Source organism: Camellia sinensis, chromosome 14 (genome assembly GCF_055761805.1).
Source record: "Camellia sinensis isolate YWXY chromosome 14, ASM5576180v1, whole genome shotgun sequence".
Lineage (NCBI taxonomy): Eukaryota > Viridiplantae > Streptophyta > Magnoliopsida > Ericales > Theaceae > Camellia > Camellia sinensis.
In genome coordinates, this window is record NC_138974.1 from 137,250,786 (window position 1) to 137,322,874 (window position 72,089).

General features: G+C 39.5%; 2 protein-coding genes and 1 long non-coding RNA gene across 3 annotated transcripts; 2 read left to right on the forward strand and 1 right to left on the reverse strand.

Annotated features, from left to right (window-relative positions):
* Positions 1-10,720: 10,720 nt before the first annotated feature.
* On the reverse strand, positions 10,721-14,362 carry LOC114288824 (putative pectinesterase 53). Its single transcript, XM_028232414.2, has 5 exons — positions 13,852-14,362; positions 13,541-13,736; positions 12,383-12,586; positions 11,222-11,469; positions 10,721-11,056 (listed from the first exon to the last, which is right to left on the reverse strand). The coding sequence occupies exons 1-5, from the start codon at positions 14,214-14,216 to the stop codon at positions 10,906-10,908; spliced, it is 1,164 nt and encodes a 387-aa protein (XP_028088215.2). The 5' UTR covers positions 14,217-14,362; the 3' UTR covers positions 10,721-10,905.
* A 5,522-nt stretch (positions 14,363-19,884) lies between these two features.
* LOC114298161 (uncharacterized) lies at positions 19,885-27,939 on the forward strand. The gene is made up of 10 exons (XM_082905311.1): positions 19,885-19,901; positions 21,298-21,424; positions 21,797-21,859; positions 22,504-22,808; positions 23,528-23,705; positions 25,559-25,676; positions 25,765-25,918; positions 26,729-26,781; positions 27,303-27,390; positions 27,874-27,939. The coding sequence occupies exons 1-6, from the start codon at positions 19,885-19,887 to the stop codon at positions 25,622-25,624; spliced, it is 756 nt and encodes a 251-aa protein (XP_082761437.1). The 3' UTR covers positions 25,625-25,676; positions 25,765-25,918; positions 26,729-26,781; positions 27,303-27,390; positions 27,874-27,939.
* A 993-nt stretch (positions 27,940-28,932) lies between these two features.
* On the forward strand, positions 28,933-30,864 carry LOC145807815 (uncharacterized). Its single transcript, XR_014351229.1, has 2 exons — positions 28,933-29,442; positions 30,464-30,864. It is a non-coding gene; the product is annotated as an uncharacterized LOC145807815 (long non-coding RNA).
* Positions 30,865-72,089: the final 41,225 nt, after the last annotated feature.

Sequence of the window (72,089 nt, forward strand, 5' to 3'; positions counted from 1 at the left end):
CGAAGTCCCTCAAAGATATCTTAAAATCTATTTTACCGCTGCCTAATGTTCTTTACTCGGATTAGAAAGAAAACAACTCACCACACCAACAGCGTAAGCAATATCCGGCTTTGTACAAACCATGGCATACATAAAAGAATCAACTGCTGAAGCATAATGAATTTTCTACATCTCTTCATTGTCTTTCTCACTTGTAGGACATTGATTCGAACTAAGCTTGAAGTGACCCGCAAATGGACAACCAACCGACTTTGCTTTATCCATGTTGAACCTCTCAAGAACTTTTTCAATGTAGCTTTCATCGAACAACCAAATCAGCCCCTTTTTGTGATTATGAACAATTTTCATACCAAATATTTGATTTGCCGGTCCTAAATCTTTCATAGCAAAAGGCTTGCTCAACTCCAATTTCAACCTGTTAATCATGGTAGAATTTTGACCCACAATTAACATGTCATTAACATAAAGTAAAAGAATAATAAATTTGCCATCCATAAACTTTTTTACAAACACACAATGGTCCGAAGTGGTTTTAGAAAAACCATTATTCATCATGAAAGAGTCAAATTTTTTGTATCATTGCCGCGAGGCTTGTTTGAGGCCATACAAACTTTTCTTTAATTTGCAAACAAATTTCTCTTTCCCTTTCTCCACAAAACCCTCTGGTTGTTCCAGCTAAATTTCTTCTTCAAGGTCACCATGAAGAAATGCGGTCTTCACATCAAGTTGTTCAACTTCAAGGTTCATACTTGCGACCATGCCAAGTACAACCCGAATAGAAGACATTTTCACAACTGGCGAGAAAATTTCATTAAAGTCAATACCTTTCTTTTGCCCAAAGCCTTTCACAACAAGACGTGCTTTGTACCTCAGATTCTTGCTATCATTCTTCAATTTGAAAACCCACTTATTTTTCAAATTTTTTCTCTCCTTAGACAACTTCACTAAATCGTAAGTGTGATTTTCAAGTAAGAAATTCATCTCCTCTTCCATGGCCCTTTTCTAATCATTGTTATTTGCATGCGCAATTGCTACTTGGTAGCTCTCAAGCTCCCATTGATCAGAAATCAACACAAATTCATTGGGAGGATACCTTCTTGAAGATTGTCGATCCATTGTAGATTTCCTCAACTCAAGTTGTGGTTGTAATTCTTGAGTTGGATGCTCTTCCTCAATTTTTGGCTCAAGTTCATTAGGATTAGTATCATCCTCTGCATCTTCAGTAGGTGGCTACACATATCTCCCATTTTCATCATCCACCGAAGATGAAGGAGATGGATCCATATCAATGAGATCACTACTTTTTGGCTTCGATTGATCACCTTTGCCAAAGTTTGCAATTGTTTGGTCTTCAAGAAACACAACATCACGGCTTTGAATGACTTTCTTGTCGACCGAATCCCATAATCTATAACCAAATTCATCACACCCATAGCTAAGAAAAATACATTGTCTTGACTTGCTATTAAGCTTGGATCTTTTATCCTTTGGAATGTGAACAAAAATGTGGCAACCAAACACTCTTAAGTGCTCATAAGAGACATCTTTGCCTCTATAAACTCTTTCAGGAACATCACCATTCAAAGGATAGAAAGGAGACAAATTGATTATGTCAACCACTGTCCTAATTGCCTCACCCCAAAAGGATCTCGGCAATTTAGCATGTGAAAGCAGACACCTTGTTCTTTCCATAATGGTGCGATTCATCTTCTCGACAACGCCATTTTGTTGAGGAGTCTTCTGAACTGTCTTTTGCTGCCGAATACCTTGGTTGCAACAATACTCATCAAATGGCCTAATGTATTCACCACCATTGTCTGATCGGATGCACTTCAATTTTTGTCTTGTTTCTCTTTCAACTATGGCCTAAAAATGCTTAAATACATCTAGAACTTGATCTTTAGTTTTTAGTATAAAAACCCAAACTTTCCTTGAATAATCATTAATGAAAGTAACAAAATAAAGTCCATCACTATGTGTTCTAACTTTTAAAGGACCACAAACATCCGAATGAATCAACTCCAAAATATTTTCTTTTCTAAAAGCAACATTTTTATGTAAAGAAACTCTATATTGTTTACCCGCTAAACAATGAATACAAGTTTTAAGATGTGTATCTTTCAAACCGGAAAGAAGCTCTTTCTTGAACAAAACTTGTAGCCCCTTTTCACTCATATGGCCAAGCCGCATGTGCCACAATTTAGTAGAAGTATCATCTTCAAGTGCATTGATAACACCTTTACAAATTTTTCCTTGCATCGAATAAAGTGTATGAGTTTTCTTGCACTTAGCCACCACCAAAGAACCCTTTGTGAGCTTCCATATTCCATCACCAAATTTGTTGTTGAAGCCTTCATCATCTAGCTTCCCGGTAGAGATCAAATTGAGGCGAATGTCAGGAACATGTCCCACATCTTTAAGCAACAACTTGCAGTCCAAATTTGTTTCCAAGCAAATATCACCAATGCCAATAATCTTGGACACATCTTCATTACCCATTCGAACAGAACCATAATCTTCTTTAGTGTAGGTAGTGAAGAAATCAACTCGAGAAGTCACATGAAAAGAAACACCGGAATCAATCACCAAATTGTTCTCTTGGCCCACAAAATTGATACAATCATCTTCACAAACGACCATGAGATCATTGGTAGTAACTATTGTTGTGTCTACTTGCTTCTTATCCACACTTTTGTTACGCCTTTTCTCCTTATTTTTGAGTTTTCGGCATTTTCGCTTCATGTGCCCTTTCCCATGGCAATAATAACATTCAATGTCTTTCTTTGAAAAAGAACCATCTTTTGATTTGTCACGGCTTTAATTACGACCATGAGGAGTCTTACTCCTCCCCCTTATTTTGCTTCGGCCTCTCACAACAAATGCTTCTGAATGAGAGGAATTCGTTGATTTTCTTCTAGTTTTTTCATTCAACAAGTTACTAGTGACTTGGCTCATTGTGACAACTCCATCGAGCGCCAAATTACTAACTGTCACAACCAAAGTCTCCCAACTTTCGGGCAAAGAACTAAGTAGTATCAAAACCTGCAATTCATCATCAAAAACAATTTTCGTGGAAGCAAGTTGGTTAACAATATTTTTTATTTCATTCAAATGTTCAGGAATAGGTGTGCCCTCTTTATATTTTAAATTAACCAACTTATAAAATAGAAAAACTTTATTTGTTGTTGATTTCCTGTCATAAAGGCCTTTTAATTTTTTTCATAAATCATGTGCTGAAATTTTAGTAGCAACATGATGAAATACACTGTCATCAATCTATTGACGGATAACATCAACGGCTTTTTGATTAATCCTCTTCCATTCATTTTCTTTTGTATTATCAGATTTTCCACTATCACCCTCAATTGGCCCATACAAATCTTTACAAAATAATAGGTTCTCCATTTTAATTTTTCAAGTTACCCAATTGGTTCCATTGATGCTAGACATATGACACACATTCCCCTCTATTGATTTACACAAATAAATAAATCCAAATAAATTGTAAACTCTGATACCAGTTGTTAGGGAAAATATATGATTCCCCACAAGTAAATCAATCAATGGGAATAAAAACTAATGTGAAAAAATTAAATCAATAGCAACACATTCCCTCAATGTGAGGTACGTCCACGGGATAAAAATCCGATTCCACTATCAACCAAAAAATTTCCAAACGATTACAAACGAGACACGAATAGTCTCACAAACCATTCTTAGGTGAATTCCAAATAATCACAAATAAACAAGAGGAAAGACCTTACCAAATAGACGAACAAAAATTTTCAAAACAGATTATAGAAGACCCAAAATAATAGACCCAAATCAACTTCCAATCAAACCAGCCGAAGATGCAGAACAATAGAACCCACCAATTGAACTTATGCAGCAAGCTAGTTTACAAACTAAGCAAGATCTATATTGAAAAGCTGCTGCACCACCACAAAGCCAAACTTACCGAATAATTGAATCTGCTACTACCCTCTTCAGAAGAAAACAATATATATATATATATATATTATTTAATCTTGGGCTTTTTAATAAAACCCTAACTGTCACCAAATATATTATTAAATACTCATTGGGCCTTCAAAAGTTAGGTATAATATATTAAAAATACATTATAGACAACACCAAATCAAACTAAATATTTTAATAAACTAATTGGGTCCCATACTCCAATTAGGAGGTATACCCAACATTAATCTTTTGAATCAAACATGGCCTAAAGGAAAATATTATTAAGTCAAAAGAACCAACACCTAATTGGATTAAAATACATAATCATATATGTATACATTAAGGGTGTGTTTGATTGGACAGACTGGAAAAGAGGGGATTAGAATCCATCGGACTTGAGTCCTGGGACTGTGAATCCCCCGGACTATTTGGTCGGATTGGATATGTATCCTGTGTTTATTTTTTCATGGGATTAGATGTCTGGATAGGACTATTTTCAGTGAATCCAACGTTTGGTTGGACGGACTGGATAGGATAAATGAACAAAAGACTATTTTACCCTTTTTCAATTGTTTACTAAGTAATAGCAATATTAAACATATCTTTAATATTTTAATTATTTTTAGTAAACATTAAACATACTGTTAAAATTTACCATCACCTACCACCAATTTACCATCACCTACCACCACCTACTCCTCACCTACTCCTCACCTACTACACTCACCCTCTCCTATATAATGAGCCACTCACCATTTGTAATATACACAACAACATATATCAATCAATAATACATCATTTTTAACATGGTATCAAAGTAGGTTTAGAACATAATATTTTCGCTTCCCCGGCGGGCGGCGACCTCACCTTAACCGCCCGCCGGACCTCAACCTAATCTGCTTATTTTCTACACATACCTTCCCATCATTGTGTGTAGTTGCGCTTTTTTGTGGGTTTCCTTTTCTTTCTATAGACATCCCTTCCGTAACCAACCACATTGCATCATTTCCTTGCAAATGGAATCAAAGGAACCAGAACCCTCTTTCTCTTCTCCTTCTCTCTACTCTTCCAGATGGTGGTCGAAAGACACAGTAGCAATTGTGACAGGTGCAAACAAAGGTATTGGGTTGTCAATGGTGAAGCGTTTCGCAGAGTTGGGAGTGACTGTAATTTTAACAGCAAGAGACACTGAAAGGGGACTCTAGGCAGTGGAGTCTCTCATGGCTCAAGGTCTTCATGTACACTTCTTTCGCCTCGATGTCTCCGATCCAGATTTCATAAAAAAACCCTCTATTTTTTTATTCTCTTTGTTCCCACCATGTCTCACCCATACCCCTTTTTATTTTTTAAACCAATCTTCATAAAAAAAAAAAAAACCCTCTGTTCCACGCCTGAACATCCTCCCCCCAAAACAAAAAAAATATTCTCTGTTTTCTTTATCTATTTTATTTATTTTTTATTCTTATTATTATTATTAAACAACACCAAAACCATTCCCATCTACCAAGCTCATCTGCAAACCCAACACCCTCTCTCTCTTTTCACTCACTCTTCCACTACCTCACCTTTATTTTCCTTATTATAAAGCAACCAGTGGGCTGATGAATCTCTTATATATGTTTTATATATATATATACCATTGTTATCTATGTTGTGCAAGTGGTTCACGTGGGCGTCCAGTTCTTGGCCCTTGTTGCGTGTTGTCTTTCTTGTGTCCACAGGTTTGCTTTTATTGAAGAAGCCACTGATTATTATATACATACAATTTATCTCTAAATAAAAAAAAAAAAAATAAATAAATAAAAAAAAATAAAAACAAATGCGTGTTGTCTTTCTTGTGTCCACAGGTTTGCTTTTATTGCAGAAGCCGCTGATTATTATATATATACATATATCTCTTTTTATTATCCTATATTTCCCAAACACTCCACTTTCACCACACGCCGTCTGATCCCACTATCTCTTTTCTTTCTTTTATTTTATCTTCCTTCTTTCCCAAAAAAAAAAAAAAAAAAAAAAAAAAAAATCACACCGCTGTTTTTCTTATCACCTATCCACCAATATTTTTTTTTCTCTCTTTTCTTTATCCATTGTTTTCTTTTATTTTATTTTTCTTATTCCACAAAACAACACCACCAAATAACACCAACAACATTCCACAACCTTGTCATTTTATTCATATCAGGGGATCAACCCCGATCACACTTTTACATCACAAAAAAAAAAAAAAAAACATCAACCTCATCCACAGGCGGGATTTTTCTTCTCTACTCTGCCGCCGGTCTTTTCTTCTTGCCTCCGTCCTGGGCGGCCCTTGACGGTGTTGCCTCCGTGTTTCCCATTCCACTGGGCATGATCACTACTCCCTACTCCTCCACTGCAGCATATGGCGGCCCTCCAAATCGGAACATAACGGTGGCCTTCCGCTTCAGCTCCTTATTTTCTGCCTTTAGCACACTTATCTCTGCTCGTGCATCCTTATACATGCGTTGGAGCAGAGCCAGTTGGGCGTTTAACTGATGCACCTCATTTGTCCTACTCTGCAGCCGGTTCGACAAATTTGTAACCGCAATCATGGTTTCCACACATGACTTCAATGTATACTGATTGGCCTCCACATCCGACTGCACTGCCATTCTTTGCTCCACAGACCGCATAGGAAAGTTCAACGGAGCAAACTCCGGGGCGCTTGGTTGAGGTTCCAGTGCCACCGTACCAGTTATCTCTCTTGTTGACTCGTTGAGGTCGGGAAAGAGAGTGAGCAGACCGCGGGAAGACGAAGCCATTTTTCTGGGCAACAGAGTGTTACAGAGTATCTTTCTCAGCAAAACAAAGAATTTTTCAGAGGTTTCTCTCAGTTTTTCTGTCTCAGCTTCTGCCTCAGCCTCAGCCTCCGTCTTGGTTAAATAGCCGAGGCAGCTACGCGTATCGCGCGTCACTTGACGCCAGACGACAAACGGGCGCGCCAGCCAAGGAACTCACGTGCCTCGCCATCATATCTGGCACGCCTTTTGATGGATTGGGTACGCCTTTTGATGGCACGCCTTTTTGAAAAATTAGGCACACCTTTTGAGGGTGCGACTTTTTAAGGGTCCGACAAGACTCTGTAAACTGTCCCGACATTGATTCCGGTTAGCTCCTTCAAGGGTCCGACAAGACTCTGTAAACTGTCCCGACATTGATTCCGGTTAGCTCTTTCATGGGTCCGACAAGACTCTGTAAACTGTCCCGACATTGATTCCGGTTAGCTCCTTCATGGGTCCGACAAGACTCTGTAAACTGTCCCGACATTGATTCCGGTTAGTTTCTACAAGGGTCCAGCAAGACTCTGTAAACTGTCACAACAACTGTCACCACATTGTCTGCTACAACGGTCCGACATGACCCCATAAACTGTCTTCTATATCGGTCTGACACCGCCATCCAGTGTCCTCTACACCGTTATGACACCACCATACAGTGTCCTCTACAACGTTATGACACCCCCATACAGTGTCCTCTACAACGTTATGACACCACCATACAGTGTCCTCTACAACGTTATGACACCACCATCCAGTGTCTTCACCAATGGTCTGACGACCATACAGTGTCTCCTATCCTCTTTTATTTTTATGTATTTTCTTGTTTTGTTGCTCTCTCCAAACTCAAGTTGGTTAGTTTCTATCCTCCTTGAGTTTGCGGGGGGCTGTTAAAATTTACCATCACCTACCACCAATTTACCATCACCTACCACCACCTACTCCTCACCTACTACACTCACCCTCTCCTATATAATGAGCCACTCACCATTTGTAATATACACAACAACATATATCAATCAATAATACATCATTTTTAACACATACTAATGGTTAAATTTTGTTTAAAGATATTTAAACATACTAATATTGATAAAAAATTGACTGGTACAGATTATTTTTATTTAAACAAATAAAAATTTATTGTTGAAATTAAACATACTAATGGATAAATGTTTAAATTTTTATTTAAACAATTAACATTGAAATTATTTTGATGTACAGATTATGTTTAAACAATTAACAATTAACAATTAAATAAATGTTGATGTACAGATTATGTTTAAACAATTAACAAATGTTGATGCAATTAACAATTAACAAATGTAGATGTAATCAAATGTTGACGTATTAAAACATAATTTAATAGATGTTAAATAAATATACATGTTGATGTACAAATGTTGAAATAATTTAATAAACATGTTGATGTACAAATGTTTAAATGTTTAAATAAAACATAATTTAAATAAATGAAATTATTTATTGTTGAAATTAAACATTTAATTGTTTAAATAAAACATCTATTAAAACATCTATTAAATTTAAATAATGAAATTAAATAAAACAAAAACAAAATTTTAAAATAAAACATCAATAAAATATCTATAAAAAATTATTTTAAAAAATTAAATAAATAAAACATTAATAAAAAGTTAAATAAAATTATTTTATTTTTAAATTGAGACATTTAAATTTTATTAAATTTTATTAAATATAATACATAATTAAATAATAGAGGGTCAAAATTGTCATTTTCGCATCTAATCCAAACAGTTATTAGTCTCCCCAAAACAATCCCACCCCCCCCCAGGACAGGATAGTCCCCCATATGGGGGACATGGAGTCCGCCAGACTAAAAAAAAATCAAACGACGGATAAGGAGGGAGGCCGGACATGGAGTCCAAATAGTGGATATGTTTGATTGGGGGGATAAGGGGGGGATTATTCACTATTAGGATTGTAATTCGGGGGAGGCTCTTTATCCAGTGTTCGTTTTTTTTTTAGTCCGCCGGACACGGAGTCTGGCCGAACTCCTTATCCCTCAAATGGGGGACTATTGTATCCTAGGGGGGTATGGGACAATTTTCGGGGGACTATCCACTGTTGGGATTAAGTGATGAAAGGACCATTTTGACCATCTACTATGTAATTATGTATTATATTTAGTAAAATTCAATAAAATTTAAATGTCTCAATTTAAAAATAAAATAATTTTGTTTAACCTTTTATTGATGTTTCATTTATTTAAATTTTTAAAATAATTTTTTATAGATATTTTATTGATGCTTTATTTTAAAATTTTGTTTATAATTTATTTAATTTCATTATTTAAATTTTAATAGATGTTTTATTTAATTTCATTATTTACTTATTATTATTTTTAAAAATAAATTTATTGAAAATTTTAATTACAAAAATAACATATATTTTTATTGATATTTTATTTATTTTATTTATTTAATTTTAAAAAAATATATTTATTTAATTGTGTAAAAAATAAAATAAAATAAAATTTTATTTAATCTAGCTAAAAAATTAAAATATTAAAGATATGTTTAATATTGCTATTACTTAGTAAACAATTAAAAAAGGTAAAATAATTTTTTGTTCATTTATCCTATCCAGTCTGTCCAACCAAACGTTGGATTTAATAAAAATAGTCATTTCCAGACATCTAATCCCACGAAACAGCAACCACAGGTTACATATCCAATCTAGCCAAATAGTCCGAGGGATTTACAGTCTCAGGACTCAAGTCCAATTGATTCTAATCCCCCTTATCTAGTCCGTCTAATCAAATATTCTAAAATAACTTGAAGTAATTGACTAGCATGACCCTTTTCTTGTATCTGTATCTGTTTCTGTTACTCATTGTCTTTCTGATGAGGTAGTTCAGCGCTCATTGACTCTCATGTAAAAGGAGGCTTTACTTTAGATGGCCAACTCCTTACTAAACTTACTTACACGGCACTGTTTGCATGAAACAAATTTCATGTCTAAAGTAATCCCTTATGACCAAAATAAACGTTAGCTGCATGAACAAGCTACTCCTGTGTCTTCCAAAGTTCCAAATTCCAATTATGCCCCTCATCACAATTACACACTCACTTCAACAAACCACACCCCAACAATCATACATAGAGGGCATTCTCGTGATTTTGACTCCCGTGGACACACATTTTCAAACAAGGAAAATCAAATATGATATGGCACACTGTTCTTCTGATGCTTCCAAATGGTAGTAATTGAGTTGAGGTGCTCATGGATATATATATATATATATATATATATACAAAGGTGAGGTGAAAGACTTGCTCTGTGCAAAACTGTGCAAATTTAATTAAGATGGCATCATTAGTGCTGTTGGTGAGAGCTCTAATGAAATGTCACCGGGATCAATGCCTGCAGGAAGGGGAAGGCTGGATTGAGACTGACAATAATGGCAATGGAAATGGGGCTAGAAAGGGAAATTTGGTCTCTGGTAAGCAGCAGTACTATGACTACATATGGAGTATTGTTGGTGCAGAAGATGAGAATTCCGCACAATTGTGGAGGATAGCTGACCGTTGGATTTGGCATTAAGAAATCAGCCATGTGGTGCAGGAGCATTGAATAATTTTTCGTGGTTTAGTGCTTTCATTCATCAAGTGTATGTATGGATACCTATATTAAGCGCACAAACATATATATATATATATATATATGCACAACTATAAGAATCAGTTTGCCACATCTACATCTTTTGATCATGCAACTATTTGTATTTTTTTTTGGACCATTGATATAATTTGATTTAAATTAAATATATGTTTACTCTCCAAATCGATTTGATTATTTGAAACACTTGAATTTTAATTTTTTTTTTTTTAAAACAGTTTTTGATGTTTGAAAGCACGCTCATAGTCCAAGATATGATTAGTCTAGAGAAATTTACTTCGATTATAGAACATGTTTTTTTTTTTTTTTTTGTAAATAATTTCATAAATATCATAAAACTTACATGTAATAAAATTTAGTTTTGAAGACCAATTATTGAACTTACAAATGATGGTAACAGTAGTAAGGAGAACATGAATTGAATATTGGTCTTTGATGGTAAAAGTAATAAGGGGAACATGAATTATAGAACATTAGTGTTTGGTTAAGGGCGAATAAGCCAAGCGTCACCAGAGATGTAATAAGTCCCTAAGAAAGGCTGAGCTTCTTCGTCTGTCAATACCCGGGCCCATGGTACTCTTCCAGTGAAATTAGCTCCCGGTCCACTGCATTTGTATTCTCCATAATACACTCTCCTGTAAATTGTAATTCATTAATAGTAAAGATTAGTTAAAAGGAAAACAATACAAATACATTGAATTTTTTTAGAATTGTGCGCAGAATCATACCTACACATATATAATAAAATGTAAAAAATAAAAAATTAGCATCAATGTGAGTATATATATTTATAGACTTACGAATGGCGGGTAGGATCGCCCCAGTCACTCCAACCTTGGGGGAGAACAATAGTGTCCAAGTAGGAGTAAGAGAAAACAACCCTAGAATAGTCGCCCCATGCTCTTCCCAGGTAAACCCCTCCTCCTCCACTCCTAGTCCCTGTTACCTTACTGTCTTTGAACGAAAACCCACTTTCCAATGTTGCATTTGTCCGCTTTTGAGCTGTCACAGACGTCACCTTCTTTCCTATTGAGTTCAAGTGGCAATTCTACATACCCCCCCACCCCCACCCACACATGCATTACAATGTAAAGAAAGAATAAGAATGGTCTAGTCACGGTTATATAAATCCTTGAAAAAAAAAAAAAAATCAAAAATATAAAATTTACTCAAAATATACAATATAATGTAAGTATTTACTCCTAGAGTGGGCCTACAACAAAAAGATTATATTTACACTATCAATCTAAAATTTTGGGACAACTCTCTCTATGAAATATTAGGTTACCATATTAGTAAGGCCCATATGCTGATGTTCTTCATACAAATATTAAAATAAATAAAAACTAGACTGTTCAGTTGGACCCATGAAACCCTCCATGGGCCTTATTCAAATAATTCAATCTTTTTATTTTGTTGGTCTGCATGCATAGATCCATGGGGAAAAAAAAATCAAAGCGATCAGATAATTATAGTTATATATATTTTTTCATATTTCCTTCAAGAAAACAAATATAACAAAATAATATGGTTACAATTATTGAATTTATTTATTAAGAATTTACACAGGGACTTATGGGCCCAATTAGACAGTTTAAGCTGTGGTAACTTAGAAGTGCCTATCTTTGTTACTTGTCAGGACTACCATAGTAGAGGGGGCATTTTCTGCTATTGTTTTTGTAAATTGAATGGGTGACAAAAGAATTTGTGATAGCATGGTTGTGTCTATTGAGAAATACATTTGAAATAACATTCCAAATGAGGTTTTTGTGTATCATTTTCAACATATGAAAGTTGTAGGAGCCATTTGTAAATCAAATTTGCAAGAAATATTTGATTTTCGTTTTCAACTTGTTTTAATGATCAATTAGGGTACAATTCATGTGTGATTTTAGGTAAGTTTGGGTAAGGCATATCAAGTGTCCTATGGTAAAAAGAGTAGTGGAATAGGACTGACTGACCTCATAAAGGGACTGGCCATAGCCAAAAATGAAATCAACCGAGCCTTGGATGAAGCAATTATTGAAATAGTGAAGGCCCTTGTGATCATAAAGGGTGTCTTGAGCACCATAAAAACTGCAGTTATAAAATGCAGCCTTAGTCCCTGATATCCTTAGCGCCACTGCTTGCCCTCCTGCAAATCCATCCTCATGCGCTGCTGTGTTCTGCATTACCCCCCACCCACATAATTTAACAGAAAAGCCAAACACCAAGAATTTATGCTCAGAATTTTATTCCCAAAATTAGTAATGTACGATTCAAATTTAACTTTTGTATGTTGAATCAATGAATCCGAACCATACATTGAAATTTTTGAGTAAAAATTATGTGTATGTAGGATTGTAGAGGATTTAATGATGTAGAGATCCAAAAAAAAAAAAAAAAAAGAGGGGTCCATAAGCCTAATTTGTTGTGTTGTGGAAACTTTGCAGTTGTGAGATTTGGCTTGGATTAAAGCCATGAAGGTTCTGAATTTCTTTTCTGAAACCCGTGATCTCATGAATGTGTAGTTCTTATGGACTCTGAGTGATGCCAATTTTGACTGTTTTGGTCTTTTGGAAAGATTCAGGCAGCAGGGGAATGTCTCTCTGTCTCTCCTTATGCCATCAGATACAACAGTCCCTTCTTGTGAGCCATAAATAAATTGCTGTTGGATATGCAATAAAATGCGGTCAAGGCAACATTTAGTTACAGTAATGTTATCCTTAACACAAACAAAATCAAATTATCTTATTATTAATTGAATTAGTTAAGTATAAACATGGACGACAGTTCTTTGGTTTGTATTAGAGCATCTCTAATGAGTTTGTTAGGTAGTGTCATAGGTTAACTTACGAAATTCAGTTAGTAATTTTTATTTTTATTTTTTTGTATTTTTAAGTTGTGTTTGTAGTAAAAAGTTAGTGTCATACGTTAAATTTTGTGTTAGATGTAGAGAAAGTGAGGAAAAAGGGAGAGAAAGAGAGTGAGGGGGTAGAGAGAGCGAGAGAGAAGGGAGAGAAAGAGAATGAAGAGGATGGACACCACCACATTAATAAGGAATGTGTGATCTCCGACGTAGAAAAAAAAAAGTACGTCTAAATTGGCTAGATAATGGCCACCACCACAGGTGCACTTACCTCAAACTTCATGTTGACAGCCACAAAATAATTGGCATCAATGGCAACAGTGGCACTCTGGAAGGTCTTCAGAGGCCTTCCATCTATTCCTGTCACCGACGCTGTGTCATTCCCTGTAATTGTTGGCTGATCACTTCCACTTGATTCCCCTATAAATGTCACAAATGGCAATGTTCTAGGCACAGCAATCTTTTCCCTAGAGAGTCATCCACATAGTTAATAGTACATTTCCCAATTTCGAATCCTAACACAAAATTCACCAAATCTAAATTTATGTCATGTCCAAAAAAAAAAAAAGTATGTACATATACCTGTAAACACCTGGTTTGATGAACACTATCACTCTTCTGGTGTTGTGCAATGGAATGCTGTCAATGGCTTCTCTGATGGTCTTAAAATTTCCCGCTCCATCTTGACTGACATTGATTGTTACTTTGTTCATCTCAGCATTCCTTAGCTTTGTATCAAGAACTAATTTGCTACCAATTCCTCCTGGTGGCGCTCGAGTTGTTGATTCTGCTTCCAAACTAGTCTTCTTCCGAAAATTATTGACATGCCAGGATATCCATTTGTGGTAGTCTGCTTCTCTCTCCAGATTCAGTGAATAAGATTCTAGAGACAGACAGGACAGGGAGAGAAGGAAGAGAATAGCTTGGAAATGGGGCTTTGAAGCCATGGGAGTGTTACCAGTAATGTATTATGGTTGCAAGAATATGGAATAAAATACCAAAGTTGGCACCTTAAGTAGCAGACCAACAGACCAACTTAGAAAATGACATTCTCTGTGACTATATATAGTTGCTGTGAAATAAATATTATTGTATACTACCACGTTCCCCCAGTCACTTTGAAACTTCATATTCTAAAGTTGTGCTGGAATTTTAAATTTGGAGAGAGAGTTATAAAGAGAATGACAAAATAAAAAGACATGTGACTGAAATACCACTACAAAAAAAATTTTGGAGGCTAAAATTTAGGGACAAAATTATTTTTTAAGGATCAAATATTTTTGTTACGAAAAGTGTCTTTATTATATTTTTAGCAACGAAAATTGGACATTAGTGATGAATTATTATCTTTTTTAGATCAAATTTTTTGCCTCAAAAAACAAACTATTTTGAGATCAAATTATTTTGTCTCTAAAAGTGTATTTATTAGTGACTTTTCAAAATTTTGTCGCTAAAAGCCTTATTTTTGACTTTTCGGAACGGCTTTTTAGCAACTACCCTCACGACGATAGAAATTGATACTTAAATGTCTTTTGTAACAAAATTTTCACTTTTAGAGACAAAAAATTTGATCTCTAAAACTCTCTTAGTATGTTGTAGTGTACGTTTTTGTCATTTTTTCTTCTCTTTTTTTCTTTTTCTTGATAAATCCCTTCCAAAATCATACATTCAAACAAAGCCTAACACTTCCCATGTAAAATGAATTTTACTGACTGCAATACTATCAATCTGAAATAAAAGTTATGTGAAAGCCATGATTACTATAATTATTGTTAATAATGAAGATTGAAAAATCTGTAATATACAATAAATTCTCATTGTTATTCATGAGACTTTCAAATTGACATGAAGATTATTATTGGTCTATAGGATTAAATGATGTTACTTGTTTGATGAAAGCTACAATTAACTCACTCACATCATAGGATTAAATGATGTTACTTGCCAACAATACCACTTCCCTCTTAGGCCTATAAATTATGTGAAGTGGTTCACTAAATGGACCCTCAATTTGTAATGTGGAACAAGCTTCTAGATCGCACTGTGTCTTTAAAGAGAAAAAGATAGAGAGCTATTTGCATTGAGCTGGATTCCATTTACATCTGATATTGCTTGTTATGTAGAGAGACCCGGGGGGGGGGGGGGGGGGGGGGGGGGGGAGGGAGTTGCCACTGAATGTGGATGTGGTGGGTATGGTGTGGTGTGGTACGGGAATACCCCACACGTTATCTAGTTAGTGGGAGATAGAAGTTAAATGTTAGTAGTAGTAGTAATATAGTACATGTCAATGCAGCTCCTCCACGGACCACTGTGGACCATCCTAGAAAAAACAAACAAAACAACAACTAGAATTAGTAATTCTCAATTAAAATAAGAGCATTGCAGGTAGGCAGAGAGGCTGACTAGCTTTTTAGGTTACTAAATATTAGTATAGATATGGTCTCCATCTTCATGAATGTGTTACACTATTAGTCTAATTATTTAGGCCAACTACACTAATCTTCATCAATGTGAAAGTTCAAAAAGGAGTCTAACAACTCAACAGACGAAATCATCCAATCACAGATTCTTATTCAAAGCATTCCAACTAATTAGTTTAAGGCAATATTCTTTACTTTTCTTTTGTTTTTCCCCACTATTTTTCTTTGATTGCATAATGTCTTTTTATCTCAAAACTAGTATGAAATTAAATGTGAGAAAATTAGCATAAGAAAAAATATAAAATGTAATAATTTTTTACTATATTAAGGTTAATTTATTCTATATAACAAGCTGAGCTAATAAGAATGAGGATCTTACTAATAAGTGTCTATGAAGTATAGGAAAAAGACTACAAAAAAATAAGAAAAAGACTACAAAAATATTTGAAAAATATAAGACATTTTTTTTATTAAAATCAGTGCACTTTTTATTAAAATCAATACACTTTTAAACTTTTCTTAACATTTTCTAAATAATTTTCATGTCAATCCTAATATTATACGATGCTTATGGGACACTAGTTAGCATTTGGATAATAATAATAACAATAACAACAACAACAACAACAACAATAATAATAATAATAATAATAATAATAATAATAATAATAAAGATCTAAAGTGGTAATTCCTAATTAATAACTAGCTTATTAAGTTGACTGGACCTTCCAAATAACCTTTTATTATTGAAGAAAAATGTTAGAGATCTCAAATATTTTATCAAATGTTTTACATGAGTATTAGACCCATACTATGTGGGTCTCATAGAGGTCCCACACCTAGTTGGCCACCACACCTTCCTTAGGGCTTAGTCCCAAGGAGGTCATGGGTTAAATTCCCCTTAAGGAGTTGAATTAAGGGTGTGCAAGCACTTGGGTGCTTTGCTAAGGGTGGAAAGATTTTCTCCCATGTGTGCTAATCCAACAACTAACAATTAACATTTGCCGATCAAAAATAAAATAAAATATATATATATATATATATATAGGTCTCACACCACATGAGACATTTTGTAACAACCCCGACTCATGATTAACATTAATCCATGATTAATTATGCCTGACAGTAATTAAGGAGGAATTCTGAATTAATTTGCATGTGTGTGTTGCATTATCTGTGTTTATATCTGTTTAGCGTAGGAAGATCTGTCCATGTTTTAGTTTCGGTTTGCGAATTGAAGGCTTTATCGGCATCTGATTCGGAAATTGGCTTGATTTATGTGTTAATTGGAATTTTTAGAATTTTATGGTAGGTTCAATTGAAATCCGATTCGGAACGATTAAATTAGATTAATTTAATTTAATGTCTATTTATTTGGCCTTATTTAATTATACTTCCACTTAAGCATACATAAGGCTTATACACCTCATTTGAGCCTTTTGTTTTCTTACCATCTTTGAGCCTCCAAGAGAAAAACGTGAGAGAGAGAGAAGTAGAGAGTGGGAGTTGAGGTCAAGCTTGAAGTTTGGAAGAATTGCTAGGGGGACTTGGGGGATTGCTCAAGAATATCTCTAAACTATAAGGAATTGAGAATCTTAGGTAAGAATTTTAGCCTCTAGTTTTATAATTTAGTTGATTAATGCATGGGATCAAGTGAGATAGGTGGATTGTCATGAGAATTGAGCTAAAGATTGGAATTGAGAATAAATTTATGTTTGCATGTGCATTTCATGAAGTTTTGAAAGTGTTTTCAAAGAATTCCCTCATACATGTATTGAATTCACTCTAATTTTGGGAAAACAATGAGTTTTATGTTGTTTGGTAACACTTGATCATGTTTTGAGAAGCTTTAGTTCAAAGAAATGCATGCATGTCATGTTCATGGATCATTCTTGAGTTTTAAGTTGAATTTTGTACAATTGGCATGTTATTGGGCCATGATTTCTTGAAATGATCCTTAAAACATGTTGTGAGTTTCTATGAGTTTCCTAAAGTTTGGCCAAAACGTTGAGTTTTGAAATGTTTGGTTTGAGTTTGAAGCTTTGAGATCGAATCTGGAAATTCCTGATTTTGCATTCACGCTCGAGCGTATGAGTTCACGCTCGAGCGAGCACTCTGAGCACATGCACTTCCGCTCGAGCGACGCGAGTCATGCTTGAGCGTGAAATACATGTACCCAGAAGTTCATATGTTTTACAGTCCGCTCGAGCGAGGGAAGTCATGCTCGAGTGAAGGTCTAAGTTTCACGCTCGAGCGGAGGTTGAGCATCCGTCGAGTGTGAAAATCATGCATCGAGTACTTTTGCCAAAATTGACAGTCCGCTCGAGCGAGGGAAGTCACGCTCGAGCGGACCTTCACTTCTTGCATGTTCACTCGAGCGAGGAAAGCTACGCTCTAGCATGGACCTTGTTTTCAGCAAGTTTTGAAAAATATTTTCAAGTGTATTTTTGCATCCGCATTCCATCTTAGGCATTCATAGGCCATGATTAAGACTCCATAATGAGGTTAAAGGCTAGAAACACGTTAAGAGCAAAGAAAGTAAGTTATATATAATTCGAAACAGTGTTTCAAGTGTGTTTTTGTTATGTGTTCGTGTAGGTCACGTGCCATAAACCGTTTGATTAATCTGCTCTTTCTGTCTACACCCGAAGACAACTGTGAGTAATAACTTAGTAAAGTTATATTCAACTTTATTTATTTTCTGAATAATGAAATAAGATCTGTTTTCTGAAATGTTATATTCTGTACAATGAATGATTCTCCAATTTTTGACAACGTATTCGTGGCATCCTTAGCATCATGTGATATCTGTTAGCTGTTACCCGGTATCAGAGGTTCCATTATGGAACTTATTATGTCTGTCATCTGTTACCCGTACCGGAGGCTCCATCATGGGGCTCAGCATGTTTATTCTCTGTTACCCGAATCCGGAGGTTCCTTTATGGAACTGGTTATTCATAACCACTATATGTTCTGCATCTGTTCTGTATCTGTTCTGTTAGCGCTAATGGATGTGCCACGTATGATTAAGCATGAACTCTGATTTCTGTATTTGATTTGAACAAGAATATGAATATGAATCTGTTTATGAATCTGAATTATGATTTCTGAATCTGTATGAACTTCATTCATTAAAACCCTTTACTCTGTTATTATTCACTGGGCTTCCGCTCACTGTTTATATTATGTATGTAGGTGAGCTAGCACGTGATCAGGGCCAGAGTTGACAGCCTATGTTTTAGTTTTTGTCAGCCAACCTTTGCGCCTCCCGAGGAGGTTCCGGATGAAGTCTAGTTTTGTGGCTATTTTTGTAATCATTATTAGACTATGTTTGTTTGTTAAGTTGTGAGCGATCTTTTTGACATGTACGCCTAAGTGTGATATGTAACTATTATGTCTGTTGGCTTCACTCGTAAATTATAAAAGTTTCAAGCTATTCTGTCCCATATATGTCACCACAGCTCATTGGACCTCGTATATTTTGTATATTTGCTTCCACAGCCCGTAACTATATGTTAATCTGTCAAGAGGCCTTTGGTAATCCAAGGATTACTGGCTGGTTGCGATACTAAACCCATAGAAGCGGATTTGGGTCGTGACATATTTAGTAAAATATTTGATAAAACATTTGAAATCCCTAACATTACTCATTATTGAATTGATGACTGAGCAAACACTTTTCATCCAATGTATCTGAAATGGGACCGCTAATCTTGTCAGTTTTGTTTTGTTTTTCCTTCCAGTGGATCTGCCTTTTATAGCTTCTAATAACTTTTGTAAACAAAATTTTGACTAGATATTTTTAGGATAAATTATCAATAGGTCTTAGTTTTGAAATTTATTATTTATTAAATCTTATTAATAAATTTATTAAGTGATAAACTTATTCTCTCTTGTTTTTATGAATAAATTTATAAATTTATCAATAGAATCTGTAGGTAAATAAATCTAATTAATAGGACTGATTGGTAAGTGTCTCATTTTCTTATTACAAGACAGTAGTAGAATTCACATTAATAATCTCATTTATATAACGAACATCAATGAATATGAAAAATACTATATGCCGGGAATTTGTCTTTCAAAAATTATTTTGAAAGCAAGGTGTATGTTGTAGACTTAAAACTATTGAGCAATGTTAAGGACTCTAAATAAATTACTGGAGTAAGTATTTTATACAATACTCAAGTGTGATATGAATCTCACACTTAGGTAAGTATTGTGCAGAATATTTGATAATTTATTTAGAATTTTTAGTATTTTTTTTTTGGTTGTAATTTTTTGTGATATATATGGTCCATTGATATAATTTTTTGAATATGTAACATTATTGAATAAACATATGTGAGACTCACAACTAGTGTTAAAAGGTGAGAAAATTTGATAAAATATGAGATTATATGTAGTATTTTTTGTACACGTAAACCCATGCCTTCGAATTTATTGATAATAAAATTAAGTAAAAACCTAACTTATGTATTCCTTTGTTCTAAACTGTTTGTCTATTTTCCGCGATCATGCTTTTTAATTAGGTCAATAAATAATATTTTTTGTAAAAAAAATATTCAAATTATTTTCCACAAATTAAGAGCTGTCAACTAATTTTTATAGTTTCAAAATCATAGAAAAAAGAAGGGAAAATTGCAAATCAGTAGTGTCTTCCCAAAATATTTGCAAATTCATAAAAAAAAAAATTATGATTTTAATTATTAAAAAATTAATAAAATACACCACTAATTTGAATTATTTTTTATTTTTTTATTTTTTTTTTGCAAACTTCCACTGAATTACAAATTTTTCAAAAAAATAAATTACAACATAATTTTTTAAGATATATGAAATAATGAAAATAGACCAACAATTTGTGACGGAGGTAGTAGAACATTTTCTAGCTTGTAACTACAATCTTATGTTCTTTGAAAAATGGCTACAAGCGGACCAATCTACCCCCTGAAATTTCTGTCAAAATGAAGAGTAAAATTATTTTTTCAAATCCTATCCTTTATAGGATTATAATAAAAAAAATTCATTACATCATCCAATAATAGAAGGCTCTGTCTCCTATCATTTCAAGTAATATTAGGAATTATTTAGAATGATCTAAATTATAATCCAACAACTAACAACTAACATTTATCAATTAAAAAAATATATATCTATATAATAAGGCACAAAGCTTTTTAAAAAATGTATCAAAATGTATGTGAGATACATTTTGATTCAAGGGCTAAGATCAATCCCAAATATATATCAATGGTTGGGATGTATTTGATTCCCGCCCAAACACGCTCTGCTCTCTCTCCCACGCCTACCAAACACGCCTGCCTCTACCCAAACGTTATCCTCAACTCCCTCTCCCTCTCTCTCTCTCTCTCTCTCTCCCTCTCCCTCTCCCTACTGTGCTTCACAACCGATCTGAGATCAGATAGCATTGCTGAAGGAGGTCATCAATGGCTGAGATGTGTTCGTTCCGATCACATGGCCCATTCAGTAGTTCTCGCCTCGCCGGCGTCGGCGCTGCCACATCGGATTGATGGAAAAATTTCCAATTTCCAATTTCCAATTTTTCTTTTCGACTTCTTTGGTTATTGATTTGTTGATTTTGCAGACTTCTTCCTCCTGAAGTGCTTCTGTGGTTCTGTGGTTTCTGCTTCTGTGGTATCTGCTTCTGTGGTTCTGTGGTTCTACCTCCTGAAGTGCCCAAACTTCTTCCCAAGAATCGCCTTCTCTCTGAAGTAAGTAATTAGGGTTTAAAGAAAATGGAGTGGAATTTGGAGACATGTTTTCAGACATGTTTTCTTTGCAGACATGTTTTCTTTGATTTTGGTTTTGAATTTCGCCTTCTCTCTGTGTTGTCATTAGGTGAATCTTTTTTATTTTGGTTTTGAATAGAAATTTCCTTTGGTTCTGTCATGAAAGCAAAGAAAGAGTTGATTTGATCAAAATCTTTTATTTTATCCAAAAAAAAGTTGATTCGGATCAATGATCACTGGGAAGGTCTCAAATTTTGGAATTTCAGACAAATTGGACCAGGGCAATGATTGTGGATTGAGGAGGGGAAGTTTAGTTTATTTTAGGGTTTAGTTAGATTGACTCTCTAATTGTAGGTAACACAGTTTTGGGTTTTTGCTGTTATTGAGTGTTTGATCTTCATTGGGGAATGTTCTAAGGTAATAGTTTATTAATTTATTTATGTTTTTGAATGATGTGGATAATACACAAGTCTAAAAAAGATTACGTAAAGAATAAAAATTAACAAAGAATTCATTTTTCAAATTTGCTCATAATATATAGCTTAGAATTGTTTATGTTCGTTTTTTTATGGCCCAAAAGAATATTTAGAAAATGGGGGGAAAGGCTCAAAAATAAATTTTGTAAGGAAAAAGTGCAATCCGCAAACTGCTCGCGAACCGTACTTGCACAAACTGTAAACTATACTATGAGCGATTGTAGGTTTACTTTTCCCAAACCGCAGGCCATTGGACTCATGGGTCCAACCAGCAGTTCGAACTGCTCAAAACCAATCCGTGAGCACCCAGTGTTTTATGAGAAAATTCACATTCCAGTAGATCAGTTTATGAGAAAATTTGATCAGTTTATGAGAAAATTTGATCAGTTTATCAGTTTAAAGAAAACAAAACACTTTTGATGGTATCATATATTTGATAATTTTTGATGGTATCATAATTTATATTTCACATTTCACATTTCACTTTTGATGGTATCATAAATTTGATAATTTCACATTCCAGTATTTCACTTCCGAAACACTCTGAACTATCAGCAGCAGCAGGAGAATGGTGGTTTTTCTTAGGGGTGTGGGAGTGAGTGTTTAGAGAGATGGGAAATTGGGTTTAAAGATTCATTACATCTCCTTTCCCACCTTTTTATACCCACCTTCAAATTCAAATACCCACCTTCAAAACCCACCTTCAAATTCAAACCTTCGATTCCCTCTCCCTTCAGATCCGTAGCGTTCCACTCCAATCCCACCCCAAATTCCGAATTCTTGCCGAAGAAAACCCCTGTTTCGCCTCTCTCTCTCTCTCTCTCTCTCTCTCTCTCTCTCGCATTCGGTGTTTCTCTGCTTCTGTTACTTTCTCGGAGTCGTGTGAACAGGTATGTTCTGTTTCTCTGCTTCTGTTTCGCGACCTTTTCTTGAATTTCTAAATTCTATGGCTTATTTGGTTTCTGTTTTAGTCAACCAACACTCACCCCCTCAAGAATTCCAGTTTCTTTTTCAGTATGTGTACTTTTCTGATAATTGAAAGGTAAATTGGGTTTTTTTAGGATAGCGAGTATGATTTTATTTTATTTTATTTTTTAGTTTGTAAAACTTTTCTTTTTTTTCTTTTTTTTTTTTAATTTGCTGCTCATTTATTGCTGTCAAAATTTTGAACTTTGTGGCTCATCGCATTCAACATTCCCTTCAAAATTTTGTGTCAGACCCCTTGAAGAATCAACATTAATACAGAACTCTCTCTCTCTCTCTCTCTCTCTCATACCCTCAATCTTTATTGTTTTCATCTTCAGTAATATCATAGCTTCATTCAATTGAAATGTGTGAAGAGAATAGTCCAAGTACAAATTAGAACAAGAGACACTCTAGGTTATACAACAGTTTTGCTTCTGGGTACTGAATAGTGAAGACCGAATTTGCTTTGATGGGTGTTCTTCTAATGAATTTGTTTTTTTTTTTTTTTTTTTTTAATATCAGCTGCTTATGACAAGGAAGGTTTCAACTAAATTTAGACGTTTTAGGCATTTTAATCGGATGTGTATTGCTTATTTTTGAAGTAACTGGGTTTGATTTCTATTTGTTGCTTGAAATTGTGAAGTGGGAAATTTAGGGGAAATTTATGTTCTTCTCGGATTCTCTTACCTTTTCGGGAAGAAAGCGGGGATGAAGAGCTTTCTGTTCTTCCTAGGCACACCAAAGTTATTGTAACAGGAAACAATAGAACAGAACAAGGTGTCGTCAAGAAGGCTGTTGGTCTTGGTGGTTGGCATTGGCTAGTAATTTTCTTTTTTACCTTTACACCACTTTATCCTCTACTCATTTGACTTTAATCATATCATTGCTATTTTAAATTCTTTTGCCAAGTCACATTATTGTTATCTTTCTAGCTTTTTCAATTTCTAAGGCCTGTGGTGCTCTCTTGCTAGGTGCGATTCCTGAGTTTGAGCTCCTATTTCCCTTCTATTGAATGTAAAGAAATAGAAGTGAAAATCATCCAAATTTAAAATTTTGTTTTCTCACTAACCATCTGTATTATCAAACATATATCTATATAATAAGGGAATAGGGTTTTTGCTGTTCTATTTGTGCATTCTTATACCAATTTTTATTTATTTATTTTTTTATGTAGCTTATGGGTTTGGATTTAATTTTTTAAAAAATTTTGGGTCTGAAAGTATCATGATTGGCAATGAACTTTTACTTTGTTCACTTATTCTTTATTTTTATTTTTATTTTTCCACAAATTTAATATCCCAATACAACATCAAGGAACCGGCAAGGACTGCTAAATATGTAGCTGAAGTGTTATTTGGGGTTAGACCCAAATGTTTCTCTGCTGAATGGAACCATTAAGAGCACTACAATTTATATATAGAAAAATTAATGTGGTTTAAATTCATTATGGTTGTAGTCTTCACATTACCTAGAATCAATTTGCATATTGATTTTGTATGCATGTTTTTCCGATTTTTATGCGTACATGGAATTACTGTCGTATTTAATTTAGTTTTGGGATCTTTCCAATTATATAACTCTCCATAAGAAAATGATGTTTTATTTAAATTTATTATTAGCAACACATTTAATTATCTATTTCTTGGCGAATTTTAATTGAAAGAACAAGAATTTTGTTTACGAAAGATAGAGGGTAACTCTTCTAGATTAATGTTAAAGACTTGCACTTTGGAATTTACAATTCATTTGCAATGACATCGCAATGGAGTTGAGTTACATGATTGAATTTGTAATAAATCAAAAGTTAATATGTAATTTGTCATATCATTACATATAAAATTAGAAGAGATTGTTTTTTATTGGTGTGAATTCTTTTTCCAATTATTATTATTATTTTGTTTGTTTGTTTGTTTTTTTTTTTTTTTGGGACGTATACATTGACCACTTCCCATCATTTCTCCCCTTATTTTATTAAGGGTAGCTCTAATTTAATGGATAAATAAAAAATATTGGAAATAGCATATTAGTTGCTTTTTAAGAACAATAATTAAGAAATTGAGGTGATTCACTTACAAAGTGGCTTATCAAATAATGTCAGCTACTTCATACGTTAAAAAATACTAAGAAAAATAATATATAGATCAAGAATTCAAACACAAAACAAATGTTAATAAAGTAATGTATGTTTTAAATTCACTTCACATGTGAATTCGACTGTAACCGAGTTAAACCACACACTATTTTTTTAATTTTTTAATTTTTTAATTTAATATTCTAATTTTTTTAAATTCACTTCACGGGTACACGACTGTAACCGAGTTAAATTCACTCCCCTTATTTTTTTTTATTTTTTTTTGATATACTATTTAAGGCTATATTTGTTTGGTATACTACATAATTTCTCTTAAGTAGTTTTATGAAAAATCATCTAACCTTTGTAGGTCGATTGATTGATCCTGAACATTTTTGGCTATTTGATCACAACTTTGAGACATTTTTCATAAAACATTTTTATGATCGTTAACATTTTTGCAACACATAGACTGTAATATAAGAATTTTATTAGATTGTGCCTTCAGGCACGGGCAATCTCTGTTATTTTTTAAAAAGGTGTTATTTTTAAAATGAAACTGGTATTTGATGAATCTTTTTTCTCTTTGTTTCACTTTTTCAGGTTGGTGATGATATACGGATGATGATCCAAGTTAGGTTTTTTTTCCAATCAATTTGTTTCGTATGAATAAAAATTTCAGCATCGACAACCACCCTCCCTTCGAACTCGCAGTCGCAAGGTTCGATTTCTGCCTCTCCCCTTTCGTAGATCAGTTTATTACTTCTTTTAATTAATTTCAATAAATTTCTTGATTTCTAATTTCGTAGATCAGTTTATTGCATTCCAGTAGATCAATTTATGGCTATGTCTGGTTTGTCTATATGGTTGCAACACCACCACCGCTGCTCATCATCACCACTGCCGCTGTTGATGCAAAACCCACTTCATGCTCAAACAGAATGTGTTCAAGGAAAGCTTCAAGTAAAATTCTTCAATACTTTGAAATAGACCACAGCTCTATTCATACTTTTTTTTATTTTTTTATTTCTCAATCAATAAGTAACTAATTATAAATACGAAAAATATTTATATTATCAAACAAATCACTAACTCATACTTTTGTACAGTATTATTACTATTTTTTTTAAATAAGTTTTAAACATCCAATACAGACTCAACACAATGTATGCTACAACACTATGGATTGGGAATTAGATCACAGTGAACATTTTGAGTTGTGTATTGTATGTGTCTGTTTGAACCTACATGGAAGGAAGCACATGCGAATTTGGGACAGTGACTGCATACCCTTTCTCTTTCTTTTGATTTTTTAAGTATCTACTGTATTGTTCTGCATGCTAATTTTGTAATTAAGTTCTGATGTCAAACTTAAACATTTCAATTGACTTAAACCCACTTCATATTGTATTGTTTTGCATGCTACATCCTTTCAATTTTCTCCCACAAAAGCACCCTGTCACAATTATATATATATATTTTAATCTTAATATATGTATTCCTTGCCTTCTATAGCTCCTACAGTATTACCTACACTTCCTTCACTGGGACAAACTTCATATATTATACCAAGGGATTGTTGATAGTGTATTATTTGCTTCTTTTGACAGTGGCATATATTCTTCAACCTTGAATAGATTTAATTTTTTGAATTGGATATTTTGATGGCTATACTAGAAATGTATCAATGTGCTCTATCTTCATTTATTTATTTTTTTGAATTAATGATTGAAGACTGAATAGTGATCTTTGAAACATAAACTTGATACGGAGACCTGGCCATAATGCAAATGAAGATGTTCACTCAGTGAGGAAATCTACAGCAGGTCCGCATTGGAATATGAGAAATATGGGATTTGTTACGCTACACTAGATGTAAATTATAGTATTTATGGTGCATATATGGTGGTGAAAATCCATTAGAAAAGGAGATTGTAAACTTAAGACCAGGGAAAGCTTCGAGTAACTCACTTAGAGATCAATTAAAATTTGTTATTTAAAATATTAACATATAGTTCTGGGAAAGCTACTGAAGATTAAAGTTGGTTTTGTTGGTTGTTGTTTATGTTGGTTGTTGATTTACTTGATAGATAGTATAAATTTGTTTTGTTTTTTTGTTTTTGTTTTGTGGCATAAATTTATGTTTGGACTTTCTAAATAATAAATGGTGAACTTCAAAATACTTATGATTATAACGAATTTTGATTTTGGTTTTAATTTGAATTGGATACTTTGATGATGGTTATACTAGAAATGTATCAATGTGCTCAATTTTCGTTTATTTATTTTTCTTAATTAATGATTGAAGACTGCATAGTCATCTTTTAAACATAAACTTGACATGCAGATCTGGCCATAGAGCAAATGAAGATGTTCACTTGATAGTGAGGAAATCTCCAGTCCTCGATTTCTGCCTCTCGAACTCGGCTCGCAAGGTAGTCCTCGGTTTCTACTTCTCCCCTTCTCTCTCTGTTGGGCTGTGTGTTTTTTTTATTATTGCGATTTCTGATACTGTTTGGTTAATTTTAGGTTTTTTTTTTTGAGTTCATCGTGTCCTGCCTCTCTCTTTCTCTTTCTGACGGGCTGTGTCTATTTTTTAATTGTATCTACATATGAATAATTGCGATTTCTGATGTTGTTTGGTTAATTTTAGTGGTTTTTTTGAGTTCATTGTGAAATTCGATTATATTTGATTTGATGTTATTGTTGTTGTTTATATTCATGTTATTGTGTGTACAAATTTTTCCTCGGAAAAAAGTACCCATAAAGTGCCTTCAATTTATAAATGTGGTTTCACACAATCACAGCACCTTCGATCTTCCTTACCATTGCCAGACTTGGCTTAGAGAATGAGATTCAATTATTATGGTGTTACCCTCCCTCCGAAATTTCGACAATTTTTATTTTATTTTTAACAGGAAATTTCAACATTGTCGAGGAAGCATCATTGTATCAGTGAAGTTTTGGTTCAGTTCTTATCCTCGAGACAGTAAGTCTTCGCTCTCAGTTTTTGGATTTGATACATTGATTTCAGTAAATTTCTTGATTTCTAATTTATCTTATTTGAAATATTGCATTCCAGTATAAAAATTGTTAATTTCTGTGTTTGATATTAAAGATTTAGATTTTGTAACAATTTCATCTGATGTAAAAATGTGAAACAACACAATTTCATTAAGGAAACAAGTCACCAATTCCTTTGTTGTTTTTCAGCTATGTTAACTCACAATTTCATTATTCTTTTTTGTTTTCCTCAAAGATGTTTGGTTCATAGAATTGTACAGCATTTGCGGATAACAGGGTATTTAACAATTCTTCCAAATTTGAGTTTGAATTCCCAAACGAGGCACAACTCTTGATAAAACAATGTAACCAAGAACAATAAAATGGCTGCATCATCCACAAAATAAAAATTCAATGATATGATCAATTTTTTTTAATATGATATCACCGTGATATTAATTTTTTTTTTTAACGTCCAATGCCCATTTACAAACGAGTAATAATGTGATAAGTAAATTTGTTTATCTTATCATCATCCTTACATTAGTGGAATGGATCCCAATCATTAATTCAATTTGTTTTTATGGGATGATTGATAGTGGTATCATGGCTCAACACAATTCATATGTTGCACATATTGTTTTATAGTTTGGCAACTTAATTTCAATAGGACTTCTAATATAATATATCCTTTTAGTCATGGGGGAACCAAAATTTAAAGCTTAAATAAATAAAAAAAAAAAAAAAACTATCCATGCATTCTTCTTTAATTGAATTGTCATTTGTGCTTCTATTTTATTGCACTTTTCATCAGGTTTATTTAAGAAAATTAATTCCATGATTGTATCCATAAATCCTATATCACATCTCTCTTGCTTGCTTTGTATCACATCTCTCTTGCTTGCTTTGTATTTTAAAGTGCGTAGGTTTCTTGATTTCAAATTTAAAACTCTCTCTCTCTTTTCTCTCTCAGCTTTTGTTGTTTCCTTCTTTCCCCCATCAGAGCTCACTCCGGTAAGTTATTTCTCTCAGATTTTGTTGTTTCACTCCTCTCCTTCTTTCTCTTTCAGCTTTTGTTGCCCTCCGTGAAATTTATAATTTTAAAGTTGCCCTTTTGTTCTCTATTCTGTTTAAAATATGTAGAAATTCAAACATGTCTACAACTCCAGATATTGATTATTCTTTGTTTTTCCTTTTTCCCTCCCGTTTCTGCCTCTGCTACATTAATTTTGTTTCCTAGCTCTTTGATTTACACATTATGATGAGAAGGTAGACCAATGTAGCTCTTTTTTATTTTTTAGATAACTAAATGAAGAATTATGTTCGAAATCAAAATTACAGCGCGGATAGGAAGTTGACTGACTGGAATACAGGGAGAAACTAAGCCTGGGCGCAAAACACTTCTCCTGATGATGGTTTATCAGACAGACTTATGCCACTGGGACACCCAAGTATGTGTTCCATCAATGCAATGGTGTTTTAAAGTGCGTAAGTTTCTTCATTTTTCATTCAAAAATTTTGAATATGATTCAAACTCCAAGGTTTATTTGGTAGCACATTGTTGTTCATTGTTGGTTTTCAAATAATTTCTTCTTCCATGTGTTTGTTTTTTTTATTTTTTATTTTTATTTATTGAGTTGGCCTTCCATGTGTTTTGTATTAGCCACAACTGGTTGCATATGTAATGCTTGATAAAAAGGTTCAGTTAGAAGGATCATTTGCTTACATATGTATTATCATGTGCAACGTCTCCTATTTGGAACTCTAGAACCTTTGTACACTTGAGAAAAGTCTAATATCTATATTCAAACATATTATTGTGATTTGTGAATAAGGTACTGCAAGTCCAAGGAAAAATCAAACACTGAATTTTCATTATTGATGAGTTCGTTTTTTTAACTTTTACATTTGATTCATTATTTCCAGATTTATAGATGTTCATTTAGGTAATTTTTGTGTAGTTAGTTCAGTTTATAGTTGTAGCAAATTTTGAAAATATTTCTCTTATATTTGGTTAGAATGGTTTAGATAATTCCAACTAAAAAGTGAAGCGTTGAGATTTTTTTCACTCTCTCACTATTTCCATTTCTCTCTTCTTTCTCACCATACCTCTTCTATCTTCTATTGACTCTTTCTCTTCTTTCCCTACACCTACAACACTGCTGTTCACCCCTAAGCCATCACCGACTCTGTTCGCCTCACATGTGCCTCCTCTGCATCCCCTTCATTCCCTGCTAATGATGTCGCCACCAGTGGCAATGGATGCCTCCCAAACCTTTTTTTTTTTTTTAATCTTTTTCCCATTTGTATCCTTTTTCCCATTTGTTTTCTTTACACCATGCTTTTAGGTACGGGCATACACTAAATTTTCTTTACACCGTGCCTCCCAAACAATGTATGATGCTAAATTTTCTTTAGGGAATTGACCCACAATGCCTAAAATATTGTTCTGTTGCTATACATGGTGTAATTGGTATTGTTTATGCATTTGTATTTGTTGTATAGGTACTTTAACTCATTGCAGAGTGAATGCTTTTCTGCCTGTTTCCAATCTGATGTAAATATGGTCATTTCAGCACCAACGGGAAGTGGAAAAACAATATTTTTTGAGCTTTGCATTTTGAGACTGCTCTCAAGGTTCATCTCTACAGAGGGAAGATTTATTCACTTAAAGCGAATGCTTAAAACAGTAGGCTTTCTACAATTTTGTATATGAAAATTTTTTAGATGTTTATTTAAACACTGAAAAGTGTAGAAGATTATTGATTTCACACCTACAGATGTTCTTTATTTCATTAACTTTGTATTGTTGGTTGGTTTTGGGAATAAACTCTTCATGTTGTGGAAGGAATTTTGTTATTATTTGATTTATATACAGATATATAATATATTTTTAGGGTCTATTATACCTTATTGTCTGACTGATGAGGTCTATTATAATTGTTAAATCCATAATTGCTTCAACAGTTGAAATCTTTTCCTGTATGCGTTCACATTTATCAGTGATTAGAAAAGGGATGTACCTTACAAAACATTTACAGTAGTATTTAGTCCTTACATAGGTGTTTTCATGATTTTATATATCTGTTGTGTTACATAAGGTTTGAACAAAATATATATGGTCTCTCTGCACCATTAGTAAGTTGTTGTACTTGATTTTTTCTTATTTCCATGTGGAGTAGATTGTGCTGAGAATACATTTTTTAAAATCTCATGTGACCATGTAGGCAAGTTAAATTTTTTTTTTCCCCTATATTTTTTCTCATGTAGTTTTGGGTTTATAATTTGCAAAGAACTATTACAATGTTAAGTTGTGGCAATAGCACTAGCAAGTGTGCAGCTTGGTGTTTAAAATTAATTTTTTTAAAATTACAAAGTATTGGTTGGTGTGTATTTCAATTTTAATTTTTTTATAGATTATAGAGCACTGGCTGGCATGCATTGTTTGATATTCAATTTTAATTTGATTTTTTTTTTTTTGTAATTGTCAAGCATTGGTTGTGCATTGTTTGGTGTAATTTTTTTTGGATTATTGTGTTAACAAATGTACAGTATCTTTGGTTTGTGCGTTTTATTTTGTATCTATAATTTTTTTTTTTTTTTTTTTTTGACTTGCTTGGTAAGGATGCTTTTATTTTTAATTTTTGTGTTGATATGAAGTTTATGCTTTAGAGTCATAAAGTTTGTTAATAAAATCAAAATGTTTATGATTGAATTACTTGCCGTACTTTAAATAGTTGATTAGGAAATGTTTATTTTCAAGTTTTTTTTTTAAAAAAAAGAACTTTTCAAAATTAACCAGACCTTGATTTATATTTTGACTTTAATTTTTTAGCAACAAATAGAATAAATTATATTTTAACCCAACAATTTTATATTCAATTACATTTTGATTTTATCATTATTTGCACCGTGCCTTTAGGCACGGGCATACGCTAGTATATATATATATAAAAGTCTCATATTATATGAGACATTTAATAAAATATTTGATAAAACATTTAAAATTCCTAACATTCCTCATTATTGAATCAATTAATGAGCAAACACTTTTCATCCAATGTATCTGAAATGGGACCGCTAATCTCGTCAATTTTGTTTTGTTTTATTTTTCCTTCCAGTGGATCTGCCTTTTATAGCTTCTAATAACTTTTGTAAACAAAATTTTAACTAGGTATTTTTAGAGTAAATTATCAATAGGGCTTATTTTTGAAATTTATTATCTATTAAATCTTATTTATAAATTTATCAAGTGGTAAACTTATTCTCTCTTATTTTTATAAATATATCAATAGAATCTGTAGGTAAATAAGTCTAGTTAATAGGACTGATTGGTAAGTATCTGTTGGCTACATATTTTGTATAAGTCAATTACAATTCGACGCGTAGCAGAATAAGAGTAATACAGGAAGACTATTCAAGTCTTCGATCATGATCGTACACGTGGTGGTTAGTATTGGTTATTACGAGATCTGAGTAGCATTGGATCAACAAAGAGATGCAAAGTGATGTGGCTTCAACAGTTATTCACATTCAAATTCAAAATTAGGAGAGAAACCTAACTGCAAGTGATGGCATAGTGGAGCTAATTATAAGGCAACATGATCAGCGATCATGGAGGAGCAGTTCGACGGTTGGAAATGCAGTTCGATGGTCATTCTTGAGAAGTATAAATAGTAGAGAAGGCTCCAGAAAAAACCCCCAGACTCAGATCCAAAAAACCAGTCTTATTCTACTTTATTTCTTTTCCAGTTTTACATTTCCTTTTCTTTACATTTCTGTACTTTAAAATTCCTGCACTGCACTTCGTTCATAGGAGTAGTTTCAAGTAGATTATTGCTGTAAACCTCTACGAGGCTGAGTTTGGATCATTGTAAGTTTTTCATTTTAATGAAATGCTTCAATTGTTCTTCATTTAATTGTCATTTGCTTAATTCTCCTAAATCAAGCCACCAGTAAAAGTCCTCTTCATTGAGACTAAAAAGAACTAAAACACAATCGTCTAATAATTGGTTGGCAATTAATTTTCTATAAGGACTGATTGATCCTTGTTGGCACGTTCATAATTACAAAAGTAACATTCGAAAGCCAAAAAGCCAACATATATTTTTGTCATGCCCGGTGGGACTAATTGAAATGGCTAAACGTAGGAGACAAGGAGAAAATGAACGCCTGGAAGAAGTCGTAGAAGGAGAGGTAGAAATACCTAATCTAGAGGATAATGTGACAACACATCCTGTGGAGACACCAATTCTATCAGAACCTATGGTCAAACAGACCAGCACTTCAGAACAAGTACCACATGTTCATAATATTGGACGAGACCAAGGAATTGGACCATCCACTGTTCCATCTACTCAGCCAATAAATCCATGGGGTGGCCTAGTAGATGCCGTGAGACAGCAGTTAATGAACACGATGGAAAGGTGAACAACATCATTTTTGGATCGAATGAATAACCACCAACTAACAAACACAAGATACAAGGAGAAAGTTTCAAATGTTCCTCAGCAAAGATTGGCTAGAGATAAACAACCTATGCAAATTAATGGACATTCTAATAGTCAAACTAGTAATCAAAACTATGAAAGACCATCACCTCAGTCTTGGTACGAACCTATTTCGAGGCCTATAGCAGGTCAAAATGCCTCAGTACTTAATAGTGAAGCCATGCAAATTGGTGGATCTGGCCCAATACAAGAAAATGGCATAAGAATGGCTCCAAATCCCATGTTTGAAGCCATACCCGGCAAGAAGGGGTTCACTAATCCCTTATTCGAATTTATACCCGGGGGTTGGAAGGTTTTCTTACAAATGGAAGAGACACAACACCTGTTCCAGCACCTTTCGCAGGTCCTTTCGCAAGACAGGCTCAAAGGGGTTACCCACACCCCTAACAACAACCTGCACGACAGGGACAACCAGTCCCAAATATACCACCTTATGGACCAAGAGGACCACAGGCACAAGGTTGTCCATCAAATCCTGTGTTTGTCCCTCCAGTAACGATTCAGCAGGCACAAAATATGGTCCCTAGGGACCAAATTGCTGATATTGTTAGAGAGATGTGTGGACCGATGGCTCGGGAGGTCCAGACTCTTGTGTATAGGAAACCGTACCCAGAATGGGTAGATAGGGTACATGAATACCCAAAAGGTTTTAGGATACCAGATTTTGCCCTTTTTTATGGGAATGGAAACCAGTCAACAGTGGAGCATATTGCTAGGTTTGCTGCTCAATGCGGTGAATTCACTAATAATGACTATATGAAGTTAAGATTATTCCCAAATTCTCTAACTAGGGGAGCATTTGTATGGTATATTAACCTTACACTTGGCTCTATCCAAACTTGGCAACAAATGGAAGAGGCATTTCATGCTCAATTCTTCCAATCGGTGCTAGAGGTTTCCATGGCAGACTTGGTAAGATTGAGTAAAAGGCCTGATGAGAAGGCTACTCAGTTTATTGCCAGATTTAAAAGAGCACGAAACAAATGTAGGGTCATCCTACCAGAGCCAGAATTCGTGAGATTGGCTCAAAATGGCTTAGAGTTTAGGCTTCGAAAGAAGTTTGACTCGATTGAGTTCAGAGACTTAGTGGAACTAACTTATAAGGTGTCTAGGTATGAAGCATTACTAGAGGAAAAATAAGATCGAAATAATGCATTGTACAAGACATATTATAGAGATCCTAATTATGAGATTGATGCAGTAGAGATTGTGGGGAAAGAACCTGTGATCTGTGAGGCATAAATTCATAAGGATACAACAATTGACCAGCAGTTTAAAAAGAAAGACCTTCATAGGAAATACTCTTTCGATTTAACTAAGGCAGATGACATTTTTGATCATTTGCTTGCGGCCAACTTCCTTAAGTTACCAAAAAGAGTCAAAATTCCATCTCCAGATGAACTTAAAGGAAAAGTGTATTGTAAATGGCATAATTCTTGGTCTCATTTGACTAAAAACTGTATTATTTTTCGAGACAGGATCCAAGAACAAATTCGGAAAGGAAGTTTAAAATTCCCAACTAAAGCAGATAAAGCCATGGGGATCGACAGTAACCCATTTCCAGAAATTAGAGAGGTGGCAGCCAATGTCATTATGTCAGACTTCCAGAACTTGTCCTTGAAAGAATCGGAAGAAGTCAATGGGCAGATGCATGTTGCCAACCAGACAACTATCAAGAAAGACATTGGAAATCTACTAGCTATTGGACAAGGTTTCTCACACCAGAGGGAAGACTCTGATGAAGAAGCACTGGATGACGATTCTTTAGAGGTAGTTGTAATGCAAAGGATGTGTCCCAGGTGTAGACTGAGCTGTAAGTGGTTGAAAGGGCTTCCAATTGATGGGAAACAGTATTTCAAGGATGTGCAGAGGCATCCTAAACCAACTAATGCTTATAACAAAAGGCCATACCCAACTAGTGTTAGGCAGCAGCCATTAATGGTTGAACCAACAGCTGATAGAATGCATTCTAAAGGCAAGAGGCCTTTATATGAGTCCAGGCCACCTAATTATTACCGAATGGAGAGCAGTCATCCTGAAAGGGGACTGGAGGAGGGTTCAGTTTATGGGATCAAAGCCAGAGATTAGCCCCCTAGACCAGCCTCACGAAGGACAGAAAGTGGCTACCTTCATCAAAGGCCTAAGTTAGGCCCAAAACATGAAGTCAGGGCCAAGCAGTAGCCTTCACAGCCGGCTTCGAAGATGGCTTCGAAGGAGGAAATAAACAGTTCAACAGCTGAGTCAGTAAGTTCGTGGGTACTTGGAGTTCCAGATTGGTTTGTGATGCAGAACAAACCTAGGGAAGTGTCTACCCAAAGAGATGTTATTGGAAACCAAGGTAGGATGGTCAAACCTCCTTTGGTGGCTCCAAACAATTGGGTATTGCTTAGACACCCAAAAACAAAGGAACCAGATATGGTCCCCGTAATTTCTAGGTCACAAAGGAGGAAGATTCAGCGTAGGTACACTCAGTTCCAGAAAGACCTGAAAGAAAGTGGAGAAAGCTCTTCATTGGTCTAGACAAAAGGAAAGAAGAATCCAAAGTCAAACCATACTCCAAAACCAACTCTACAAGACAAAATGGGTTGTAGCAGAGAATAATTGGCCAAAGTTCACTTTGAACTAAAAGCCAGAGAGAAATCCAGTCTAGCAGGATTGGAGAAGGCTTTGATAGAGAGTGATAGCGAGACAGAAGAAGAAGTTGGCCTAGGCCAAAAGAAAGAAATGGTTGAGAAAGAAATGTTCGAAGCCTTCATGGCTGAATAGATGTTTTCGGTTGAAAAGCCAGTAAAAAAAGATCATTCGAAGGAGTTTGTTAGTAATGAAGTGCTAGAATGCAGCAAGGAAGATGGTTCTGAAGTAACTGAACAAGGTGGCCAAGAAGAGAAACAGGCACAGCCAGCCATCCAATTTGGCTCATTTCCTCCAGTATCAGTGAATATGGTACACATACTACCGCATGAATTCCAAGCTGGAGATGAGAACCAAGAGGGTCAAGAAATTGACCCAATTCTAGTCTCTAGTGAAGACTCACAAGTGAGTATGGTGCAAGATGAATCCGGAATGGCTACCCTAATGGAAACTGAATACGAGAGTGAAGAAGAGGTAAGTATTAACATCTCATATCCTTTTGAGTATCCCTCGAACTCTATGACACAGCATGTCAAGCCTTTGTATATCAAGGCCTTCTTCGATGGGATACAATTGAACTGAGTCTTGGTGGATAATGGGGCAGTAGTGAACTTACTACCGAAATCTTCCTTGAAGAAACTAGGGAAAAGGAACCCGAGGTTAATCCCAACCAGCACAACCATTGCTGGCTTTGCTGGAGACAAACAGATGGCTCAGGGAATTCTGCTTATCAACCTGAGTGTGGGAACCAGGGACTGCATGACGGCATTCTTCGTTATCGACAACAATGCTAAGTATAATGCTTTACTTGGTAGAGATTGGATTCACACTAACAAGTGTGTGCCTTCCTCTTTGCATCAGAAAATAATAATGGCCTTGGGCAATGGAGAGACAGAGGAAATTGATGCAGATCTTCAACCCTTCGTAGCCTGTGCAGACTTCGCAGAGGCCAAATTATATATTGAGGGAGTGACACCGCTCAGTATACTGAGAAAACCTGATGGCTCAGCCGAAGTGACGGCTGATGAGGAAGTGAAACACCTAAAGCACTTAGTCCAGGAGAGTGCTGATGAAGAGGTTGTCGTTAAGGATGACAATGATGCCTGGTTGTAGGCAAATAAATGAAGCCCAAGAAGCCAAGTCTTTGGCTCTAATTAAGTTCTCAATATTGGATGTAAAATCGATAGTCCAGAAAGTGCAAGAGCAAGAGAAAGAAGCCATGATAATTGGCTGCAAGCAATAGTAGCAACAGGCCAGAGTTTTGGCCCTTGATAAATACTGTGCATTGGACATTGAAACAAAAGTCTAGGAGATACAGGAAGAAGAAGCCTTATGGATAGACTTTGTTTATGAGGAAGAGGCTAAAGATGTTGAATCAAAGAACCTGGGAGCAGAACAAAGCAAGGAGATTGCTTCGAAGGCAGAAGGAATCAAAGAAGGAGCTTTAGTAGCTTCTCAGATACAAGACCCCTTAGAAGAAGTAAATTTAGGGGAATGTTCTATACAACAGCCCATCTATATAAGTGCTTGGTTGAACGCTCTTGATAGGAACCAGTTGTTGGTTGTTCTGAAGAAATATAAAGATTGTTTTGCATGGTCTTATAATGAACTACTAGGATTGGATAGGTCATTAGTAGAACATAAGCTCCCTATGAGGCCTAATTTCAAGCCATACAAGCAAAAACCAAGAAGAATGAATCCAGAAGTGATTCAGAAAGTTAAAGAGGAAATTCTTAGACTACTCAAGGCAGGTTTTATTAGGACAACCATGTATGTTGAATGGCTATCCAATATTGTGCCTGTAGTTAAGAAGAATAGTAAAATGAGGGTATGCATTGATTTCAGAAACTTAAATCTAGCAACTCCAAAAGATGAGTATCCTATGCCTATAGTAGATTTGTTGGTAGACAGTTCAGCAGAGCATCAAATTTTATCAATGATGGATAGGCACTTGGTTATAACCAAATTTGCATTGCAGATGAGGATGTTTACAAGACAACATTCAGATGTCCTGGGAATATTGACACCTTCGAATGGGTTAAAATGCCATTTGGCCTAAAGAATGCTGGGGCTACATATCAGAGGGCTATGAACACTATCTTTCATGACCTCATTGGAGGGTATTTAGAGTGTTATATTGATGACATTGTAGTGAAATCCCAATCCATGGAGGAGCATATGTTTCACTTAGAAGCAGCTTTTGAAAGAATGAGAAAGTTCAAGTTGAAACTCAATCCTCTTAAGTGTGCTTTTGGCGTATCATTTGGAAACTTCTTGGGCTATGTAGTACACAAGAAAGGAATACAGATTGACCAGAATAAAGCCAAAGCCATCATTGAAGCCAGACCTCCGTCAAGTAAGAAAGAATTACAAAAGTTTCTTGGACAGGTTAATTTTCTTCGAAGATTCATTTCTAATACTGCAGGGAAAACTAAAGTATTTTCTTCCTTGTTAAGGCTAAAAGATGAAGAGGAATTTGTGTGGACAGCAGAGTATCAAATTGCTTTCGAAGGAATCAAAGCCTACTTGGCTAACCCTCCAGTGCTGATGCCACCAAAGGGTGATAAGCCCTTAAAGTTGTACATAGCTGCAGCAGAAGATTCATTGGAAGCTTTCTTAGCCTAAGACAATGAAGAAGGCAATGAGCAAGCTGTTTATTACCTTAGTAGGTTTCTAAATTCTTGTGAATGTAAATACTCAGCTGTTGAAAAGCTGTGCCTTGCATTGTATTTTGCTGCAATGAAATTAAGATACTATCTTTTGCCTACAACTGTCTTGGTAATTGCAACCACAGATTTGGTTAAATATATGTTATCTAGACCTATGTTGAGGGGAAGAATTGGCAAATGGATACTAGCCTTATTAGAATTTCATTAAGAATATGTTCCCCAAAAGGCAGTAAAAGGACAAGTTTTAGCTAATTTTTTGGCAGACCATCCATCTCAAACAAAAAGCCAAGAGATAATGGAACTTGGTGTGGTTAGTGTTGAAACATGGCAAATGTGGTTCGATGGATCAAAAGCCAATGGTCTAATTGGAATTGGTGTGGTAATTAAGTCACCACAAGGAATAGAAACCACGCATGGTTTCAGAGTGGATAAAGTTACTTGCTCCAATAATCAAGCTGAATATGAAGCCTTAATAATGGGACTGGAAATTCTTATTGGATTACAAGTTCATACAGTTGACATATTTGGAGATTCTCAATTGGTGGTTAACCAAGTGAAAGGGATTTTCAAATGTTAAAGTATAAGCATGTTGCCATACTATGTTGTTGCATTACATCTGCTTTCTCAATTTTAAATAGCAAATGTAACTCATGTCCCAAGATTCTTGAATAATAGAGCTAATGATGTGGCTCAGAAAGCTTCGAATTTCAAGAGAAGGGATAATGCTCAAAGGGACATAAGCCAAACAACATATCAGAAATTAATACCACCCTTAAATAAAAGGAATGTGGTCCTGGAAGTCCATCATAATGACTTACAAGAACAAGATTGGAGGGGAAGTCCAATAATGTAGTATCTGGCTGGCCTATCTTCAAAGGCCAGCAGAAAAATTAAATTGCAATCTATGCAATACATGATGTATGGTAACACTCTCTACAAAAAGAGGGGGAGATGGTTTATTACTGGAATGTTTAGGCTTAAAAGAAGCATTGACAGCTATGGCTGAGGTTCATGAAGGCATCTGTGGTGCTTATCAGCCTGGTGTGAAGATGAGATGGTTGCTTCGAAGGCGTTCCTACTATTGGCCAACTATCCTTAAAGATTACATAGAATATGCAAGAAGTTGCCAGGCATGTCAAAAGCATGGCACAATAAGGCATGTGCCCATAACTGACCTACATGCAGTAGTAAAGCCTTGGCCATTTAGAGGATGGGCCATGGATATGATGGGGAAAATACACCCACCCTCTTCGAAGCATCATTGTTTCATTTTAGTGGCCACTGATTACTTCACTAAGTGGGTCGAAGCTAAGCCATACAAGGCTGTAGACCAGACTGAGGTCATTGGATTCATTAAGGATTTAATCCATAGATTTGGTATCCTGCAGACTATAATTATTGATAATGAGACTGTATTTGATGGGAAAATGATAAAGTCTTTTGTGGCAGAGTTTGGAATTAGTCTTGTTAATTCCACTCCCTATTATGCACAAGCCAATGGTCAAGCTGAATCATCCAATAAGTCCTTGAAAAAAGGAATACAAAAGGTTGTAGAAGACAATCCTAAGGATTTGCATAACTCATTGCTGGATGTATTGTGAGCTTATAGAAATTCCCCAAGGTCAAGCACAGGAGTCACTCCTTATGCCTTAGTATATGGGCATGATGCAGTGTTACCTGTGGAAATTAATGTTAAGTCCTTGAGGGTAAGATGCCAAGACTAGTTAGATCTTGAGCAATACCATCAGAGTATGTGCTTGGAGTTAGAAAGCATAGATGAAGCTAGAATTCTGGCATTAAATAGCATTCTTTTCCAAAAGAAGAAAGCAGCCAAAAACTATAATAAAAAAATCAAACACATTGGCTTTGATAAAGGTGATTTCGTATGGAAGACAGTACTCCCAATAGGGATTAAAAGCCCTAAGTTTGGCAAATGGTCACCTAACTGGGAAGGATCATATCAAGTTCACAGAGTCCTGCCTTTTGGAGCATACCATTTGAGAAATTTGAATGGATATGTACATTCCAAAAAGATTAATGGCAGATATTTGAAGCCTTATTTTCTAACTATATGGGAAACACAAGGAATAGAATAAATGTTGAGTAAAAGAACATGAGAATATTCAAATGATAAATAAGAATTTGCTTTTCATAAAGAGTTGAATACATTCTGCCATAAATTGACCCAAAAGTCATTACAATGTCTCAATTGCTCTTTTATAATAGATGTTCTATTCTTAAATGATAAGAACAACTGGATGGCTATGGTCATTTCCTGCTTTCGGTCAGCCAGTCCTTGATTGGTAATCTACAACTTGTTGTCAGTTCGGATTAAAGCCTGGTTAACTGCAGATAGCTCCTCCTCAAGTTGAGCTTTCTTCTCCAATAGTTGAGTTCGAAAGTGGGAGACAGAGGAATGTTGTTCCTTTAGCTCTGATACTTCAGTATGTACTGTGGAAACAAAGCTCTGGTCTCTAACCAATTTCTCCTTTGCAGTTGTAGACACCCTATTTTTTACCGTCCTCAAGACTTGGTTGTGTTTGCAGGTACATCTAGCTACAAGTTCGATTACTCGTCGAGTGCTCAACTTTCGCGGCGGAACGTCACAGGTTGGAGCTTTCCAAACCCTGTATCCTTCCTGCCCCATTTTTGGACCATGTGTTGGTCCTTCCAGCATAATTCTCTTGGTGTACTGCCGGCCATCCTATACTACTGCCGGCTATGCCTTTGTTACTGCCGGCCATTGATGAGGCTTGCCGGCCATCAATGAGCCACTGCCGGCCACCACTGATGGCCGGCAGACCCCTTGTCTCAGCAGGTTTCACGCCAGATCTTTTGAGCCAGCTGGTTTTCACTCATCTCCCCTCCATACACGTGTATGGAGGGATGAAGCTCTTGCCAAGCTTGTTTAACAAGCTTCTTCTTGCATTTTTCTATATAAGGAGAGGCCCTTCCTCTCTATCAGAGGTTGAATTTTTTTTTTGGAGAAGTTGTATCTCTCTATATTTCTCACACTCTCTCTCTATATTGTGTTTGTTTATGCTCTAAAGTCCATTTTTCTTGCACTTTTGCACTACAACACATAGTGATACACCACCATGTCTGAGCTGAGGTTCTTGGGAGGGTTACTTGAGCTCTGAAACTTGGTTTCTAGCCTCTGAGGTTGCTGGTTTTGAAGTTGATCTTCAAGGGTGAGTATATTCCCCATTTAAGCCTTTGTTTGTATCTCATTTTGGCCATCCTTGAATATTGTTTTAGGCCTTGCTTTCAACTAAACAAAGTTTTGTTTTTAAGTGCTTTTGATGATTGTTTAGGCCTTTTTGGTGTTAGGGGTGTACAACCCTCTTGTATGCCTTGTTTGGCCTTATTTTGTGCCATGCTTTAAGGCCTTTGGAATAGTATTGGTTTGGCCTTTTAGCCACTGAAATCCAATAGATTTTTAGTGGTAGGCATGTGGTTTTGAGGCTTCAAATCAGAGGGGGGTGACCCCCCTCTCTTTTTGTTTTGTTTGCTTGAGTTATTGGCTTATCAAAGGAGCATGTATCCCTATACTTTTGAGGCCTGGTTCAGGCACTTTTTGTGACTTTTAGGGCATTCCTTAACTCTGTCCATGGCTGGTTTGGTCACCTTGTGCATGCATCTTGTATGTGTAGTGTAATCCCATTTGTGGCTCATCAAAGTAGCATGTCTTGCTAGCATGTATTGGCCTCATTTCAGTGGGTTTTTGATCATTATTTGACATGTCATGACTCTTTCTAAAGTTGGTTTGGTAGTCTCTTGAGTGGCTCATGTACTTGTAGAACAAATCTTGCTTACTAGCTTTATGTGCATGATGTTTTGACTCATCATTCTAGCATATTTTGGCTATGCTCCAGTATGATTTTATTCATATTTTGGGCTGTTCTAGGACTTTTTTGGGCTGCCATGGTCACATCACTCATGTTTTGTACAGCTATAGTGTTAATGCTTCGACTAGTCTTGAGCTTTGAGGCCCCTACCATGCTATACTTGTGATGTTTGCATGCTTTGGCATCATTTGAAATGTTATTTCAGTGCATGTTTCATGGTCAAACACTTGCCTTTGTCATGCTTTCAATGCCTTGAAGAGTTGGTGTTTTATGCCTCATGAATGGATCATTGTGCATGCCTCTATGCTTAGGTCCTTAGGATGCCATCTCAGTGGGTTTTGGGGCTTGTTTTATCATGCCATAACTTTTTTTTTTTGTTGGTTAAGTCATGCCATGTTTGGCTGTAATAGGTGTAGTGCAATCCCCCTTGTTGGCCTTACTTACACCATGCTTTATGCTTTCCATTTTGACTTATTTTGGCCTTGGTCTATGCATGTTTTAGATTCATTTTGGCATAATCTAGGACTATTTTGGTTGTCCTTGGCCCTTTGGGGTTTGATTCATGTGGCCTTGGCTTGAGTCCCTTTGCTAGTTTCGTGCTTCGAACATCCTAGCATGCTATGCTTACATTGTTTAGTGGGTTTGGCATCCATTTACATGATATTTCAGAGTTTACCTCATTGCCATCTTATCATGATTATCACTCTTTTCTCATGTTTGAGAGTTGTGTCTTTACGCTTGAATTCTTGGGCTAATGCATTGTGCAAGCATACCTTGCTTTTGTGCCCTCATTCCAACACATTTGGCCATTGATTTGGGCATATCTAAGGTCTGTCCATTTCGGTTTAAGTCCATTGAGTATGGTTGATTACACGTTGTTTGCATGCTTGCATTACATTGCATTGTCTATGCCTTATACTTCGCATTGTGTATGCTTAGGTTACATTGCATTGAGCATGCCATCATTTGCATTGTGTATACTTAGTTGTTGCATGCATTAGCATTGTGCATGCAATTAGCCTTGTTAGGTTGTTCACATTGCATTACATGTTTGCATGCTTGAGTCGTAATGTGTATGCCATGCTTGTATTGCATTGTTGTTTGGATTAAGTCTTAAATCTGAGCACGATAAATGAGAGACGTTTCATACTTCAAGTGATGAAACGTGTCTTAATTCTCGATCGCTGACACTCTTGACGATGCATGATAGAGTTTTAAGGTTTATATGTTTATTTGTGTATTCATTTTACATTGAATTTGCACAAGTTGAATCTTTGGCCATCATGCATCGAGATGCGTGATTGATGGTCTTAGATCCGATTATGCCTCTCCCTTGATGTTTTGAGGTGATATGGAGTGGCATAGTGCGTACATACCCTTGGGAGACCCTCCATTTTCTCTATTTTGTGCTCTGCTACAGCTTGGTGTCACAGCACATCAGTGGCCGGCAGTGCCTTGTAGATGGCCGTCAGTCCTTCATTCTTGGCCGGCAGGGGGGTCGGCAGTGGCTCCCCATGGCCGACAGGCCACTGGTGTATTCCCTAGACTGGTTTTGGTAAGGTTCAGCAAGAATTCCTTGAGGACACCTTGCAGACAGAGCCTCTAAAGAGCAACCGGAGAGCTTTTCGGGGCGGCAACCGAGCATGCATCCTCTTCTCCCCCAATTAGAGCTGGAACAACATTGTTTACTGTTTTCCTTACTTGCTAATTAGCAATTGATTTTGTAATTTAATTAGTTAATTTGTTAATTAATTAAGTTTTGTAATAATTAGTTGTAGCTAGTTATTCATTCGGTTATGTAATAATTAATTAGCTTGTTAGTTAGTCAATTAGTTGGTCTGTATTATTCATCCGGACCCTCCGTCGAGAGGGCAGATTGTTGTAATAAGTGTACGTGCGTCTATGCATGTCTTTTAACCCCCATTTCTTTCTCCCTTTTACTTACTTGCTTTCAGTGGTTAGTTTTAGGGCATGTTTTGATTAGCATCCTTATGCTTGCTGTAAACACCCCATTTTTGACTGTCCTCAAGACTTGGATATCACCGTTTGAACACCCGATGATCATCCACGTTTGTGTTCGTTTGGAGTTCCCGGAGGTCTCGGCTACGCGCCTTGCTTCAGGATCTCCGAACTCGACCGTTTAGTGTCTGGTTTTGCACCAAACACTTGCATTTTGCCTTGGAGGGGTAGGGAATTCCTTGTGAGGCACCCCCACATACCACCGGCCATGGCCAGAGGCCACCGGGTGGTTTTTGTCTCCATCGGCAATATATATTGCCGGCCGGCACTATTTTCTGCCGGTCGGCACTCTTTTTTGCCAAAATGGCATTTTTGGGCAGCCGACCACTGTTCATCTACTTTATGTAGATATTTTGTGCCAGCTGTGATAGTTGGCACCAACTCTGCTTCCCTCCATACACGTGTATTGATGGATCTCCCTCTAAGAAAGCTTGTTGTATAAGCTTTGCAAGAGGGACTTCTATAAGAGGAGGAGCCTTCTCCTTGTTCTAGGTTAGAAACTTTGAAGGCAAAACCCGAGCTTATACATATAGATACACCCTCTCTCTATACTTCCCTCTCTCTCCTCCTTTGTGTGTGTTTCTTGGCCTAAAGTGTGATTTTACCTTACTTTTGCACTAATACACACACTATTACACCTTTCTCCGAGATTGAGGGACTTTGAGGGTTGATTCTTGAGTTTTGGGGCTGTTTTTGATCAGAAGAAAAGGGCTGCATTGGCTGTTCTTGAGGTGTGCTTCAAGGGTGAGCATCTTGCTTTAGTTTCCCCAAACTTGCACTAGTCTTTTACCTGTCTTTCTTGCTGATTTAGTTTTTGTGCATAACATAAAAAAGGCTTATATTTTCATGCTTTAGAACTTTCATTAAGGGTCTTTAGTGGTTTGAGTTCAAACTCACCCTCTTAGGCCTCATTTGGCCTTTTTGTTGCCTCCTTGGTAAGGCCTTATTTGCTTAAGTGTTTTGGTCTCCTCACCACTGAAAACCAGTGGATTTTCAGTGGTAAGGAAGGTGGTTTGAAGTCTTGCATAGAGGAGGGACACCCCTCTCCCTTCATTGTCTTATTTTCTTGCATTTTGGCTTAAAGGGTAACATGCATACTTGATTGGTTTTAGCCCTTTTTCAGAGGTTTTTGGGTGTTTTTAGGTCATTTGTAATCTCTGTTTTTAGTCGGATTTGTGGCTTTTTGCATGCTTAATATACTTGCTTTACATCCCCCTTTTTGGCCTAGAAATGCGCCTTGTGTTTAGGCCACAATTCTTGCATGTGTTGGCCTAGTTCCATGAAGGTTTTGGCATTATTTTATCATGTTTGAGGTCTGTTGGCCATCTATTTCAGTCATGTTTGCTTTGTTGGTGTCGTCTCTTTGTGTTTTGGCTTGTAAGCCTTGAGCATTTTGACCTCTAGCATGCGTAGCTATGACCATCCTCATGATTTGGCGTCACTTAGGACCATATTTCAGTCCAAAATCATGTTTACATGTGTGCATGTGTGACCTCTTTTATGCCTTGAGGGTGTGCCCTCTTATGCCTAGGAATGAGCTTCGGTGCATGCGTCTTTTTGGAGCCACCTAAGCTGTCATATTAGGAGGTTTTGGAGTCCATTTTTGCCTGTAAAAATTCTGTTTTTACTTGTCTTATTCATGCTATGATTGGTCACGTTGGTAGTAGCAAAGTGGTCCTTTTTGTGCCTTAGCCTTAGGATCATTGGCTTGCATGTTGGTATGGGTTTTTGTCCATCTTTTTAAGCACTTTTGGCCACTGTTTTGGGGTGGATCGAGGTCTGCCCCTTTATGGTTCAAGACCCTCTTGCATGCTCGTTTCATGTCCATTGCATAATTGCTTCATTAAGTGTTGTAATATGTTGATCCCATTCCTTAAATGGTCCATGTTTGCATTGCATTTGCATCTTGCATGCCTAGCATTACATACTTGTCATATTAGTTGCATGACATTTGGCACGCCTTGCATAATTAGTATCATGTTGCATTTTGAGCCATGTGAGCATGCATTGCATTACTTGGTTTGGGGTGTCAAGCCAAGTGCGAGGGTCAAGGAACATTCATACTATGAGTGATGTAATGTGCCTTGATTCTCGGTCACCGGGACCCTTGACTTCGGCATGATAGGGTCTTGGTCCTCATTTGTGTGGTTGCATGCATCTTTACATCAAGCGGCAAACTTGATCCCTTGGGCTATCATGCACCATTGATGGCTCGAGGATCGAGGGCCATGCTTCCCTGAGTTCAAAGCATGATAGGAAACATGACCATGCTTACATGTGCCTGAAATCCCATGCCATATACTGTCTGTTCTCTGCTGCTGTCAAAATTATCTTCTGCAGGAAGTTTCTGCCGACTGGCAGAATTCAGTGCCGACCAGCCAATTGTGAATGGCCGATAAATCCAGGAACAGCCGATGGAAATTATGCACTGCCAGTGGGAATTTCCCCTAGCCGGTGGTACTCTGCAGCATGCAAGGAACCTGTCCTAGGGCTTTGATAATTTTCAGAGAGACAGGGCAGTATAAACAGAGGTGGCAGTGGTACGGTACGGGTTTTTCAAGCGAGCCGGGTTTCGAGCATGCATCATTTGCGCATCCCGAGGCAGAGGCTGAGGCCACCCTTTTCTTTTTTTTGCATTCTTTCTATTAATTAATTAGAAATTCTGTAATAATTTATTTGCTTATTATTCGGACTGTAATATTTATTTGGTCCCTCCGAGTGAGGGTAATTATGTAATAAGTGTGCGTGAGTGCGTCTATGTCTTCCAACCTCACGTCTTTCTTCCCTTTTTATTTACCTGCTTATGATGGTAGACTAGGGCATTTTTAAAATTAGCATACCTTATGCTATGCATGTGTGCATTCATGCAATTGGTGTTGCATGCATTAGGCTCGGTACATCATGCTAACTGCATTTGTACTTCAATTCCAAATTGAATACGTGCACCAATTGGTCGCATTTCACATGCCATGTTTAGGTTAGCCGAGCCTACTCTAATTGCATTCTGCATGCGATGCATTAGTCATTTTTTTTAACATGAACTAGGACATGCATGTTTGCTAACTAGTTTGTTGTTTTGGCACGGAGTACGATATAAGTATTTATGCTTTAGCATCCCGCATGCGTGTGAGTGTTATCATGACAGCATGCTTACCATGTGGCTAGATGCTTATGTGATAAACTGTTTGGTTGCCTGTGGGTGAAGGTTGGATTGTCTAAATTGGGAAAACTCGTTGAAATCCGTATTTAGCCTACTTGCGAGTAGCAAATTCCAGAACTTTTTCCAAAATAAATGGATATGCAATGCTTATTTCCTAATTAGGCAATCTAGTCTATACTTGTTTGCCGTGGGCATAACATAGTAATTCTAGGCTAATAACCAGAATAAGAACACATAACGTTTTCAAAATCAGATATCACGGTTAGTAGAGGCCGGTCTTCGGACCGGGCGAAAGGGGGTGCTCATAGCTGACCTTCCCCGATCGTACCCAAGCTCCCGAGCCGAGACAACTCCGGTGATGACGGACATGTGGCCTTCGACACCGAGTCCGGGTTTCCTAAATTTCCCCATTAAAAAATATTTAGGTGGCGACTCTGTATCTGGCAAAGCAGTCCATGTTTGGCGCTTCTTTTCAAAAAATCTGTTTCTCAAAACGATTTGCCGGATTTGGACTATTTGGTTCAGATTAAGAACCGTGACACAAAACGAGTCCGAACTGTAGCGAGGTCCCACGCGGGCGCGTCTACAGTTTCTGGCGACTCTGCTGGGGATCTTAGAGAGCTTGACTCGAACTCGTGATATCTTGTTTTGATTTCGCTTATGTGTTTCTTTGCATTGCATGTGCATTGGTGCGCCTAGGAACACAGTGTTTGCCATCTGCCATTCCTGAACGGTTTGCTGGGGGCATGTCTTGTCAAGGCATAACCATAAGGCTGACCGGCTATGGGCTCTGACAGTATGGGAACACAAACCCCGGTTTTGCCGGGGCACCCTTTTCGACCAATTCGACCTAGTACATATTCGAATCCATAGTGACCATTCCAAGTTAGGACAGGCTGCTTACCTGATGTTAGGTTGTTTGAAAACTGCTGCGTGCGTAGTGAAACCCTAGCTCCTGACAAAATAGGACAGGGAAACCCTACCCCAACATAGGGGTGTTTTGGCTCTCTTTACCTGCTATGTGATTTTAGTGTATCTCTACAGGGGAACGTACATGGCAGTCCGCAAGATTGAGCATTAGATCTGGGGGGATCAATATCAGTTGATAAGAATCAGTTATCCGCGGATACCAGGTTCAATTTTGGGAACAGTGGTTCTGGGGAATAGTGATCAGTATCGGAGAACAGTGTGTTCGGCTTACCAACTGTGTATTGTGAATGCCCAACTGCGCGTTGTATGTGTTTATTTTATGCCGTTATGCCGTCCGATTGTTTGTTTATTTACTGCTTTATTTATCTTTTTGCTAGGTAGTTTAGCACCATTGCTTCCAACCCGGTAGACATTCCCCAAGCACTATGGATTAGAGGTCGTCAGCTCCATCGATCTGAGGATCTGGTAGACGGACAACCAGTGTACCGCTCCTTACCCCCGGTTACTAGACGGAGGACAACTAGGCAGAGGACATTAGTTCAACAGTCAGTTCAGAGGGCCTTATCTACCCCACCTGAGTTCAGTAGGGATCAGGGTCCTGTTTCACCTACAGAAAGGGAACATATACCAGTAATTTAACCAGAGCAGAATAGTATGGCTAGCTTAGAGGAGATGGTGCGCCAACTCCAAGAGAGCATGAAAATGATGCAGCAGGATGCTGTTCGGCAGGCAGAGTTCGCCAAACAGCAAGCCACGGTTGTGAGCAAACAAGCAGAGTTGATTGTGAGGTTACAACAGCAAAACGGAGCATCTGCTTCGCAACAAGTTCTTCCCCCACCAAGGGTTCCGATACCCGAGGAAACACCGAATGCCCGAAATATCCAAGAGGATACCGACCTTCCAACGGGGCCAGCTCCGCCCCCGATTCCGCTACAACTATCCAAGGCACCCACACCTGTCAATATATCGGACTCTCCTTTTGAGTTCGAAATGGACCCCACAGCTTTAAAATTGAGTAAATTGGAAAAGATGTTCAAAAGATCCCAGGGAGTCAAGACCATCCCTGACATCGAAGATGGGTACACCGATGCAACCGTGACGCTGCCCGACAGATTCAAGATGCCACACGTTGATCGATTTGATGGGTCTGGAGACCCCATGGTGCACCTAAGATTATTTTCAGACATCCTAAGGCCGATGGGCCTTACTAGACTGCAGAAACTGTCTCTATTTGGCCGAACCCTGTCGGGTGTGGCGGCCATATGGTATGCCAAATTAGAAGATGACGTCAAGAGGAGTTGGGACGAGATGGCTGAGGCCTTCATCTTACAGTACTCATACAATACACAAATCGAGATTACGACCAGGGATCTCGAGACAACGAGACAAGAACCCAAAGAGAGCTTCTCGGAATTTGTAACCAGATGGCGGGCTAAGGCTTCGATGATGACCTTAAGGCCCACAGACAAAGACTAGATTCGGATGATTGTGCGCAATCTTCAGCCGAAGTTAATGCAAAAGATGATTGTACTCCCCTTCCCTACCTTTTCTGATCTACATGAAATGGGGTGCAAATTGAGGATGCCTTAAAGCAAGGATTGATTGATAATGACCGGAAGCAGCCCCGCAGAACTTTCAATCGTAACACTAATGCAGGCCCGAGTGGCACTACAACTACCAGGGCCTCCGAAGTGAGCATGGTCACCACCAACCCTCCTCCAAGAAATGTGGCAGCCGCACCATTCTCCGGTGCGTCCGGAAGCAACCCACAAACAGCCAAATACCTTCCCAAAAATGCCAGAACCTTCGCTCCGCTTTATATGCCCCTGTCCAAAGCTTTGGGGGTTTTGATCAGAAAAGGGCATCTGAAGCCCCTAGAGCCGTGGCCCTTACCGGAAAGACTCCCCGCTGCTCACAATCCAGCCAAGTATTGTGCATTCCACCAGCAACACGGTCACGACACCGACCTGTGCTTTCAATTGTGCCATGAGATTCAAGATCTCATCGATAACGGGGTGATTTTACCTCCTAAGAAACCCAATGTTACTACCAATCCTCTCCCCACACATAACCAAGCTCCACCACCCAAAAGAATCAATTTCATCCATACTGGGGTCATGTCCTACGATCTTAGTATCTATATCACACCTTCCTACCTACCTAAGCCGGAAGTTTCCCTTCCTGATTGCACCGATTTGTGCATGATGGATGTCTCCATAACCCAACCCAAGCCAGCGGTGGTGACCATCGAGAGCAGGAGAGAGAAGACTCCAAAGGAGAAGGGGGTTGTCGAGCCAGAGTCTGCGGAGTCTGGGAGTGATGTTGGGAATGCTTATAGTCCGAGTGACTACATTTCGCCGATGGGTCAGAATAGACCAGATGTGGAATTTCCAGTAGGGGGAGAACTGTGTGCAATCCAAGGGGACAGCCCAGGACAAGGAACGGATGATTTGACAGCTGTGGAAGAGGATCTTGCCAAGTTTCAGTTTTACAGTAACTGAGATCCAGAAGACTCAGCCGTCAACTGGTTCGATTATGAGGAATCGGCAGAGGCCACGGGATGGTTGGACGATCAGCCAGATGTGGTAGGAGAGTTTCAGTCAGAACAAGGCCCGGCAGCGGCAGGAATGTCAGTAACAGCCGGGAACGTCGAAGAACAGAGTACATCGCCGGGGAGCGCCGGTGTCGAGAGTTTCGCTCGGGAATGGAGCATTTTGAGTACAGGGATTATTGAACAATCTACTGCATTGACACAGTCAGAACGAGAATGATTCAAAGATTCCGAGAGAATCAGGAAGGCAAAAGCCCATGTGGGGGTTGAGACCGCCGTAAGTACAGAAATGGAGAATGCCGCGAGCATAGGAATAGGAGGTACTGCAAGTATCGGAACAGTCATGCCGGAACCAGACAGGTGCCTGTCGGCCGCAGATGGAATGTGGTGGGAGGATGATGATCTGTGTCTTGCCCACACCGACGAAGATTGGGGGAATAACCAACCAGATGATACCTGGTATATCGGCGAAGTCGATCACATGACCAGGAGTGGACGGTATTTTAAGCCTCCACACCTGGATCAACCAGAGGCGTCTGGAAAAGATGGGGAGGCAGAAAAGCAAAAGGAAAAGCAACTCGAGGATGAGGCCGTATTGAGACAATTGAAGAAGATACAAGCAGACATCTCCATTTGGGGGCTGCTTATGGCTTCTCGAGTACATAGGCAGGCTGTCCTTTCAGCTATGGACAAAGCCAAGCTTTCCATAGACACCACGCCCGAACAGCTGGTGGGTCTAGTTTTTTCGGGAGGGGCTGCCCCGATGTTGACTTTTTCTGATAAAGAATTGCCACCTAAGGGTGCGAACCATAACAAGCCGCTCTACATCTCTGTGGAGTGCAGAGATAAATGGATACCCGTGGTGCTTGTCGACACAGGGTCCGCCATCAACGTCTGTCCGGCACGGACAGCCTACGCGATCGGTTTGAAAATCGCGGACTTTGTGCCAACGGCCCAGGTGATTCGGGCATATGACAACACAAGCCAGGAAGTAATGGGGACAGTTAAGATTCAAACAAAGGTTGGGCCGGGACAGCACGAGATAGATTTCCATGTCTTGTAGGTTCCTGCAACGTTCAACCTGCTTTTGGGACGGCCGTGGCTGCATCAGATAAAGGCGGTCTCCTCCACCCTACATCAAGTGGTGAAATACCCCTACGGGAAGGGAGTAGCCATTGTTTTTGGAAACTCATCGATTCATCCGCCACCGGAGGTGTCTACGCCTGTCTTAGAAATCGAGCACGGTATGGAAGATGTATTCATATCGGGTTTTACCTTGGCTGAGGCTCGGGTTGTACATGACATCATGGCAGCTAATGAAGGGGTATATGTCAGTGCCCAAGCGGTCTATCTAATGAACAAACTCCAGCACATCCCCGGGATGGGATTGGGGAAGAGCGGCCGGAAGGGCGTCGCAGCATTGGCCGAAGTGCCACACAACCCTCATACCTTTGGATTGGGTTACCTATCCACCAAAGAGGACTGGATAAGGAAAGGGAAAGGGATGGCTGGAAGGGCCAGAGCGAAACAGATGGGGAAGCCCTTTGACTTAATGCACCGGCCCATTCAGGGTACCCTAAATGGACGCTTCGTCCGGGAGGGGGAGGACTTTCCGTTCTGTGGCTTCCCAGAGCCGTGGCTGAACGCGGAGAGGAAGCGCGTACCAGGGTTTGAGATTTTCTTTGACCTGCAGCTACCTGAGAATGACATCGCCGAAGAGCAGACGGACTCATTAGCCGAGGCTGAGCAAAGTAAGGAAGTGCAGTCTGAGGACGCTGAAAATGAAATGGGGGTAGCACTGGCATGTCTACTTTCAGATCCTCCGATCGAACAGAAGTGCTTGGGAGATAACTCCTCGGTATGCATGATCGGGAATGAAACGGCTGCGAGCCTACCAACAACTATTTTGGATGCATCCATCGCACCCTCTCTCGTCTGGCAATATGAAGAAGGATTTTTGTCCAGCAGCACCGGGTCAGGTAGTGAGCCGGAATCTGATTCCACCGAATCTTGTGAGTCGGAATCAGGTTCCAGCTCAACTGAGTCTGAGTTTGGTATTCCTGGGGGTGATAGCCCGGATACCACAGTCCTGTCTAGGTCGTCATTTTCTTTATCTTTTGAGTCTGTTGTAACAGAAGAATCGGACGGCTTGGAAGTATTTAATGAGAATGATGTGGATGTGGTTTCTGAGTATTTTTCTGTGCCTTGGATTTATTGCTTAAATCAGGATTTTCAAAATTTCGATGAAAACGACGAGGAAGAAATTTCTCCGGTTTTGCAACGATTAATTGATCAAGAGCAGGAAAGATTTGTTAAACCCTTAATGGATGAAATCACTACTGTGAATGTTGGTACTGAGAAGGACCCGCGGCTGGTCCAGATTGGGTCCACGTTGTCTTCGGAGGAACGCGAGCGCTTAGTCGCTTTATTGAAAGATTTCAAAGAAGTTTTCGCGTGGTCCTACGAAGACATACCTGGAATCGATCCTGAGATTGTACAGCACCGGATCCCTCTCGATCCCGAGGCCCGACCTGTCAAACAGAAACTCAGAAGGATCTGTCCTGATTGGGCCATTAAGATCAAGGAAGAGGTCACCAAGCAAATCGATGCAGGCTTCCTGCTGGTATCCGAATACTCGACTTGGTTGTCCAACATTGTTCCGGTGCCAAAGAAGGATGGCAGAATTCGGGTATGTGTAGACTTCAGAGATTTAAACAGGGCTAGTCCGAAGGACGACTTTCCCTTGCCACACATTGATGAATTGGTAGATTTCACGGCAGGACACGCCTTGCTTTCATTTATGGATGGCTTCTCAGGCTATAATCAGATAGTAATGGCACCCGAAGACCGGGAGGAGACTGCATTCACTACCCCGTGGGGTACATATTGCTACAGAGTGATGCCATTTGGGTTGAAGAACGCTGGAGCTAGTTATCAACGGGCAGCAACCACAATATTGCATGATATGATCCATAAAGAGGTCGAGGTGTACGTGGACGACATGATTGTCAAGTCCAAAGAAAGAGAAGGCCACTACACCGCCTTGCAAAAGTTCTTCCAAAGGATCAGAGAGTTTCGGCTGCGATTGAATCCCCAAAAGTGTACATTCGGTGTTACAGCGGGAAAAATACTGGGATTTCTGATTACGCAAAGGGGCATCGAGGTCGACCCTTCCAAAATCGAGGCCATCTCGGAAATGCCACCACCAATGACTGAAAAGGAGGTGCGAGGCTTTCTGGGTAAAGTGCAATTCATAAGACGGTTTATCTCAAAATCAACCTTGACTTGTGAACCACTTTTTGGTCTCCTGAAGAAAGGAAAGAAATTCCAATGGGACGGCCGATGTCAAGCAGCTTTTGAACAAATCAAAGAATATTTACAGAACCCGCCCGTGTTGTCACCACCAGAGCCGGGGAGACCGTTGATATTGTACCTTTCAGTAACTGAGACTACCATGGGCTGCATACTCGCACAAGAGTCAGAGGACAAGGTGGAAAGGGCCATCTACTATCTGAGCAAGAAGATGCTGGATTACGAGACCCGCTACACCCCGCTGGAGAAGGCTTGCTTGGCCTTGGTATGGGCTACCAGGATGCTGCGGCACTACCTGTTAGCTCACTCTGTAATGTTGGTTTCACGCTTGGATCCCATCAAATATCTTTTCGAGAAACCGACACTTACGGGTAGGCTAGCTCGCTGGCTGCTACTGCTTTCTGAATTTGATCTGAAGTATGTAACACGCAAGTCAGTAAAAGGAAGAGCAGTAACGGAGTTCCTTGCCGACCACCCGGTTGAAGGGGATGAAGCGGTTGAGTACCTGTTCCCAGATGAAGCCATTCTGCATATCGAAGATGAAACTTGGACGATGTACTTCGACGGAGCGTCTAACCAATACGGGTATGGGATAGGAGTATTGCTGATAGCGCCTGACGATTCCCGTATCCCCTTAGCATTCAAGCTCCGGTTCAAAGTCTCGAACAATGAAGCAGAATATGAAGCATGTATTGCTGGCCTAGAAGCAGCCCTAGAACTAGGGGCAAGACGGTTGGACGTTATTGGGGACTCGAATCTTGTTGTATCTCAAGCAAAAGGAGACTGGAAAGTCAAAGATGAAAGGATGATAATTTACCACCAAACCTTGGATTTGTTAATTCCTCGATTTGAGAAGCTAAATTTCACCCACCTAGTAAGAGAAAACAACAGGTTCGCAGATTCACTAACAACTCTATCTTCCATGATAGACATCCCGTCCGGAGTCCGGATGCGTCCAGTCATTGTTGACCAGAAGTTTGCGCCAGCATACGAGTCAATATCCTCCATAGATGAGGCTCAGGACGACAACCCCTGGTATTACGACATTTGGAACTTCTTGGAAAAGGAGGCGTATCCACCAGGGGCAAATGCCAAGGATAAAAGGGCAATCAGAAGAATGGCTGTTCAGTTCATCATCTGCGGGGGTAAGCTGTACAAGAGAGGTCATCTGGGAATGCATAAGCTCTGTGTAGAAGCTGAAGAATCGAAGCGCCTGATGGAGGCCATCCATGGAGGAGAGTGCGGAGCACACATGAATGGAGTAATGCTGGCCAGAAAGATCCTCAGACAGGGCTACTACTGGTCTACAATGGAAGAGGATTGTATCGGTTTTGTTCGGCGATGCCACAAATGCCAGATCCATGCAAACCGCATGAACATCCTGCCGTCAAAGCTGTATAACATGACTTCGCCATGGCCATTTTCGGTTTGGGGAATTGATGTGATCGGGGCTGTTACTCCGAAGGGATCGAATGGGCATGAGTTTATTTTGGTCGCGATAGATTACTTTACAAAGTGGGTCGAGGCCCAATCATATGCCGTGTTGAAAGCGTCGCACGTTGCAAAGTTCATCAGAAACAACATCATCTGTCGCTACGGGATCCCAAACGAGATCATTTCGGATAACGGTTCCCACTTTAAGAAGGAAGTAATTGACTGGTTGGAGAAATATAATGTGGCTTTTCATAAGTCATCCACGTATCGGCCGCAAACCAACGGAGTAGTTGAGGCCGCCAACAAGAACATCAAGCATATACTACGGAAGATGGTGGAAACCTACCGGGATTGGCCAGATAAGTTGCCATTTGCTCTGTGGGGCTACAGGACTTCAATTAGAACTTCTACCGGAGCGACTCTGTATTCATTGGTTTATGGGATGGAGGCCGTTCTACCTATCGAAATTGAGGTCCCGTCCTTACGGGTATTGGCTGAGTGTCAAATAGCCGAAGCAGATTGGCAGCAGAGCAGGTTTGAGGAACTCATGCTCTTTGACGAGAGAAGACTGAAAGCACTGTACCACGTTCAAAGTTATCAGCGCAGAATTGCCCGGGCTTTCAACAAGAAGGTTAAGTCCAGAAATCTAAAGGAAGGGATTTGGTGCTCAAGGACAACCGAGCTCCCGTCCACGACCTAAGGGGCAAGTTCAGACCCAATTGGACTGGTCCTTACATCATCAAAGCTATCTGGTCAGGTGGAGCTGTGGTCCTGATGGACCTAGATGGCCTGGAGTTCTCCCAACCGATCAACATGGACAAGTTGAAGAAATATTACCCTTGAGAGGCTCGCTAGGCCGAAAACCCGAAAGGGCGACCTAGGCAAAAGTTAGAGCACAAAAAATTAGAAAATATAAAAACTAAGCTCGCAAGGCTGAAAACCCGCAACGGGTGGCTTTGGCAAAAGTTAGAGCGCAAAAGGAGAGTGAAAATACTCGAGTGGACCTTAGCCTGAACTACGTAAGGCGTGATTCCCATCTTTGGGATACGTAGGCAACTTCATCCTGGAGTTCAGCCATGACTCTTTTCCCCAATCAACTTTGTCCATTTGATCATCTCGGTCATCTTTGTCTATTCAGCATTCAAGGGTTCGGTCATGATCTCCGGTGCAGCGCTCTTCAGACTAGGGGCAACTTTCCGTTGCCATGCAGTGCCGCGATACTATTCAGACTAGGGGCAACTTTCCAGTTGCAGGGATCCAGGGTTGTGCATCTCAGTGACAGATCTCAGGCATGTCCAGTTCTGATCCACATCGAAAATGTTTTTGAAAAGTTTTAATAAAAGCTGACATTGTTCAGAATAATCTTTTTACAACTAAGACCATTTTTGGACCAAAGCGGAAACTTTTCAGTGCCACAACCTTCAATTTCATTGATTTCAAAACAGTGTTTTCCTGCTCTTGCATACAATCAAAGTCGCTTTTTATTACATTCATAAAGAAAACTTGAAAGTACTAATAAAGCAATAAATCTGGGGCATAGTCAAGTCAGGTGCTCCTGCGCCCCCTCCCAGAGCTGGTTGAAACCTCTGATACCAAGGTGGGCCCGACCTGTGCCTCCTCATTAAGCCAATCCAAGCACTCATCAGACAAAGTGCAACTGAAAGCGGGAGCGGGGGCCAGGAGTTCTCTCATCCTCCACGAGGTGGCCTGCCAAGCAAGCTGTGCGCCTCGGGCTGGGAATGCAGCAGGATACTCTATCCCCTCTGGCGGGCAGGTCTGATCATGGCCAAATTGACGTCGAATCCGGAATGGGAAGTAGAATACACAGTGAGTAAGACCAGTCAATTGAATCCCAGTCTGCTGGGGCATATTGTAACTCATTGCCGGAAGGCTCAGCCAAGGGCACCGCCAAGCAATACGGTCTGCGGACAAGCGGCACATCCAAGCGAACCACCATCCCTCATCCAGGGCATTGACTAGACGGTGCCGGAAGAAGTAGCCGCGAGCTAAATATGCTGGACAAGAGTCCACAACCTGCAGTTTGTCCATTAACCATACCTGGGAAGGGATGAAAAATGAGAGAATAAAGAATAGAGAGATGTACGAGGAGAGAAAAGTGAGAATAGGGTTTTGTGAGAAAAGACCGAGCTTGAGGGCCGAGTGATGTGAGCAATGCATATATGTGAGATTGGGTGGGAAACATTACCTGTAGTAGTAGTGGACTCCCTGCTAATCTGGTCGTCTCATGACGATAAAAGGCGTCTAAGCCCATCAACGTCTCAGCCAGAGTCATGGCAATACAGCTCTTGCCCTCCTTCAAGCCTTGGGCAACCTCGATCAGCCGGACACTAGACCCTCCAGAGCATGAGACAAATAGAAAGTGAGATAGCATGCACAAACAGAGGGCGTGTAGCCGGAAGCCTTGCCAGTAATGGTTGTTGCGATCGCCGGCATCAGAAAACCGATCGATCAAACTCGGAATATCCAGCATCCCGTCACAAATCAGAGACCGAGCGTCACGCATACTGAGTCCACACATTCGCCCTAAGGATTGGGCATGGCCAAAATTGAGTTGGGGTAGGAGCTTCTCGTCGCGCTCGGACTCCATTAAGGCTCAGAAATCTTCAAAGGTAGGACATACCTCCTGCCTAGTGAAGCTAAAGACATGCGTCACCGGATTCCAAAACCTTGCTGCGGCATGAAGAAACGGGAGGTGCAATGGGGTACGACCCAGAGTGAATATTGCATTTATGCCGAAACCCCGGAAATTCACTTTTTCCGAGCCATCCAAGCTAGCAATCCAAGCTGTGAGATTTTGAGCAAGAAACTCTTCCATTAGAGCAAATCAATGTGGAATTGAGAAAAACTACGAAGCTGGAGTCTTTTGTAGGAGATAAGGTTGGGTGGAGGACAGGTGTCAACATTCTGGTGATTCCCTCATTAATAGCCGACCGGCCATCACCTTTTGCCGACCGAACAAACCTATGGCCGATGGCCACTCCTAGCAGCCGGTGGCCTCTACCCCTGGCCGATGGGCTCCCCCCTGGCTCCCTGAGCTGTTTATGCTAGGTATTGGGGAACTTCACCACCTCCGATCCCTCCCCCGGTGATCGATTCTTGCGGGGTCACACCTGTCCGCTTGCCAAGTTATTGTACATTTGCTTATCGAGTTGTATTTCACTCTCTTTGGGCTCTTGATTTGTTTATCGAGTTGTACTCACACTTGTTTGGTTATATCACGTTTTTATCTTGCTTATCGAGTTGTAAGTCGGTTCACTACCTGATTATTACGATGCAAATTTTCAGTGTTCAAAATGAGTTCAATTTCATTCACATTGTGGTGTGATACCTTGCGATGCGATGCACAGAAAGTTTACAAATGCAACATCTTTTGAACAAAATGGTTGTTTCATTCCCATCACGTGTTTTGCAAAATGTGTAATTTTGAGAAAAAAATAAAACCTGCCCGAGGCAATGCAATGTGCTTAAACTACTAGTAAAAAGGAAAGTAAAGCATAGAATGGCAGGGTAGCAAAGTGTCAAAATTGATACCAGTGAAACTCCCCTTGCGGTCAACGCACCTTCCGCACCTTTGTTCGGGTCAACCACATGGTTTGACGCCTTCACAATACGGGAACGCACACTTTTGAAACGTGAACCTTTGAGTTGACCTCAGGCCACAACCTTTGCGGGCGATGCTCGATTCATACGGAGGACGTCCCGTCCCGTATCCTTTTCATATCTTGTGAATCCCACAAGAACGTTTCGATTATGTTGTGTTACAACACTTTACATTCCAGCATCATGAATAACATGTTTTACTTGCATGTGTACATTCAACTCTTCTCAATTACATTACCTGCGTAGACCGCATGTTTGTAATCCATTTTATTACTTGCGTAGACCGCATGCTAATTACATTACCTGCGTAGACCGCATGTTTGTAATTAATTTTATTACTTGCGTAGACCGCATGTTAATATCATTACTTGCGTAGACCGCATGTTTTGCTTACGTAGACTGCATTATTGTTCAATTTCATTACTTGCGTAGACCGCATGTTTTGCTTGCGTAGACCGCATGTTTTGATTGCGTAGACCGCATGTTTGTTCAAATTCATTACCTGTGTAGACCGCATGTTTTGCTTGCGTAGACCGCCTGTTTGTTCAATTACATTACCTGCGTAGACCGCATGTTTGTAATTAATTTTATTACTTGCGTAGACCGCATGTTAATATCATTACTTGCGTAGACCGCATGTTAATTACATTACCTGCGTAGACCGCATGTTTGTAATCCATTTTATTACTTGCGTAGACCGCATGCTAATTACATTACCTGCGTAGACCGCATGTTTGTAATTAATTTTATTACTTGTGTAGACCGCATGTTAATATCATTACTTGCGTAGACCGCATGTTAATTACATTACCTGCGTAGACCGCATGTTTGTAATCCATTTTATTACTTGCGTAGACCGCATGCTAATTACATTACCTGCGTAGACCGCATGTTTGTAATTAATTTTATTACTTGCGTAGACCGCATGTTAATATCATTACTTGCGTAGACCGCATGTTTTGCTTGCGTAGACTACATTATTGTTCAATTTCATTACTTGCGTAGACCGCATGTTTTGCTTGCGTAGACCGCATTATTGTTCAATTTCATTACTTGCGTAGACCGCATGTTTTGATTGCGTAGACCGCATGTTCGTTCAAATTCATTACCTACGTAGACCGCATGTTTTGCTTGCGTAGACCGCCTGTTTGTTCAATTACATTACCTGCGTAGACCGCATGTTTTGCCTGCGTAGACCGCATGTTCATAATCATTTCATTACTTGCGTAGATCGCATGTTTCGCTTGCGTAGACCGCATATTTGTTAAAAAATTCATTACTTGCGTAGGCCGCATGTTTTGATTGCGTAGACCGCATGTTTGTTCAATTTCATTACTTGCGTAGACCGCATGTTTATGATCAATTTCGTTGCCTGCGTAGACCGTGCACTCCACTTACATGTCCGTACTTTCACATCATTGTTATGCTTCCCACTTTCTTTGCGTTGTCACGTATTTCAAGTACACTATTATGCATATTGCTAACAATATTGTACCTGTTAAAGTTTGTTTTCTTTGCAGGTACGATATTGTATGTACGGTTCATTTGAGGCTGGCGCAACCAGACAAGCCGCACAGGTATTGTATCCTCCGAGTGAGACGTATTGAGAACTACATAATTCTCTTACATCCCTTCTGCATTGTAGTGTAGTTCGGTGTATGCTAGCTTAAAGTTGTCGCATGTATGCTTCATTACAGCTTTCTTTGCATGAGCATCAGCTATGTTTGGTTATGTGCATTGTCTTGCATTTTGCCCCTGCTTTCGGGCGCATATCTTGTTTATCTTGCATGTTTGTCTAAGTCTTCGACCTTGTCAAAAATGGGTCGTCTCTGGGCTTTGACATTTACTCCCGTCATTGTTATGACTTTCGAGTTCTGTCAAAGAGGGGCAACTGTAGACACCCCATTTTTGACCGTCCTCAAGACTTGGACGTCACCGTTTGAACACCCGGTGATCATCCATGTTTGTGTTCGTTTGGAGTTCCCGGAGGTCTCGGCTACGCGCCTTGCCTTAGGATCTCCGAAATTGACCGTTTAGTGTCTGGTTTTGCACCAAACACTTGCATTTTGCCTTGGAGGGGTAGGGAATGCCTTGTGAGGCACCCCCACATACCACCGGCTGGTTTTTGTCTCCATCGGCAATATATATTGCCGGCCGGCACTATTTTCTGCCGGTCGGCACTCTTTTTTGCCAAAATGGCATTTTTAGGCAGCCGACCACTGTTTATCTACTTTATGTAGATATTTTGTGCCAGCTGTGATAGCTGGCACCAACTCTGCTTCCCTCCATACACGTGTATGGAGGGATCTCCCTCTAAGCAAGCTTGTTGTATAAGCTTTGCAAGAGGGACTTCTATAAGAGGAGGAGCCTTCTCCTTGTTCTAGGTTAGAAACTTTGAAGGCAAAACCCGAGCTTATACATATAGATACACCCTCTCTCTATACTTCCCTCTCTCTCCTCCTTTGTGTGTGTTTCTTGGCCTAAAGTGTGATTTTACCTTACTTTTGCACTAATACACACACTATTACACCTTTCTCCGAGATTGAGGGACTTTGAGGGTTGATTCTTGAGTTTTGGGGCTGTTTTTGATCAGAAGAAAAGGGCTGCATTGGCTGTTCTTGAGGTGTGCTTCAAGGGTGAGCATCTTGCTTTAGTTTCCCCAAACTTGCACTAGTCTTTTACCTGTCTTTCTTGCTGATTTAGTTTTTGTGCATAACATAAAAAAGGCTTATATTTTCATGCTTTAGAACTTTCATTAAGGGTCTTTAGTGGTTTGAGTTCAAACTCACCCTCTTAGGCATCATTTGGCCTTTTTGTTGCCTCCTTGGTAAGGCCTTATTTGCTTAAGTGTTTTGGTCTCCTCACCACTGAAAACCAGTGGATTTTCAGTGGTAAGGAAGGTGGTTTGAAGTCTTGCATAGAGGAGGGACACCCCTCTCCCTTCATTGTCTTATTTTCTTGCATTTTGGCTTAAAGGGTAACATGCATACTTGATTGGTTTTAGCCCTTTTTCAAAGGTTTTTGGGTGTTTTTAGGTCATTTGTAATCTCTATTTTTAGTCGGATTTGTGGCTTTTTGCATGCTTAATATACTTGCTTTACATCCCCCTTTTTGGCCTAGAAATGCGCCTTGTGTTTAGGCCACAATTCTTGCATGTGTTGGCCTAGTTCCATGAAGGTTTTGGCATTATTTTATCATGTTTGAGGTCTGTTGGCCATCTATTTCAGTCATGTTTGCTTTGTTGGTGTCGTCTCTTTGTGTTTTGGCTTGTAAGCCTTGAGCATTTTGACCTCTAGCATGCGTAGCTATGACCATCCTCATGATTTGGCGTCACTTAGGACCATATTTCAGTCCAAAATCATGTTTACATGTGTGCATGTGTGACCTCTTTTATGCCTTGAGGGTGTGACCTCTTATGCCTAGGAATGAGCTTCGGTGCATGCGTCTTTTTGGAGCCACCTAAGCTGTCATATTAGGAGGTTTTGGAGTCCATTTTTGCCTGTAAAAATTCTGTTTTTACTTGTCTTATTCATGCTATGATTGGTCACGTTGGTAGTAGCAAAGTGGTCCTTTTTGTGCCTTAGCCTTAGGATCATTGGCTTGCATGTTGGTATGGGTTTTTGTCCATCTTTTTAAGCACTTTTGGCCACTGTTTTGGGGTGGATCGAGGTCTGCCCCTTTATGGTTCAAGACCCTCTTGCATGCTCATCTCATGTCCATTGCATAATTGCTTCATTAAGTGTTGTAATATGTTGATCCCATTCCTTAAATGGTCCATGTTTGCATTACATTTGCATCTTGCATGCCTAGCATTACATACTTGTCATATTAGTTGCATGACATTTGGCATGCCTTGCATAATTAGTATCATGTTGCATTTTGAGCCATGTAAGCATGCATTGCATTACTTGGTTTGGGGTGTCAAGCCAAGTGCGAGGGTCAAGGAACATTCATACTATGAGTGATGTAATGTGCCTTGATTCTCGGTCACCGGGACCCTTGACTTCGGCATGATAGGGTCTTGGTCCTCATTTGTGTGGTTGCATGCATCTTTACATCAAGCGGCAAACTTGATCCCTTGGGCTATCATGCACCATTGATGGCTCGAGGATCGAGGACCATGCTTCCCTGAGTTCAAAGCATGATAGGAAGCATGACCATGCTTACATGTGCCTGAAATCCCATGCCATATACTGTCTGTTCTCTGCTGCTGTCAAAACTGTCTTCTGCAGGAAGTTTCTGCCGACCGGCAGAATTCAGTGCCAACCGGCCAATTGTGAATGGCCGATAAATCCAGGAACAGCCGATGGAAATTATGCACTGTCGGTGGGAATTTCCCCTAGCCGATGGTACTCTGCAGCATGCAAGGAACCTGTCCTAGGGCTTTGATAATTTTCAGAGAGACAGGGCAGTATAAACAGAGGTGGCAGTGGTACGGTAGGGGTTTTTCACGCGAGCCGGGTTTCGAGCATGCATCATTCGCGCATCCCGAGGCAGAGGTTGCGGCCACCCTCTTCTTTTTTTTGCATTCTTTCTATTAATTAATTAGAAATTCTGTAATAATTTATTTGCTTATTATTCGGACTGTAATATTTATTTGGTCCCTCCGAGTGAGGGCAATCATGTAATAAGTGTGCGTGAGTGCGTGTATGTCTTCCAACCTCACGTCTTTCTTCCCTTTTTATTTACCTGCTTATGATGGTAGACTAGGGCATTTTTAAAATTAGCATACCTTATGCTATGCATGCGTGCATTCATGCATTTGGTGTTGCATGCATTAGGCTCGGTACATCATGTTAACTGCATTTGTACTTCAATTCCAAATTGAATACGTGCACCAATTGGACGCATTTCACATGCCATGTTTAGGTTAGCCGAGCCTACTCTAATTGCATCCTGCATGCGATGCATTTGTCATTTTTTTTAACATGAACTAGGACATGCATGTTTGCTAACTAGTTTGTTGTTTTGGCACGGAGTACGATGTAAGTATTTATGCTTTAGCATCCCGCATGCGTGTGAGTGTTATCATGACAGCATGCTTACCATGTGGCTAGATGCTTATGTGATAAACTGTTTGGTTGCCTGTGGGTGAAGGTTTGATTGTCTAAATTGGGAAAACTCGTTGAAATCCGTATTTAGCCTACTTGGGAGTAGCAAATTCCAAAACATTTTTCGAAATAAACGGATATGCAATGCTTATTTCCTAATTAGGCAATCTAGTCTATACTTGTTTGCCGTGGGCATAACATAGTAATTCTAGGCTAATAACCAGAATAAAAACACATAACGTTTTCAAAATCAGATATCACGGTTAGTAGAGGCCGGTCTTCGGACCGGGCGAAAGGGGGTGCTCATAGCTGACCTTCCCCGATCGTACCCAAGCTCCCGAGCCGAGACAACTCCGGTGATGACGGACATGTGGCCTTCGGCACCGAGTCCGGGTTTCCTAAATTTCCCCATTAAAAAATATTTAGGTGGCGACTCTGTATCTGGCAAAGCAGTCCATGTTTGGCGCTTCTTTTCAAAAAATCTGTTTCTCAAAACGATTTGCCGGATTTGGACTCTTTGGTTCAGATTAAGAATCGTGACACAAATCGAGTCTGAACTGTAGCGAGGTCCCACGCGGGCGCGTCTACACTTGCATGTTTGCATCCATTCGTCTGCATTGCATGCACCGGGCTCGGCGCATCATACTAACTGTATTGTATTTCAATTCCAAGTTGAATACACGTACTAAGTTGCATCTCATATGCCATCTTAGAATAGCCGAGCCTATTTCTAGTTGCATTTTGCATGTGTTGCATTAGTCATCTTAACATGAACTAGGATCATGCATTGATTACTAACTAGTTCTTTGTTTTGGCTCGGAGTACACTGTGAGTGTTTACGCTTTAGCATACTGCATGTGTGTTATTGTTGCCATAAAAAGCATGCTTGCCATGAGACTAATTGCTTATTTGCTATAACTGCCTGAATGCTTGTGGGTGAAGGTTGGGTTACTTGAATTGGAACAATTCATTGAAATCTGCGATTTAGCCTACTTACGAGTAGAAAACTTCAAACCGTTTTCAAACAAACGGAAATGCAATGTTTTGTTCCAACTTAGACGATCTAGTCTATACTTGTTTGCTGTGCGCATCACATAGTAATTCTAGGTTTAATAACCGGAATAGAAACACATGTGTTTTCAAAAATAAGATATCATGCTTAGTACAGGCCGATCTTTGATCGGGCGAGCGGGGGTGCTCATTGCATGACCTTCCCCTCTCGTACCCAAGTTTCTGAGCCGAGACAACTTTGGTGATGATGGACACGTGGCCTTAGGCACGAGTCAGGGTTTCCTAAATTCTCCCAATAAAATATTTAGGTGGCGACTCTGTATCTGGCAAAGCAGTCCATGTTTGGCACTTCTTTACAAAAATCTGTTTTCCAAAATGATTTGCCGGATTTGGACTCTTTGGTGATTTATCGATCTTGCATTGCACTTTACGAGATTAGATTCAGAAGCGTGACATTGAGTCCGAACTATAGCAGTAAGCTCGGAACGAAATGAGATTCACGCCCCCTTCGCGAGCTCGGATGTCGGAGAGTTCCTGGGAGTGCGTCTACAGTTTCTGGCGACTCTGCTGGGGAGTTAGAGAACTTGACTCGAACTCATGATATCTTGTTTTGATTACACTTATGTGTCTCTTTGCATTGGTGTGCCTAGGACACCGTGTTTGCCGTATGCTATTCCTGAACGGTTTACCGGAGGCGTGCTTTGAGAAGCGTTCTATAAGGCTAACCGATTGTGGGCTCTGCCACGACGGGAACACAAACCCCGGTTTTTACCGGCGCACCCTTTTTGACCATTCGACCTAGTGCATATCGAAAACTGTAGTGACCATTCCAAACTAGGACAGGTTACTTACCTGATTATAGGTTGTTTGAAACCGCTGCGTGCGTAGTGAAACCCTGGCTCCTGACAAGATAGGACAGGGAAACCCTACCTCCTGACAAGATAGGACAGGGAAACCCTACCCCAACATAGGGGTGTTTTGACTTGCATTTACTTGCTATATGCTTTTAGAGTGTGCCTCTACAGGGAATGCACATATCAGTGTGCAAGTTTGGGTATCAGGCCTGCGGGCATCAGTATTTTGAGAATCGGTTATATCTACGGGTATCAGATTCAGATTTGGAGCAGTGATTTGGGAACAGTGATCAGTGGTCGAGGACAGTTCACTCAGCTTGTGGTTGCCAACTGTGTGTTGTCTTAATTTAAGCTGTTATGATGTCCGTTTTTCTGTACATTATTTCCTTATTATGCTTTATTTATCTTTTTGCAAGGTAGTTTAGCACCATTGCATCCGACCAGGTAGATATTCCTTGAGCACTCTGGGTTAGAGGTCGTAGACTTAATCGATCCAGGGATCTGGTAGACGGACAAGCAGTGTTGCTTTTTTTACCCCCAGTTACCAGACAGAGATCAATAAGGCGCAGTGTATCGGTACAGTGGTCGTCAGATCAGTGGTTTACCCCACTAGTGAACAGTCAGGCTGAGGCCTTAATTTCTATTGCAGGGACAGATATACTGGTTATTCAGTTAGATCAGCACAATATGGCAGGCTTAGAAGAGATGATGCGTCAACTCCAAGAAAGTATGAAAACCATGCAGCAGGATGCTGCCCGTTAAACAGAATTTGCTACACGCCAGGCCGAGGTTATGGCCCAACAGGTAGAGGTAATTACCAGGCTACAACAGTAGACTGGAGCATCTGCTTCACCCCAAGCTCCTCCTCCACTAAGAGTTTCCATACTCGGGGAGACAACTAATGTCCAGGATGATACGGACATTCCAATCGGGCTGGCTCCACCCCCGATCCTACCCCAGCTATCCAAAGCACAGACCAACCTACCGGATTCTCCCTTTGAGTTCGAGGTGGACCTCACAACGTTAAAAGTCAGCAAGCTAGAAAAGCTGTTCAAGAAGTCTTAGGGCATGAAGTCCATTCCGGATATTGAGGATGGGTACATCAACTCGGCCGTGACTCTGCCAGACCGGTTTAAAATGCCGCATATAGACTGTTTTGACAGGTCTGGAGATCCTATGGTGCATTTGCGTTTGTTTTCGGACATACTAAGGCCGATGGGCCTTTCCAGATTGCAGAAGCTTTCTCTGTTTGGCCGGACCCTGTCGGGTGTAGCGGCTATTTGGTATGCAAAACTGGAAGACTCTGTTAAGAGGAATTGGGAGGAGATGGCTGAGGACTTCATAGCTCAATACTCCTATAATACTCAGATCGAGGTCACAACTCGTGATCTTGAGACGACTAGGCAGGAGCCAAAGGAGAGTTTCTCCGATTTCGTAACCCGTTGGAGGGCTAAAGCCTCGATGATGACCATCAGGCCAGTCGACAAGGACCAAATACGGATGGTTATGTGCAACCTCCAGCCCAAGCTCACGCAGAAGATGATCGTTCTCCCCCTCCCCATCTTTGCAGATCTACATGATATTAGGGTGCAGATCGAGGACGCAATGAAACAAGGCCTCATTGATTATGAGAGAGAGCAGCCCAAGAGGGCATTCAACCGCAGTACAAATGCAGGCACAAGCAGTGCTGCAGCTGCCAGATCCTCAGATGTGGGTATGGTTACTACCACCACCACTACAAGAACCCTTGCAGCTACACCATTCACCGGTGCGTCTGGAAGTAGCTCACAAACAACCAAGTATTCTCCCTGAAGCCAAAGAACCTTCACTCCACTATACATGCCCCCGTCCAAAGCTATGGGGATTCTGATCAGGAAAGGGCACTTGAAGCCCTAGAGCCGCCGCCACTACTAGATAGACTCCCTGCTTCCCATAACCCAGCCAAGTACTGCGCCTTTCACCAACAGCATGATCATGACACCGACCAGTGCTTTCGATTACGTCATGAAATTCAGGATCTCATTGATAATAGGGTGATCGTACCTCCGAAGAAACCAAATGTCACAACCAACCCTCTCCCACCTCACAACCAAGCTCCACCTCCCAAATGCATTAATTTAATCCAAACTGGGGTTGTGTTATACGACCCTAGCATATACATCACCCCTTCTCACCTACCCAAGCTGGAGGTGTTCATTCCTGACAACACTGACTTGTGCATGTTGGACATCTCCCAAACCCAACCAGAAGTGGTAGTGGTGGCTATCGAAGATAGAATTGGGTTAACTGTGGCAACAGATGAGAATGATCAGTCAGAGCCCGAGCGGTCTGCGAGTTTCATGTACGACTCGAGCGGTTACATTACATCAGCAGGCCAGGTTAGGCTAAATGTGGAATTGCTAGTGGAGGCAGAGATTTGTGTAGTACGAGAGGATGGACCTAATCAGCGGCTAGATGACTTAGCGGATCTCGAAGAAGACATTGCAAATCTGCAGTTCTTTGAAGAGCAAGACTCAGCGGACGTGGCAGTCAATTGGTTTGATGAGTCAGCAGAGTCTGCTGGGTGGCTTGACGACCAACCAGATATTGTTGAACAACCTCAGCTAGAACAGGGTCCGTCAGGGACGGGGACATCAACAGTGGCCGGAAGGCCCGGGAATCAGTTAGCATCGCTGGAGAGCACCAGTGTAAAGAATCTTGCTCAGAACACGGACAGTTTGGGTATGGAAGAGACTGAACAGCAAGTCATACTGAAACAGTTTGAGCGGGAAAGGATCGAAGATTCTGAGAGGGCCAGAAAAGCCAAAACCCCTAAGGGAACGGAACATGCTGTGTACACAAGAACAGAAAATGTTGCGGGCATAGGAATGGAAGGTGCTGTATGCACAGGGATAGCTGTAACAGAGCCGGACAGGTGTCTGTCGACTGCCGATGGCATGTGGTGGAAAGATGACGACCTGTGTCTTGCTCACACAGATGAAGATTGGGGGCAAAGCCAGTCGGATGATACTTGGTATGTGGGAGAGATTGACCACATGACTAGGAGCGGGCGGTATTTCAAGCCCCCACACTTAGATCAACCAGAAGCGTCCGGGAAGGACAAGGAGGCGGAGAAGCAGAAAGAAAAGTTACTCGAAGAGGAGGCTATGCTGAAACAGCTGAAGAAGATACAAGTAGACATCTCCATCAGGGAATTGCTTATGGCTTCCAGAGTACACAAACAGGCTGTCCTTTCTGCAATGGACAAGGCCAAACTCTCAATAGACACCACACCTGAACAGCTGGTAGGGCTGGTCTTTCCGGGAGGAGCTTCCCCGATATTGACATTTTCTGACAAGGAACTGCGCTTGAGGGCCCGGATCACAACAAACCACTCTACATCTCTATGGAGTGTAGAGAAAAATGGATACCAGTGGTTCTTGTCGACACAGGATCCGCCAATAACGTGTGCCCATCGAGGACAGCATATGCAATCGGGTTAAAGCCCGTGAACTTTGTGCCAACTGTCCAAGTAATACGGGCATATGATAACACCAGCAGAGAAGTGATGAGGACTGTACAGATTCAGACCCAGGTTGGTCCAGGACAACACGATGTTGACTTTCATGTCTTGGACGTTCCCGCAACCTTTAATCTACTCCTGGGACGGTCGTGGCTACACCAGGTAAAGGCAGTCTCTTCCACCCTACACCAAATGTTAAAATACCCCCATGGGAAGGGGGTGGCTATAGTTTTTGGGAATTCGTCAATCCATCCACCGCCAGAGATCTCTACACCGGTTCTGGAAATCGAGCACGACACGGAGGATGTGTTCCTATCAGGATTTACCCTAGCCGAGGCTCGGGTCGTACAAAACATTTAGGCTATTGATGAAGGGTTATATGTCAGTGCACAATCAGTGTACCTCATGAACAAGCTCCAGCACATCCCTGGGATGGGACTAGGAAGAAGTGGCTGGAAGGGCATTACTGTATCGGCTGAAGTGCCGCACAACCCGCATACCTTTGGCTTAGGCTATCTGCCTACCAAGGAGGATTGGGTAAGGAAGGGCAAAGAGATGGCTGGAAGAGCCAGAGCCAAGCAGACCGAGAAGCATTATGAGTTAATACATCGGCCCATCCAAGGTACCCTAAATGGACGCTTCGTCCGGGAGGGGGAAGACTTTCCGTTCTGCGGTTTCCCAGAGCCATGGTTGAACGCAGAAAAGAGGCGCCTGCCAGGATTTGAGATCTTCTTCGACTTGCAGTTGTTCAGGGATGATATTTCCAAAGAGCAGACATACCCATCAGCTGAGGTTGAGCAGTGTAAGGAAGTGGATTCCGAGAGCACCGGGATTGAAATGGGGGTAACGCTGGCTTGTCTACTATTAGATCCTCCGATCGTACATGAGTGCTTGGGGGATGATCTCTCAGTGTCTATGATCGGGAATGAAATGGCCGCGAGCCCACCTTCAAACATTTTGGATGCATCCGTCGCACCTTCCTTCGTCTGGCAGTACGAGGAGGGATTCTTATTAAACAGCACCGGGTCAGGTAGTGAGCCGGAATCTGATTCCACTGAGTTTGTAGAGTTGGAATCAGGTTCCAGCTCGTTTAAGTCTGAGTCCGGTATTCCTGGGGGTGACAACCCAGATGCCACAGTCCTATCTAGGTCGTCTTTTTCTTTTTCCTTTGAGTTTGTTGTAACAGAGGAATCAGGCAACTTGGAAGAGATTAATGAGAACGGAATGGCTGTGGCGTTTGAGTATTTTTCTGTGCCCTTGATTTATTGCATTAATTCAGACTTTCAAAATTTCGATGAAAACGACAAGGAAGAAATTCCTCCAGTTTTGAAATATTTGCTAGAACAAGAGCAGTTGGTTGATGAAATCACCCAAATTAATGTTGGTATTGAGAAGGACCCGTGGTTGGTCCGGATCGGGTTCACGTTGTCTTCGGAGGAGCGCGAGCGCTTAGTCGCTTTATTAAAAGATTTCAAAGATGTTTACGCGTGGTCCTATGAAGACATGCCTGGAATTGATCCTGAGATTGTACAGCACCGAATCCCTCTTGACCTAGAGGCCCGACCTGTCAAGCAGAAGCTCAGAAGGATCTGCCCGGATTGGGCTATCAAGATCAAAGAAGAGGTCACCAAGCAAATTGACGCAGGGTTCCTGTTGGTATTTGAATACTCAACTTGGTTGGCCAACATAGTTTCGGTGCTAAAGAAGGATGGCAGAATTCGGGTATGTGTGGATTTCAGGGATTTGAACAAAGCCAGTCCGAAGGACGACTTTCCTTTGCCGCATATCGATGAGTTCGTGGATTTTACTGCTGGGCATGCGTTGCTCTCATTCATGGATGGGTTTTCAGGCTACAACCAGATTGTAATGGCACCCGAAGACCGGGAGAAGACAGCTTTTACCACCCCGTGGGGGACCTATTGTTATAGGGTGATGTCATTTGGGCTGAAGAATGCTAGAGCTACATATCAACGAGCTGTGACCACAATATTGCACGACATGATCTACAAGGAGGTTGAGGTGTACGTG

What these genes read in the sequence shown, in the direction of transcription:
- LOC114288824 (XM_028232414.2), bottom strand. Translation starts at nt 14,216, where the DNA reads ATGGCTTCAAAGCCCCATTTCCAAGCTATTCTCTTCCTTCTCTCCCTG. An exon ending in CTGTCAACATGAAGTTTGAG is followed by an intron (nt 12,587 to 13,540) that starts GTAAGTGCACCT and finishes GGGGTAATGCAG; the next exon opens with AACACAGCAGCGCATGAGGA. An exon ending in ATGGCCAGTCCCTTTATGAG is followed by an intron (nt 11,470 to 12,382) that starts GTCAGTCAGTCC and finishes GGGGGTATGTAG; the next exon opens with AATTGCCACTTGAACTCAAT.
- LOC114298161 (XM_082905311.1), top strand. An exon ending in AGAATCGCCTTCTCTCTGAA is followed by an intron (nt 21,425 to 21,796) that starts GTAAGTAATTAG and finishes CTCTAATTGTAG; the next exon opens with GTAACACAGTTTTGGGTTTT. An exon ending in TCATTGGGGAATGTTCTAAG is followed by an intron (nt 21,860 to 22,503) that starts GTAATAGTTTAT and finishes GGTTTTTCTTAG; the next exon opens with GGGTGTGGGAGTGAGTGTTT.